Source organism: Pseudopodoces humilis, chromosome 3, assembly GCF_049639895.1.
Source record: "Pseudopodoces humilis isolate 2021_Gansu_Grassland_sample_001 chromosome 3, ASM4963989v1, whole genome shotgun sequence".
Classification (NCBI taxonomy): Eukaryota; Metazoa; Chordata; class Aves; order Passeriformes; family Paridae; genus Pseudopodoces; species Pseudopodoces humilis.
Window position 1 is genome coordinate 109,438,895 of NC_142202.1, and position 69,254 is coordinate 109,508,148.

Sequence of the window (69,254 nt, forward strand, 5' to 3'; positions counted from 1 at the left end):
GGTTTGTGTACTGGATTGTCATATTGTCAGTTTTACAGATTGTCATACTGTCAGAATGTGGCCATTTTCTACTTTCTGCCACAGGATTTGTGTCGGTGGCTACTCTAGCAGACATTTCTCCCTGTCCTTGTTCTGCCCAGGTGCCATAGAACCCCCTCCAGGTCCTGGCCATGCCCCTCCTGGCTACTGCAAAATTAACCCTGTCCTGGCGAGAACCAGGACACTCCCCCAAAATGCTATCAAACAGTAACCTCTCTTTCTCACACAGGCTACACTGAATTGACCAAGCTGTTTGAAACTCTCAGCAGTGGGCATGGTTTTGAGACATCACCTCTTCCCTGTTTTATTCCATCCTGGTAAAATAACTTCCTAACACTATATATATACTACCTTCCTATGCTGAGTCTTGCCTATACACCCCTGGCTGGAGAGCATCTCAACAACCACCCACATTCATTCAGCTGAATCTCCTCTGCTGAGGAAGGTTCAGTGAAGGACACCTGCACTGAACAGCTCATGAGCAGCTGCTGGATGTCAGGAGTTGGGTGGTGTCTTTATCTCAGAACTGTGTGAGACTTTGAACAAAAAGGAACAACTATTGTGGAATCTCCATGCTTGGAGATATACAAAACCCTGCTGAAACTAAAGGCTTTTAAAGTCTCCCAGATTTCTAAATTTAGGCTGTTACTGCTATGCTTGAGCACCTAAATTCCACCTAAATCACACTTGAGATGCCTCCATGCTCTTGTGAATTTTAAAATTCCTTATCTCAGAATCACAGAACGGTTTGGGCTGTAAGGGACCTTAAAGACCATCTAGTTCCAGCCCCCTGCCATGGGCAGGGATGCCACCCACTAAACCAGGTTGCTCATTATGGTGATTTTAGGCTCATATATTTTAAGGAGAAGGAAATCACAGAGGCAAGGTGTTCCTGTGGCTGCTTGTCACGTCAGAACTCTGGAGAGTCACAGAGTGACCTTGGAGGTTGGTTCTCTCACTACACTGGACTGGAGCATCCTCTAGCTCTGCACTGGAGCAGCTCAGACTGTCCTGTCTTCAGTGGTGTGACTTTGACCCTGCTGAGCCCCTGCAGCAGACACCTTTCCTCTAACACTTCAACTCAGAGACCGCTGCCCCAACCTCATGGCTCCAAAACTCAGCTGGAAAACAGAACTCCCAACCTTCCTTCCCTTGCCTGCCCCCTCAGCCTGGCTTTATTTCCCAGGGCTGCTGATGGTTGAAGAACAATTGGTTTTGCTCATCTGAGGAGATTTGTGTTGTGAATCTTCCTGACAAGCCAAGAAGCAGAAGGGTGGGAGAGGAGGGGTGGGAGGAGAGATGCTCTGCCAGCCAGGCAGGCAGGATCGCTCTGGCAGCAGCTCTGCCTGGCTTTCACTCTGCCTCCCAGGGGGAAAGCCTTCCTCTCACTCCAGGCTTCTCCCCTGCCACACCAGAGGCAGGACAAGGAGGCAGCAGAAGGGTCCCTGCACTGCCAGCACCCAACACCAGCTCTCACCTACAGCAGGCAAACCATGAGGACGAGCTCCTTGCTCCTGCAGCATCTTCACCTTTGATTGAAAACCTTCACCCACCTCCACAAGGCACCATGGAGGAGCAGTACATTTCCAAACTCCACCCAGTAGTGGATTATGGAGCTGGGGTCTTTCTTCTAATCATAGGTGAGTTCACAGCCTGCTTGTTTGCTTGGAGCCAGGGAACAGGGTACAGGGATTCCCTGTTTGTGCCGTGGTCAGGCAGAAGAACCTGGAGGGAAATGTCAGCGTTTCCCCATAGGTTCCTCTGCTTAGTGCCTTGGAGCTGGTTTGCAGCCAGGATTAATCTCCATGCTTGGATTTGAAATCTTGTTTTGATGCTGATGAATGGCCAGCACAAATTTACCTCTGTGGCATCACACGTATTCAAAATAAGTTGTCTGTCACTTTCCATGGCATCTCAGCCCTGAGAACTGAACCAGGGCAGCTCAATCCATGGGACTGGTCAGGGAAAGCAGCTGTGGGCTGACCCTTGGTGGGGGAAGTGTCACTCTGCCGTGTCTTGGTAGGATGGACTGCTACAGAACATCAGAGTGTTTCCAAATAGCAGTTCTGGGTTTTGCAGCAGCCTGTTTGCCCTGCTGCAGGCAGATTGAAAATTGAATACAAGTGGGGATGGCTACCAGCCCATGGCTTCGGTTAGGTGTTTTATTTCTTGTCTGCTTCTTGGATTTGTTTTTGTGGATTTGGAGAGGAGTGTTTAGGCATGCTTACCACCTGAATTTTTCCTAAGATTCCTTCCTTCAGCTCCCTTGAAAATTCTGGTTTACATAAGAAAGTCAAGCCTATATTTTCATGTGCTTTAATACTAAGGCTCTGGGTAGAAGTGCTGGACTTTAGCACTTCTTATTTCCTCTTGTTCCGCACAGCAGAGCACAATTCAGGGTGAGAAAATCCCCATTTAGAAAACAATGAAGGACTTTTTCCAGTCAGGATGCCGGTTCCCTTCTCTCAGAAATGTAAATACATAGATGCAGTTAAAGCAATGGGAAGGGACAGCAAAAAAGGTCTGGAAGCTGGAGCTCCTCCTGTTCTTGTTCCACCATACTGCAGTCTCACATCTCTTCTAAAGGACTTTGAGGCACTGAAAACTCCAGGCACAGCTTCCAGCACCGGATCCAGAGCCCTGTGTGGCAGCCAGGTTCGCTGCATCCTGTGGGGACTCAGAAATAAAGCAGTGAGCTGAATGGGAAACAGGTGGTGTATTTATCCATAGCTTTGCCACCTCACTGCACGTTTGTGCCCTGAAATGATGTTTTTATTTAGGAACAAGGCCAGGGCATGGGCAGCAGCAGTCACCACCAGCTGTTTGTTACAATCCCACAGTTGCAGTTCTGTCCTGTGCCAGCCAGCAGCCCACAGGCTGTGGGATGGAGGGGAAGAGCTTCTGCCAAGGTAAAAGAGAGGCTGGGTCCAGATCTCACCTCTGATGAAGTCTGAGCTGCTTCCTGCATCTTGAGTAAGGGTTGGGCTTTTACAGAAGAAAGTGAATTGGGCTCATTTTCCCTCCTGAAGCCTGAGGATGTTCCATTTTGGGACTGTCACTGCGAGAAACAGAATGAGGGGCTGGAGTGACTCCAGAGAAGGGAACGGAGCTGGGGAAGGGGCTGGAGCACCAGGAACAGCTGAGGGAGCTGGGGAAGGGGCTCAGCCTGGAGAAAAGGAGGCTCAGGGGAACCTTCTGGCTCTGCACAACTCCCTGACAGGGCAGCCAGGGGGTTCAGGCTCTGCTCCCAGATAACAAGTAATAGGATTAGAAGAAATGGCCTCAAGTTGCACCATTCTCAATTGCACGAGTCTGTGTCCCTGTGGAGAGTGCTCTGCACACTGAGCTGCAGCTTTCTCTGTCAGCAAGTGTCCAAGTCCCCGTGGGCATCCTCCAGTGTGTGCAGCCACAGAGATCCTGAGAGCCCAGGGAACCCTTCAAGGGCAGCCAGAGGTGAATGTCTGTGGTCAGGAAGTGAATGAAGAGGGACATGGGGTCCCAGATTTGTGTCCCCATTCCAGTTAAGCCTTCCTCTTGACACCTCTGAGGTTTTTTGTACCAACACCAATACATTTATTCCATTTTATTGCATGTGCCTCTATTAAGTCCTCTGTGGGCACTTTAAGTGGCACTTGTGAGCAAACACAACCTTTCCTGCATTCACAGCCACAAGGGAACATGACAGAATCTTTTTCTGTCTACCTCTTTCACGTCTGACTTTAGAGGACACCTTTTCAGGAAAACCTTTCATCAAGATGTTGCTACAGCACCATGTTCACTTGAAAGAAGAGAGAAAATGAGTTGTTTGGTGCATGTACTTCTGACACTGCTGTCACCAGTGCTTTGAAGCCCTGTGGCACACCTGAATAATGTATATCTGACAGCTCCTTTTGCACAGCAAGCTCTGGGTGTGTTGCATGCCCCTGGCTAAACAACTCCACTCCTCTCAGAGACCACCAGAACAGTCATGCTAATTCTCAGGGATCAGCAAGGACTCTGAGCTGCCCAGCCAGCACATGCCCACCACCCAGGCAGCTCACAGCCCAGTGCTGGGGCCCCAGCTGATGATAAGGGATGTCAGGGGGAAGGCTTTGGGAAGTGCTGGGGACAGGTGGGCAGAATGGCTGGAGTACTTCAGCAGGAAGGAGAAATTAGGATATTCTTTCTCAGTGCAAGAAATACGTGGACCTGCTAGAGTGGGTTCAGAGGAGGCCACAAAGATGCTCTGAGGGCTGGAGTGCCTTCACTCTGGAGACAGGCTGGGAGAGCTGGGGGGTTCTCTCTGAAAAGGCTACAGGGAGACCTCATTGTGGCCTTACAGTACTTAAAGAGGGCTTATAAAAAAGACAGAAAGTGACTTTTCACACTGGCAGACAGTGATAGGATATTCCAAACCCTGCCATGGGCAGGGACATCTTCCACTCTCCCAGGTTGCTCCGAGCCCCATCCAACCTGGCCTTGGACACTTCCAGGGATGGGGCAATCAGAGCTTCTCTGGGCACCCTGTGCCAGGGCCCCACCACCCTCACAGGGAAGAACACCTAATATCAAATCTAATTCTCTCTTTCAGTTTAAATCCATTCCCCCTTATCACCACATAATCTTGTAAGAAGTCCCTCCTCAGCTCTATTGTAGCCCCTCTCAGGCACTTCACACACTCCCAGTGGATTTCACAGTTGTGTTAACTGTGTGATATTCTTGTCTGTGCTGATCCTTCCCCTTCAGCCATCCTGACAATCCTTGGGAATTCAGCCGTCCTTGCCACAGCTGTGAAACGCTTCTCCCTGCTGAAATCTCCAGAGCTGCTGACAGTGAACCTGGCAGTGGCAGACATTGGGATGGCCCTCAGCATGTACCCACTGGCCATTGCATCCGCCTGGAACCACGCCTGGCTGGGGGGAGATGCCTCCTGTGTTTACTATGCCCTGATGGGTTTCCTGTTTGGGGTCTGCAGCATGATGACCCTGTGTGCCATGGCCGTGATTCGATTCCTCGTCACCAACTCATCCAAATCCAACAGTGAGTAAATTGCCTGTCTGGTCACCTGGTGGTGCTGTGTTTGGGCTGGGCTGCTCTGGGAGGTGCTTTGTGGAATGTGGAGTGGAATATCAGGTCAGTAACAGCAGAATAAGCCTCAACTTTTCAAAGTGCAATATCAAATCCTGGTGTTCCCAGAAGGCTCTGATCAAATTCTGTATGAAGCAGTGGGGTTTTTCACTTCTCAGTTTTACCAAGTGAAACTACCGGAGAACGGAGAGCACAAATGTTTTCCCAGACCAGACTGTCTTCCTTTCCTATTTGTATCCAAGCTGATACACTGGAATTTAAAAGAAAGGAATATTCTGGCATTCCTGGGCTGGGACCACAGCACATTCAAGATGAAATTGATCTTGTAAACCTCCCTGCTTAACTAAGCTCTAGATGAGCATTGGGGGTTGTGTTCAGGTCTCATCCAGTCCTCTGACACTCTGTTTCTCTAGAAACCCAAAGGTTAGGGACCTGCAGCAGCAGCCCAGGTGAATCTGTAGCCACCATCCTTCTGTCTAAGGAGAAGTTATGGCAAACCCCATGTGGCTGGGATGGGATCCATACACTCTTCCTCTTTCTTGCAGGTAACAAAATCACCAGGAACACTGTCTGCATCCTGATTGCTTTTATCTGGCTCTACTCCTTGCTCTGGGCCATCCTGCCCTTGGTGGGCTGGGGCTACTACGGCCCTGAGCCCTTTGGCATCTCTTGTACAATAGCCTGGAGCAAGTTCCACAACTCCTCCAATGGTTTCTCCTTCATCCTGAGCATGTTCCTTCTGTGCACCGTCCTGCCTGCGCTGACCATTGTGGCCTGTTACTTGGGGATTGCCTGGAAGGTTCATAAAGCATACCAAGAGATCCAGAATATTGACAGAATCCCTAATGCAGCCAAACTGGAGAAGAAGCTGACCCTGGTGAGTTATCCCTGTGATGGGAAGAGTGTGCAGTAATCAGGAGCTGGCAGAGAGCTGGCTCTGCTCATGCACAGCTCACAGAATCATGGAATTACAGAAACCTACACAGAAATTCTGTATGGAAACAGGATTTTAATATTTTAAGTATTAATATATTTTTTCCCAAATTTGCACTTTAGTTGTGCATTTCTTGTGGAAAAGCAGAATTGATCCAAGCTTTCTAGAGGCAAATCATAGAATCACTGAATCATTAAGGTTGGAAAAGGTCTCCAAGATCATCAGGTCCAACCATTAATTCAGCGCTGACCGGTCAACCACTTAACCATGCCCCTAAGTACCACAACAACACATGTTTTTTAATATTGCTAATGACAGTGACTCCATCACTGCCCTGGGCAGTCTGTCCCAATGACTGACAACCCCACCTGTGAAGGAGGGGTAATATCCAATCTAAATCCCTTGGTGCTACCTGAGGGCATTTCCTCCTGTCCTTTCATTTTCCACCTGGGAGCAGAGCTCCCTCTACCCTCCAGGGAATTGTAGAGAGTGATAAGGTCTTCCTTTTCTCCAGGCTGAGACCCCCAGCTCCCCCAGCTGCTCCTCATCAGAGCTGTGCTCCAGACCCTTTCCCAGCTCAGTTCCCTTCTCTGGACAGGCTCCAGCCCCTCAATGTCTCTCTTGTCATGAGGGCCCAGCAAGCACAGCTTTGGGTGTTGCAGTTCAGGTGTGGTCCCACACACACACCTCGTGTGCCAGGCTGTCCAGCCCTGTCTGTGCCACTGCAAGCAGCTCTGTTCCCTTGCAGATGGCCGTGCTCATCTCAGTGGCGTTCCTGAGCTCCTGGACTCCCTATGCAGCCGCCAGCTTCTGGTCCATCTTCAACTCCAGCGACTCCCTGCAGCCCGTGGTGACGCTGCTGCCCTGCCTGTTTGCCAAGTCCTCCACGGCCTACAACCCTTTCATTTACTACGTCTTCAGCAAGACTTTCCGCTGCGAGGTTAAGAAGCTGCAGTGCTGCTGTGGCTGGAGGGTTCACTACTTCAGCTCCGACAACTCCGCGGAGAACCCCATGTCCACCGTGTGGAGTGGGAGGGACAACGTCCGTCTGTCTGCGGCGGCCAAGGTGGAGAACCCGGGAGCTGCAGCTCCCTGAAATGCAGCCATGGGGTCACTGCACAGCTCAAACCTGGCCTCACTGCCAGCTCCAAAGGAGCAGGAATGCAGCAAGTGAGGCTGTCACTGCCTATCTTATGTCAATACAGAGGTTTAAGTATATATTTCTAAGCAACTCTCAAATATTGTCTTTAAGCCTCACAGGAATAATAAAAAAAACCAACTATTTTTTTTTCCCAAGGAATTCCAGTTTAGGGGAAATAGATTTATGTATGAAACAAAATCATGTAAATTAAACTTATTTTCAGGTAAACAGAGATTTATTAATTTCGTTGATTTTTTTCCTATAATTTTGATTTTTTTAATGCCATCTGTTTGCCAGCTTTTGGCTCTACCAGTAAAACAGCCATCAGAGAAAAGGTTGCACACAGTTACCAAATAAACACAGCTGAGTGTGTAGTTTTCCAGCAATACAGACTGAAAACCATATGAGGAGCAAGAAATTCCAGGAAATAGTGAAAATGCCAGGAAAAGGTGAAAATGTGGCTGCTCCCAAAATGATATGGAGATCTCTGGATCCTTGCTCTTTCAGAGGTGCAGCTCCAGCTCCTCCAAGCACAAGTCCAAAGAGGTGAGCAGCCTTGGTCGGATGAGGTTTGGCAGGAATGTGGCAGTCAGTGAAGGATGCCTTCTGTGTATCCCAAATGGCACAGTGGGAAGGGAAGGAAGCTCCCAGCAGGAGGAACTGTGTCCTTCAACTCTTGCTGGCTGAGGTACAACAGCTCTTCTGCAACAGAAGCTGTTGGAGCACTTTAGGATCAGAATTGCTAAAGTTGGAAAAGACCTTTAAAATCGTGTCCAGCCATCAACCCATCGCCACGCTCACCACTAAACCATGCCAAATGCTGCATCCACTTATTTTCGGAACACTTTGAGGGCTGGTGACTCCATCACTTCCCTGGGCAGCCTGGTGCAGTGCTTTACCCTTTCTCTGCAGCTGTTCTCTGCACCGGATGACAAAGGCATTCCCAGGTAACCTTCCTAGTAGTGTCACCCTGCAGATGCAGTCCTGGCTCTAATGGCTTCCATGGGAGTTCCTGAGATCCCAAATTTCCCCCTGGTTAGGGCACAGACATGACTGCAACTGAGAACAGCTTGCTGATTCAGTACAACCGTAACACCAGGTTTGTTTGGTTGTTTTCTTAAGTTTTGAGAAGGTAATTTATGGTCAAATTATTATTCCATGGTTATTTCCTACCCAGCCCTGGACTGTGCTGTCTTTTCAGAGATGGAAGCAGGATGCAAGCACTGAGTTCAGGAGTGAGTCTGGGCACCTCATGTTTGCAATCACCAGTGCAACCACCTCAATACAAAAAAAAAAATTAATTAAAAATTCCAACTGATCTGACCTCTCACATATTAGGAGTTTTCTCACCACTCTGAGGAGGTTTACAATGCAACACTCAACCTGAGCGAGCCCCCTTTGGCTTCTTTCTTTCCACTGAAGATAAATGGAGCTCCCTATTCAGATGATGACATATAAAATTAGATAATAAAACTAAAACTCTGATTTGTATTAAAATAAGTTGGAATTCAATGCCTTGCTTTGAAAAATCTTCTAGGCAGTCTCTGGCTATTGAGGCACAGGAATAACTTACAGAACTTCTATAGAAAATTTCTGTTAATGTTCAATTTTCCATCTGTAAAATTAATTGTGATTCACTTCAGAACAAAGATCAATAATTTGAGAGAGGTCATTATCCAGAAGTTATAGCATGAGGATAACACTGCAAAGACATTCCACCCCATTACTTTGCCAGCAATACTGTGCAACTTAAACTTTGTCTTGGGTTCTTGTCTCATCCACATAGCTGAGACAGTTTTGCTGCTCATGAATGTAAAACACAAGCTGTTTGACGAACAGCTTCACAAAATCACGGAAACACAGAATCACAGAGTGGTTTGGGTTGGAAGGGACCTGAAAGATCATCTTGTTCCAACCCCTGTCCACTATCCCAGGCTGCTCCAAGCGCCATCTAACCTGGCCTTGAACACTTCCAGGGATGGGGCAGCCACAATGTAACTCTTTATAAAATCTATAGATAGATAAACCGTAAGTTTTGAATTTCATGGCTTAATAAGATACAAATGCTGTACATGGCAGTAGCCTGTATAAGAGCAGCTGTGCACTGTGCTCTGTCCCCATCACTGCCCTTCCCTGGGAAGCCATCATTGCTCAAATCAAAGTGCTGTTGGATTCAATCCCATCTCTGCTGAATGAGTGATCCTGCATGAAGACTTCTAGGTCTACTATAACTGCCAAAAAAGTTCAAAACAAGTTCTCTGCATGCGAAAGAGATGAGGCAAAAAAGACCAACCAAAGAGCTGCAGCAGCTATTTTATTTATCAGTATATCTGGAAAAAAAAAACCCAAACACACATATTTGAATTCTCTTCACTTCCTGAAGTCATAGCTCTAGAGATAAAATTATCTTGTGGGTATCTATATGAATAATCTTCAAATAGAACAAGCAGAGAGTTTAGAACTTTCTTAGAAAGCACAAAACACGAGGCCAGGGGGCAGTGGGAGCAGAGGTTTGTGGCTGGCCATCCCTTGCTGACAATCAAGTGGTCAGTGTAAGGCTGATTGTGACATTTCAGAGTTACATGGATTGCTGTCTCTTCTCCAGGCACTTCTCAATATCATCCAATACTTGCACAGCTGCTTTTGGAATACGAGTGCCTGGACCGAACACATTGGCAACGCCAGCTTCATACAGGAAGTCATAATCCTGTTGGAAAAGAGATTTAAGATCTACAGTTAATAGTGAAAAAGAAAATTGATAATTGATTTATAACTGGTACATGCTCTGTCCTCTATGCTGGGCCTGAGAAAACAGTTAAGTCCCAGAGTGGCAGCACAGCTTCCAGGAAATGGGAAAAGGGTGGAAGTTACAAGGCAGAAAAAAATACTAAAAGGTATCCATAGGAAATAGTTTATTTCTTTAGAATCAGACTAATGGCAATCCTTGGAAAGTATTCAAAAGTCAACTTTATATGAGTCTGAATAACCTAACCTAAATTTGATCTAACTTCTTATTTTGAAAATACTACTTTAAACAAGGGCTTGGAGCAGATGACTGCCAGTGATCTCTTGCAATCTAGAGTTAATCTAATTTTATGACTGTCCTGAAATTTCAAGAAGACATGGGAAGCAGTTCTGTATTCTTTCTTCTATATAGGATATATTACACCTTTACCAGCCTTAGGGTAGTAACATCCCATTGAGAGATACTGGACAGAACACAAATTATCTCCTAGAAAAATACTATGAGTTTTGTTTGTTCAGTTTAGAATTCTGCCCTTCCCAAATAACTACTTAACTGCCTAGAAAAGGGAGAGGTGTGGGAAAAGGGAATAACGGCATTTATGTGCAAAATCTGTTTGGATCACTATAGACAGAGGATGGTTGTAAGGTGATGGGGATGGGCAGATTGTGCCTGAGCTAAGGAAAATTTAAAGATGAAAGCACAGATCTGATTGCAAGTGAATTCAACAAACTGCTTAACAGTTTAGGAGAAAGCAGAGGGAATGAGAGGTAACACATGCCTGATGATGGGGAAGGTGAAGAGAGGCTGAAAAGTGAGTGAGATGTGCAGCCTATGGGTGATGGGACCTGCCAGGGGCCTTAGTCACTGGCTGTGGCTCTTCCCAACCATTGCTGGAAGTCAAAAAGTCTCTTAAGACAGAAGCCAGCCTGTACCAATGATATGCAAAGACTGGTGATGTGAAACAACAGAGCATAAAGAACACCTTGCTGGAGCTCATCTTTTCACAACACAGCTGTATCTTTCATCCCACACACACTAAGTTAAACCAGGGCATGGTGTACAGAAAATCAGACTGGGGGGCCCCACCTTGCAGATCTGTGCTGGCCCTGGTGACTGTACAGAGGAGCCTTCAGTGCTCCGACGCTACAGAACAGAGGAAACAGCTCAAACAGAGATAAATCAGTCTCTTAGCTCGATGGAAATGATGCTGCCTGTACCTGAGGGGGGATGACTCCTCCACACATGACCAGGATGTCAGGCCTGTCCAGGGCATTGAGCTCCTTGATGAGTTCAGGCACCAGGGTTTTGTGCCCCGCGGCGAGCGTGCTCACCCCGACACAGTGCACGTCTGCATCCACCGCCTGCTGCGCCACCTCCTGCGGGGTCTGTGTGCAAACAGGGCGTGGGACAGGGCACAGCCACAGCCCGGGGGCTGAGCACGCATTCCAGGGAGAAGGGATGCACTGGGAATGCTCTGGGTGCTGCTCAGTCGTACCTGGAAGAGGGGACCTATGTCCACGTCAAAGCCGATGTCTGCGAATCCGGTTGCGATGACTTTGGCTCCTCTGTCGTGGCCATCCTGACCCATCTTGGCAACAAGGATACGAGGCCTGCGGCCCTCACGGTCCATGAACTTGTTAACTCTTGTTGAAAACACACATTCTGTCAGAGTAAGTCACTGAGAATCGCTGGAAGTATTTCCACACATGAATAAAGCACTTGCTGCAAGTGTAGCGTAATTGCTTCAAATAAAAAGATCTTCCAAGTCATGGTTTGGCTGTGCAGTCTGCACCCTATGTTAATATTCATGCTATGTTATTTCTAGCTCACTTCTTGTATTTACCAGCCTCAAAAATAAAATATTCTTTATTTTAAAAAATCTTCCACTACTCTTTCCCTTTCTAACAGGTAAAGTACTGAATTCTCTGAGGGTTTAATGAGCTGAATTACAACTCACTAAAATACATTTTTTTTAGTTTCCAAGAATAATTATGACCTATTATTTCAAAAGTACTCCACACAGATGGGTCCTGGACATCACATTGTGCATTCTCATTCACTGAATGAAAAAATCTGTCCATGGAAGGATTATTTTTATCTCCTATTCTGTGCAGTCATTCCACTGCCCCTCTTATTTTGGATAGTGGCAGTTTGTATTTCTGTTGTATTGATGCTACTGTGTAATCACAGCCTCAGATATTAACCTGTCATTTTACTGCTCATGATTCAAGTACCACCAGGATCTGTCCGTGGTTACAGGCTGGACTTGCTGATCTTATAAGTCCTTTCCAACCTAAATAATTCTGTGGTTCTAGGTAAGAAAGGGAACTACATTTTGATTTTTAAGGGGTTAGTTCAGTTCTCTTTCACATAAAAGCATAATTTAAAATAGTTAAATTTAAATAGCTAGAATAAAATAACAATGGTGACATTTCCTAGCACAACTACTTTCAAGTCAATCTAGTCATCACCACTGCAAAGCCATCAGTAATTCCCTTTCAGGAGAGCCTGAACTCTTTACGGGTAAACCCCAACACAGCAGGGACTGATGAGCATCGATTTGTGCTGCATCATCTCCCACAGCAGCAGTTCAGGCTCTGTACCCTTGAGGGCAGCAGTAAAGGCAGAAGCTGAGAAAAGGCCCAAAGAGGCAACTGTTTTCACACATAACAACATTTCCGGATGCCTTCTCCATCGGGGTATGAGTAACACCCAAAGACTGGAGGTTGTATCTCTGTATATCCAGAGATTTTAACAACAGTTTAAGCAGCAGTAAGAGTGAAATTGCAGGAACAATTTATGGGCAGATCAAAATGAGGTTTTGTAGCATGAACGGCTGGAAATATTTTAGAGATGACTATTACATAGCCTTTAAAAAAAGCAACCCAATGTACAAGGATTTCAGGCAATGTTTCTCAACTTCTTAATCTTGTGGCTGCATAGGCTATTTGAACAAAACCTTCAAATCATAACTTCACCTTAGTTAATTTTGTTTGCAAGCAAATACAACTTCAATTAAGTTTTGACTTTGTCTTATTGTACTTAATGCTTATCATTCTACTCCCCTGCTTATGAGAGTGCTTTTGCAGGTCGTTGTTTTCCCCAGGGATGTCACTCAGGCTTGGGAAATGGTTTTTTAGGGCACATGTACATCCTGGATTAAATGTGAGGCTATTACACATTTGGCTACCTGGAAAGAGTTCTCACCTCTTGATGGCATGAAGGATTTCATCACTCTCCCCAAACTCCTGGCGATAGGCCCCGCTCACCATGCGGTCGCTGGCTTTGTGCTCCCCAAACACCTTCTTCATGGCATCTGTTATCTCCCCCACGGTGCACCTGAGGCACAGACAGAAAACATTCATATTATCAGCAGGCTGAAATGAAAACAGAACACAGAATAACTGGCACTGGCCCAACCACTTGCCTCGCTGCTGGACAAATTTACTTGCATTGATTTCCCTTTCAGTGCTGCAACTCTGAACATCTGACTCACCCCACTGCCACCCACAGATGGAACATGTAAAGGCATTTTTAAGAAAATACTTTATTGCTCATTTGAGAATTAATTTACAACTGGCAAGGCAATGGGGAATGGCAAAATGCTTCAGAAAATTAAATCTGATTTTCTCAATGGGGATTTTTTTTGGAGGGGGCTCAGACTGAAAGATCCTGCATTTGGATACATGCTAAAATACAAAATATAAATCAAGAGGGGACAAAAAAAGGAAGAACACACAGAAGAGACTGAAACCTAACATTTTAACAGGAATTTATTTGCCTTTCCCTTTATTTCAGTGTTTATTTTAGTGTTTATTTATTTTAGTGTTTTTATTTTTATTTTAGTGTTTATTCTTCTCCTCTACTCCTGACACAGCTCCTTTACCCACTAAGTTGCAGAAGGATCTGGGAAATTTATTTACATGCAAGTTACAAGTTTTGTTTGCTACTGGACACACTGTACATGTTTGAAAAAATACTTCTGCTGTATTACAAGAGAGAGGAGCAAACTAGGCTGTGCTGTCTTCCTGTACAAACATCTCTGTTCTAAAGCAATAAAAAAATTGTGCTGAATACAGCTTGCTGCAAACTTTGTCAAAGGTGTAATTTTTCTCTAAACAATCCTTTTTCTCTTTCTCTGGTTCTGCTGCATTTCTTCTATATTTTTCTTTCTCTTCCTGGCTTTCTCAGTCTCCTTTGGACCGAATTCTTTTGGGATCCTCCCTTGTGGGGAGCCCTGCTTATATCAGTTCTTTAGGTTTGAAGAAAACTCCGAGCTCGTTAGAATCTTATTGCTCGTGTTTATTGGAAGGTCATCACAAAACTTGGCAGGTCTCTCCAGACTAACTGCACAAACTTAAATCTTTGCAATCTGGTACATTTCTTTCTTCTGATGGTACAACAAGGCCTTGTGGCTTACTTTGTGTCTGACGTACAAAATGGCCCCGAATTATGCAGTGCTTTTATCTTTATACTTATTTTTACCCAATTAACAATAGACACATATATTATTTTTCTTAATGACCCAATGACCCTTCACGTGTGTGCTGCACTGCGGAATTTTCTAATCAATCACCTACTATTACCCAAAAACCTCTAGAAGAAGAACATGAAGAAGAAAGAAGGACAAGAGACAACACCCTAAATCCTCCATCTTTTCTCCTGTTCTCTAAACTAACTTTTTCACCCAGTGACTTAAGAAAACTTTCTAATCTACACACACTTTTAGCTTTTATATCTAACTTTAACAGTTGTTTTCATGTATCACCATGAAAACATGCTCATGAATTTCATATTATATGAAATTCAGTGTTTTTCTGGATCTTAGAACTAAGTATCAGAAACAAGGGCACACACTCTGTATCCCAGACTCCAACATTAGGAATGAAAAAAAAATACTACTCTTCTAAACCGCTTTAAAAGTGTGCTTACAAATACAGACACCAAAGTAGTATTAAGTATATAACTAATTAAGCTAGCACATTTCAAACCTCTGGGATTCATATTTTCTCGTGCCATTTATTCTCTAGAACTCCCTGAAAGGAGGGTGGAGCCAGATGGGGGTCAGTCTCTTCCCTCAGGTAACAAGGACAGGACAAAAGGAAATGGCCTTAGGTTGCACCAGGGGAGGTTTAGGTTGGATATTGGGAAAAATTTCTTCAATAAAACAGGTGAACAGGCTGCCCAGGGCAGTGGTGGAGCTCCCGTCACTGGAGGGATTTAAAAGCTGTGTAGATGTGGCACTTGAGGACCTGGGTTAGCAGTGGATTAACAGCGCTGGGGGAATGGTTGGACTTAAAGATCTTAAAAGAATTTTCTAACCTAAATGATTCTGTGATTTAACTACAAGCTACTCTGAGGCAAAATTAACTTAAACATTCTCTACAGCTGTTATATAAAATGCTCAGGAAAGACTGGATAAGATGCACCTTGCTGCCCACACACCTCTACAAGGAGATGGCCAAATGACTTGTACTCACTTTTCCTTCTGCTTTTAGCAGTTTCAGCAACTACTGATTCCTACCACGTGCAATCTGCCACATATGCCCCCAAAGTAACAAGACATGGATTTCTGCTGCCTTTGCTGAATCATTTAGTAAATTTTAGAGAGAAGTTTTACTTCCTGTGACCCCACAACTAATTTGCTCTTTTGCTGGCTCATACTCAGCAAATGTAGCTGTAAACTATGCAAAGGTAAAATGTCAGAAATCCATTCATGATCACACAGGCAAGATCTGTACAGCTCAGATGTCTGAAATGGCCTCTTATTTCTGGTATCACTTTTTACACTTGGCCAGCTTTGGCTAAAGACAGCATCACTCTAGAACACACATTTTTACCTCATGTTATTGATGCTGTTTGGGCCATTTTTGTCATTTCCCCTTCCCTGGATTTCTGGAATTCTGTTTGACTCACTGTTAATCGCTTGTGTCATCAGGTTTTGATTTTAGATTTTAGATCAGGACATCTAAATAATCTTATTAATATTATTGCTTTCTGTCATTACTAACAAAGAATGAAAAGTAAACTGCAAAAGTGCATTAGGTAAGGTCACTTCCCCAAGTTTAAAAAGCAAGTCTGCAGCAGACTTGAAAACACTGTCTATAAATACTGACTCATTTTCAGAGTGCCAGACATCACAGATTGCAGCCCAAAATAAATATACCCCATGCACAAACACTGAGTGTTTACTCCTGGCAGTGTGGTGTGGCAAGAAACACATCTTTTCTCCTAGAGAAAACTAAGCTTAGGTAAATCTTTCTCCTCCTCTTTTGCAGCAGTAGTATCTGAGTATACTTCAATGTTAAATAAAGGCTACCATGGCTGTGGTGTGCTTTTCTGTTCTTATTATATAGAAGTGTGAACAAAATTTTCATGTTACAAATGAAAAATAAATGAGGTATAAGCTGGTGGGTGGGATAAAGTTGTTTTTGCGTACTGTACAAAAATGAAACACACTTCATTCTTCTCCAAGACACTGCTTCTGAAATCCCTGTGTTTTGAAAATTGTATCCTAAATCTCTGCAACCCTTTAAATCTAAATTTAAGTAAAAACAGGAGTTTTGCTTTTAAACTACTCATAAATACTTTCTTGCTGTTTACCAAGAAATTTATTTTTTTTTTTAATCTCTGCCACATATGCATCCACAATGGAATAGCTGTATCTGGAGCCAGGAATATAGCCTCTTTTCTTTACAGAGTCATTTTTTATCAGTCTGTATTTGTGTGTGACTCTCTCCCAGTGGCTCACAGCCAGCCACAGAGCCTAAATACCAATTTGGAGAAAGTCAATGACCATAATGTGCCTGTTAGAGCTGGGACCCCGTGTCTGCTGAGCCTGAGCTGCTGCTGCTCCTCTCTGTGTTTCCCCAGTAAGCAGAGGCAGCAGTGTAAAATCAGCAGAGGAAGTACCACAAGGACACAGACCGGGCAGAAAAAGAAGCAGCACAAGCAGCTACACTGCATTTCTGCCTTCCCTTTCCACCACTGAACTGCAAGTCTAGAGAGGGATACAAAAAGAGCATAGCAGGTGAGGGATGAGAGAAAGAATTTGGCATCACCCATCCCACTTTCCTGTAAGGGGGTTTCTCAGGAGACACGAGGCACAGAAGGGAGGTATCATTCTCATTCCCTGTAACTTCACATCTGCCTTATTTCTTGGGCTAGAATAACAACATTAACTTTTCTACTCATGTTTGTCAGCACTGAAATCTCTGTACTAGTCCATAGAATCTCTTCCACAGTTCAGCACTAACAATTCTGTGCTACTCATTTTATTCCAAGTGACTTAAATTACATCATGCTCAAAATCCATAATTTTCCATTTAGCAGAAAGAGGCATCCGTCCCTCTCATGCTGGTGAAACTGGCCCACTTGTTTACTGCCTGTGAAGGGTGAATGTGTTAATTTTCAAACCTTTTCCCATCTTACCCCCAAAAGGAAGGCTCTCTGTATGTGCTCCCAGAGCTCACAGTCCTCCCTCAAACACTCAGTACCAGATGCCACGACAGCTTCTTTCTGTGCTCACATCCCATATATAGTTTTGGGGCAGAATTAAGTCTTGTGTTTGGAACTTACAAAAGTGCATCTTCAGTCTATTAATGCTTTTACAGTTAACAGAAACAAGGTCACCAAGGAGAGAAACTAGGACTTAACTGGTCAATTGTGGTACAGAAGAATCCCTTGTAAATCCAACACTTCCCTCCTGTGACCTTCCCAGTTCAAATACAAATGTAGACATACTACTGGAGATTCCTGACAGGCTATGGTTCAATGTATTTAAAATACACTTATTAAGTATTCTAGGAGTGGGAATGAAGGAATTTGAGACATGACAGTTAAAACAGAGCAGCACCCCAATAAGGAGTGAATTTGCTCATATTTGGGCCATTTAGTTAATTAAGAAACCGACAGACAGGATCTATCCTACAGACTGATGCTGACCTTGAAACAGGAAAGAAAACAGCCTCAAAAGTACCTTGGGTGAAAAAAGAAGCTCTTCCACTGGACTCTAAGGATTCCTCACACTGCTTAGTAACATTTCTTACAACTTTGCCTGACTAAGCAAAAAGATTTCTCCTTCAGCCAAAAAATGTTTTCACACCAATTTGTGGTGCAAAGATGAAGCAACAGAGCATGATGAAACTGTGTATATCCATTTTCACATCTCAGACACTTCTTAAACTCCTTCACCCATGAAACAACTGAGTGACAAAGAAACCCAGTTATGTCCTAGAACTGGTAAGAATATGAGTTGTAAACAGCAGAATGTGTATGAGCAGCCTCATCATATCAGACTCTTTATATCTGTAATGTTCCATGTGAGAAATCAAAGCATTGCCTTAAGAAGCTGTAAAATGTAATAAGAGTGTATCCTACAATGTGAAACTGCAGCCATTATTTATTCCCACCTCTTTAGAGAAGCCCCAAAACTCCAATCTTGCTGACATCACACCCAAGAAAAGTTAAAGGGTGAAAATGAACCATCAATTTTTAAACAAGAATTGGCTGTTCAACTCGACCCCTGGTACCTGGCACGTGCTGCTTCCACTGCCAGAGCAAGTAAGTTGCCTTCCCCAGTGGCAGCACATTGTGTGAGAGCAGCCAGGGACTGCTGGGCTGCTGCTTGGTCTCTGCTGGCCTTCACCTAAAGTGCAGGAGAGAGACATTCAGTTCAAAGAAACCACAAAGTGAAACATGAAGTCGAGTGTGGAAGACTGTCTAATTTCAAATATTAATTCTGGATATGGAACTGTCAATATCCACTTCCTATTTCAATGAGATTGGAAGTCAAAAGGCATCTCAGACCTTAAAATGTGTACAAGTCCATAACATAACCCTAAACCAATTTTATCTACATTTTCATTGATTATGAAAGTGGAAGTTGACTTCTGGTTCTGTAACCTGCAAAAAGCACTCAACAGTGAGTGATTAAGCAATATTACAGGCTTTTAGAGCAAAACATTGCATAGATGGTTTCTATCTTAGTTTCAGAACATGTAAAGCTCTCAGTTTTTAAAGTTTTTATATTCCTGTTTATCCACTAATGACCAGAGTGGACTCTAACAAATGGGAAAGTCAAACTTCTGGCAAGCTGCCTTTACTCAATCTGTGTCTGCAATTACAGTAAGATTCATATTTAAGAAGGTTGTTCCCACCTTGTTGATTTTCTCAATCTGCTTGGCACGGACTACAGAGTTATCGATGGCCAGAACTTCCACGGTCTCCTCTTTCTCTAGCTGGTGCTTGTTCACTCCAACAATTACTTCAGACCCTATTTTTAGTGGAAATACCAGAAAATCAGAACACATTTGCAAACTACTCTGAAAAGACACAATGTTAACAGGATAAGAAGATTTTGAGCATTATTATGCATTTCTTTACTTATATAACCATACACATTTCAAATACGTAAAATCTGCTCTTATAGAATGGATTCAAGTTAGTATTTTCCAGATTTTATGATGAGAGATTAAATGCATGAACATTCAACTCAGTGAATACTGCAGCAGAAAAAAGACAAGAAATACAACAATATTTATCTTGCAAACTGATTTAGTAATGAGTCTCTAAAATACATTGGCTATTTTTCTCTTTTTAAGCTTACATAAGTGTATCAGACAGAACTAAGCAGAAGTGCTGGTCTCCTGCTCTGCACTTACTTTTCTGATTTAACAGATAAATAAGAAAGTGAAGTTCTTACCCAAAACTACTCTTTGTGCATTAAAATTAATTTTTCATGCTGTAAAATTGTATTTTAGGTTTCAATCAGTATGGACTTATCAGCTATTTTTATTTGCAGTTCCTGATAACAATACGCTCCTTGAAGCAACATGAAGTAATTTACCTTACGAGAGAAAACACAGAACTTCACTGATTATTTTTTATTGGTCTTAATTAAAATCTGCTTCAAATTTATCCTCCATACAAAGAAGTCCTTATAACGTCTTTCACGTTATCCCTAATTTCTGTTCCTAGATTACTAATGGAATGCAGATTACAAAAAGTGAAATAGAGTTTTAAGCACTCATGTATAAATATCTCCACAAATACTTACTCTGTGAGTACATATACACATGTATAGCAAACAAGGAGTTGTATCATCCTCTGCTACGATCTGACCATTCAGGGAAAAAGGGCAGTTCTCCAGAAAACCCAGGAATTTGGCCAGCCATGGTGAGTATTGCCATCTGGTGGCATTTCTGCTTTTAAACTCAGCAATCACAGCTTAAAGCTCTTACCAGAAATCAAGCGATTCACTACTGAAGGCTCCAAGCACTCCTTTAAAATGGTGTTTCTACTGCTTTGTCTAATCTAATCTTGAACATATCAAGCAAGACTTTTCACACTGGTGCTATATTTTGTACGCACTGTCTCTTTCCAGAGCTTTCACTAATATAAAACCATCACCATTTTTTCTATCACTCACAATCTGCTACCCCCAAACTGAGAAATAAAAAACCACAATGAACATGTGTGTAAAAAACCTTTCTACCAAAGTATTCTATTGGAAATTTTTTCTTCTTTCATCCCCCTGCTCCTACCGGAGTCAATCCTGGCTTGTCTCCGGGCTGCACACTCTTCAATACGAAGTTTGGGGATCCCCTCAGCAACAGCTTTGGCCATTCCACCCATTTCTTCTATTTCCTCAATAAGCTGAGAAATGAAAAGGTTTGAGATAGTGAGTAGTAGCAAGGTTTAAAAATTGAGCTTTGTATCTGTGCTATCACTCACATTTTCATTAAAACTTTTTTATACAGCTTTGCGCTCTAAACTATTTTGTAAAGTTTATTTACAAAGACATCACTGAAGCAGAAGTGTAAACTAATTCCTAGATTAAAAGTTACCAATTTATCAAACAGCTCCATAGAAGACATTTTTCAAAACTCTTATCCCTAAAATTTTCCCAAAGAAGGTTCTGCAAACTGACCTTTAAAGCAGCTTCATAGACATCATTGGTGAGGCACTCCATGAGGTAAGATCCCCCCCAGGGATCTGCCACTTTGGGAATCCCCGATTCCTCCTGGATTATGATCTGTGTGTTCCGGGCAATGCGAGCACTCTTCACTGTGGGCAGCCCCAAGGCTTCATCAAAGGAATTGGTGTGCAAAGACTGTGTCCCTCCAAACACTGCAGCCATGGCTTCGATGGTGGTGCGGATGACGTTGTTGAAGGGATCCTGGAAGGAAAAGGGGAGCTCTGAAGCTCAGTGGTTCTGCCACGGGGCTGAGGCAAGTTAGTCATTATTGCAAAGAAACACATGCAAAATTCCCTACTGAAAGACTGTAATCAGAACAAAAAGCTGAAAGAAACCTAAATCAAATGGATTTATCACCTGTCAATATCTTAAGAAAAGAGATTAATCCATAAAGAAAGCCAAAATGATCACTGTGCAAGTAAACTGCTCACAGTAACAAATCAAAGCCTAATTTATATTTGGTGGTATTTCAAAGAACTTAGTGAATCCAAATCATAGAGGATGGAGCAGTAGACCTGATGTCTTCCATCCTCCAAATCCAGAATTCTTGGGGCAGTGAACAGTACATGTGGCAGACAAATTACTAGTCAAGATGTGTTTTGGAACTAAATGTGCTTAAATATTTTCATTAATAACAGCATCACATAAGGTAATTATCGAAAACTGTGATTTGGATAAGTAAGAATGTAAAACATAATTTATGAGTAGCTACCTATCTAAAGGCATCTTAAGTATGTTTTCTCTCTGAAACTTAAAAGAAGAAAATATTTCACACTGAGAAGCTATATTAAGATAAACCACAATGTTTAGAAAAAAATAAAGAGTTTGATCTAGCCAGAAATATAGTTACACTGCACACTGGAAGACAATTGAATATAGTTTTGGTAATAATAACATTTTTTCACTCCCACAATACTTTTAGTTGGAGAACCCACAGAGGCCGCTGTTAGAAAATTCCAGTGTTTTAGTTTTACTGTATTGTTGTAATGTAAGTAAACATTACATTTATTAAAAACAAAACAAAACAAAAAAAAAACAAGGCAGAGAAGTCAACAATGCTTACAATCACAACCTAAAAATAACTCCCATTGCATGACTTTGAGCAACAGGCCTTGGGATCAGAGCTGGAACCCAGCTCTAACCTCACTTGGGAAACTGTACGCACTCCAATGATTTATCTCCTTGCTGTAATGTAAATCAGCAGAAAGAGCAGAGTGCACCCAGTTTCAAAGGAGCACTCCTTTGAAATGAGCTGTAACCATTACTTCTCTCTTCAGCACTGAGCATCAGGCTGTGAATGACTCCCTTGATTGCTCAAAAGAATTCTCAAGACAGTGATCCTGAGAAAACAGTGCCTCTACTACTTGCTGACTGCACTGAATTTTGGAAGGATAACTCACAGGACAAATCCAGGAGAGAGCTTCATCCTCTGAGTCCTGAACAGACATAAAGGTATAACCAATGCCAGAGTGTACCATTTGTCAAACTGAGAGCACAGCTGCTGCACCTTTGTGAGTAACACCAGCAGCCCCTTTTAAGACACGTACCACGAGAACACCTTTAAGTAAGGAGGTTGATGAGAGTCCAATTTCTAACCTGCTCAGTGAGTGACCAGCCCGAAGTCTGACAGTGAGCTCTCAGCAGAAGAGATTTGGAATCCTTGGGCTTAAACATTTTCTCAATCAAGTGAGCCCACAGCCTCCTCCCAGCTCTCAGCTTTGCTATTTCCATATAGAAGTTCATGCCAATTCCCCAGAAGAAAGAGAGCCTGTAATAGGAGAACATGAACAGAACATAACATTGAATCATTTTAATAACTCTGGATCAGTAATGGAGAGACCCTACAGCAATGTCTCTGGTTAATATATTTTCACAGTTGATGGGAATGTTCCTATTTGCTTGTATGTGTAAAAATATTGAATTTGGTATTAAACTCTATAGAAGTTTTACCAAAAGTGAGTTTTATATTTGCAAATTTCTTGAGCTCACCTAGGTGCAAATTCATCAATAGTGAGGCCAGCTTTAAGCCCAGTTCTGCAGTACTCCAAGCCATCTGCTATGGTATAAGCTAATTCCAGGATGGTGTCAGCTCCTGCCTCTTGCATGTGGTACCCACTGATGGAAATGGAATTAAATTTTGGCATATGCTGAAAAAAAGGCCAAAAACAACAAGATACAAAAGGGTATAACAGCAGAGGGAAGAATCAAATACTTTTTCTATCAACATCCACACAGAATAACAGAATGGTTTGAGTTGAAAGGGAGTTAAAGGTCATCTGGTTTCAACAACTCCTGCCATGGGCAGGGGCACCTTCCACTATCTCAGGTTGCTCCAAGCCCCATCCAACCTAGCCTTGGACACTTCCAGGGATCCAGGGGCAACCACAGCTTCTATGGGAACCTCTGCCAGGGCCTCAACACCTGCACAAGGAAGAATTTATTCTAATATCCAATCTAAATGCTTTTAGTTTAAAAATGTTCCTCCTTGTCCTGTCACTATCTGTGTAAAAAGTTGTCACTACTGGTGTAAAAGGCTGCTCTCAATCTATTTTATAAACCCCTCTTAGGAACTAAAAGGCTACAGTGAGGTTCCCCTGGAGCCTTCTCCAGGCTGAATACCCACAGCCTCTCTCAGCCTGTCTCCAGGGCAGAGGTGCTCCAGCCCATTCTCTGAATTCCTTGTTGACTGCAAATACAACCCCTCTCTACAAAGATGTGTTTGCAGATCTGGTCTGACTCAAACTTCAAATTTATATTATAAGTGATATTGGATCTTAACTTCTCCTACTGGCCCTTTCCACAACCACAATACTCTTCTCTATGACGCCTTCCCATCTTTTCTTTGTTCTCCAAAGTGCCTCATAAACAGTTAACCTAATAATATAAGTTATAAGCAATGAATACCTTTGAGGTGTACTGGAAGATGTCAGCAATGATCCGCATGGATGGTTCTGGGGGGAAAATGTAGGTATTTCTGACCATGAACTCCTTCAGGATGTCATTTTGGATTGTCCCTGTCAGCTTGGCCTGAGGCACTCCCTGCTCTTCTCCAGTCACAATGAATGTAGCCAGCACAGGAATGACTGCCCCGTTCATTGTCATGGAAACTGACATTTTCTCCAAAGGAATTCCATCAAAAAGGATTTTTGTGTCTTCTACTGTGTCGATGGCAACTCCAGCCATTCCAACATCTCCTCGAACTCGTGGATTGTCTGAATCATAACCGCGGTGAGTGGCTAAATCAAAAGCAACTGATAATCCCTGTTGGCCAGCTACATGAAAAAGAAAGGAAAAAAACCCCAAAAAAACCCAAAGAAAGATAGTTAGAAGTGTTGAACAGACTTGCATTAGGATGGGATCTAAATTTATTAACTTTATTTTACATGATTCAGGTTTGGATGGCAAACTAAATTTTGATTTAAACACTGTTCCCTCCCCAAACCTGTCCAAGGTCTAGTAGTCTTAATCTTTAAATGAAAAAGTTTTTAACTGGGAAAAAAAAGCCAAAAATGTAGTCCTTACTTTAAAAATTACTGAATAACAGCTCACCCACAAATTATAAATATGCCTAGACAGGCAGTGTAAGAGCTTACACACATAACTCAGCTTGGCTTAGCTGGGAACAGAAGTGTCATAAACTCTGTCATGTTACCTTCTCTTTATCACAAACTAAACACACACTGTTCCCTGGCTCTGCTGACACACGCTGTTACTTGTAAATCTGCAGGGAGAGAAAATTATTCGTATGAAGCAGGGAACAGGATGGCCAGAGTTCTTGTTGCTGCAACCTAAAAGCAGAACCCAAAAATCTGCTCTGCCCAGGCATTCCCTCCTCTGACCAGTGACTGGGCTGTGCTACCAGCTAACCCAGGTTACCACTTCTGCTTCAGCTCCATGATCTCAGCTGCTTGAATCCTGTGATGGATCCAAATTATGTCTATGTGTTAAGGTGCAACAACTAAAACCAGTATTTAACACATTCATTCTTCACAGCAAAACAAAATAAAGGCACTTCCAGAAATTAACTTCCAATTACCCAGTAATAAAGACAGTGCCACTGGGAAGGCCTTATCAGAAATCCAAACTCACAGCGTAGAATAATCCCATTTGCCATGTAACTGACTGAAGTCATGTCCCCCTTTGCTTCACAAGGCAGTGTGGTTTCCCAGACCAGCTGCCCCACCTTTGATGTTGTCTTTGTAGAACTTGTTGCTCTCCTCCACTGTACTGAAGCCAGCATACTGGCGGATGGTCCACGGCCTGTACGTGTACATGGTGGGGTAAGGCCCTCGAGTGAAAGGCTTCACCCCTGGCAGCTCCTCAGGGAAGTCCTCTGTGTCCCTTTTGGAGTATAAAGGCTTGATGTCAATCCCCTCTGGGGTGTGCCAAATTAAATCCTTTGGGTTCTTGCCTTTCAGCTGCTTCTGAGCCAGGGCAGCCCACTTGGGGTGCAGCGGCTGCCTGTGCAGGGAGCGCCAGGCCAGGAGTGCGCAGCGGCGCGGCTGCAGCCGCAGGATGGCATCCCCGGCCCTCAGCATGGCTCTCCTCACAGTGTGGGGCAAGCTGGACAAAATAAAAAGACATATTTTGCATTATCATATGCACCTAGCATAGGAGATGTGAGGATGTAGAGGTCAAGCAGTTTGCTAAAGCCAAAACAATCCCTCAGAAGAAAAATGAAACATCTTAATCACACACTGATTTGACAGACAGCCCTTCCTCTTGCCTTTCAACCAGGAACAGAGTTCAGGAAAAATCCTACGTTTTCCTCTAACTAAAGAAAAAGTTCCCTCAACTTATCTACATCCACATCTGAGATGTGTAAATTATTTCAGTCCCTCAGCATCACAGTCATTAATCAGTCACTGAAAAGCCAGTGTGAGGCATGAAGATGGCATGGACAGCTACCCTCTCACCTTCACATCTCTCTCATCTAGGAATTCCTTAATGTCAAACAGCGATGCTTTTCCAGGGATGAGGCAGCTACAGCTTCTGTGGGCAACCTGTACCAGGGCCTCATCACCCTCACAGGAAGAATTTCTTCCCAATATCCAACATCAAGGAGGTGCTCTGCAGCAAGTGAGCTGTCAGAAAATTGCTGATATAATCATACACTTTGGAAAAGATGGCTTGGGCTGGATGGAAACTAGAGATAGGCTGAAAAAGAAAGGAGAAGGAAAAATATGGTATGTGAGAACACCAGGACAATACAAAGCTGCAATACAAGCTTGTCTCACCATGCATGAGACTGCTAGGGGCAAGAATGTGAATAATTCCCTTTGAGGGTGGTGAGGCCCTGGCACAGGTTGCCCAGAGAAGCTGTGGCTGCCAAATCCCTGGAAGGCCAAGGCCAGGTTAGATGAAGCTTGGAGCAACCTGGGATAGTGGAAAATGTCCCTGTCTATGGCAGGGGTTGGAATGAGATGATCTTCCAGGTCCTTTCCAACACAAACTAGTCTGTGAGTTCAGTAACTCCTAAAAGCTGTAAGCTCCTTTGCTTCTGCTCTGCATACCCTATCCTTGCACTTCTTTACAAAAACAAAACTTTTACAGCTTGGCTCCAAGGGTCAGTCACCTCCTCACTGCCTCATCTCTTTCACAACTCCCAAGAAATACACACTTTCTTGACACCTTTATAAGAAATTCTGCATAAAACTGAAAAGCACCTGTATCACTGCAGCAATACCTCCAAACATGTGCTTTAATAATATATATAGTAAGTGTGGTATGCCTATAACCTGAGGAGCACAGAGGAGCTCCTGAGGAGAACTCATGCCCTGTGGGGATGTGATGCTGCAGCCAGGATTGAAGGCAACCTGTGCCCACACACCTGTATGGGCCACAGGACGGATCAGGCTGGAAGGGACCACAGTGGCTCATCTGATCCAACCTCCCTGCTCAATCAGGCCCATCCCAGAGCACAGGGCATGGGCAAGTGTCCAGGCAGTTCTGGAATATCTCCAGTGAGGAGACTCCACACCCTCTCTGGATAATCTGCTCAGGGCTCGGTCACTGCACGGGGAAGAAGTTCTGCCTCCTGTTCAGGTGGAACTTGCTGGGATCAATCCCTGCCCATTCCTCTGCTGCCATTGCTGGATCCCCATGGAGCAGAGCCTGGGCCCTGCTCTGAGCCCTCCCTGCTCACAGGGACACCCAGGGATGAGGGCCCCTCTCAGCTGGGGCTCCCCTCGAGGCTGAACAGCCCCAGCCCCCTCAGCCTTTCCTGGGCAGGGAGATGCTCCAGTCCCTCCATCATCTTTGTCACTGGGATCTGGACCCATTCCAGGAGCTCCAGGTCTCTCTTGTCCTGAGGAGCCCAGAACTGGACCCAGCACTCCAGATGTGCCTCCCAGGGCTGAGCAGAGGGGCAGGATCACCTTCCTGCTGGCACTGCTCTTCCTAACTCGCCAGGATTATTCCTTCCCCGGTGCTGGACGCTGCACCTTGTTCAGTTTCAGACAATTCTTCTCTGCCCATCTCCCAGCACACCCTGAGGGAACCCCAGAGCCGCCCTGCCAGCCCCTCTCCGCACCTCTCCCTCCTCAGCACCCACAGCTGACAGGAACGCTCCGCTCTCCGACAGCGCCCGCCGCCACAGCCCGCCCCCAACACGCCCCTCGGGCGGCCAATGGGGACGAGGGCCCGGCCCAGGGGCTGGAATAGGGGATAAGGACAAGGAGAGCAGCAGGGCTCGGGGCTCCGAACATGGACAGGGACATGGAAAGGGATCGGGATCAGGACAGGGATGGGATCTCCCCCCCCCTACCTGCCACCGGCCCCTCCGTCAGCGCGCGGCCCCTGCGCACGCGCGGTGGGCGGGAGAGGCGCTGCGCGTGCGCTGCGGGGAGCGCGGGTTTATTTAGTAACGTCCCGGCGGGGTGAGGCGGGACCGGCGGCAGCGCTGAGGAGGTGGAGACAGCGCCGGGAAGGTGAGGCTTGAGGCTAGATGAACCAGGAGGAGAGGAAGGGGTTTGTGGAGATGTTATCCGCGATGCTATCCGACAGCACCGGGGGAGTGGGCATTTGGGGATGTGAGGGAGTCTGGGTGGGAAAGACTACAACTCCCAGCATGCGCTGCGATTGGGTTAAGTACCTAGGCTGCGAGAGGAGCGATGCATGCCGGGAGTTGTAGTGTTGTAGTCCATGCCGTATTTGCGGTTCGCTGTGAAAGCTGTCCCACAACATCGGTAGTTATGGGGTCGGGATTGGCAGGGTTTATTTACTTGGTTTAGGGCTTATTTAGCTGGTGTGGAGCTTATTTGCCTGGCATATGGTTTATTTACCTGTTTTAGGCCTCACTAACTCGGCCGGGGTTTATTTGGTGTCAATTTCGACGGTTGCCTGGTGAACAGTGACAGGACCTGGGTGAGGGAAAATGTGGCCTGAGGGAGTGAGGGAAAAGCTGAATAAATCTGGGTCGCGGTGCTTTTGAGAAGGGTGGTGGGGTTTGTGGTTACTCCCTTCTGTGTGACTGCTTTTCCCTCGGTCTCTGTAGTAATTTAGGAAAGAAACTAAGTTTAAACTGCATCAGGGACTACCGTGCTTAGATGCTAAGGTAAAATATTCTGGTAATTGGATGATTGCACTGAAAATTAAAAAGATAAATCATAGAATCACAGAATGGTTTGGGTTGGAAGAGACATTAAGGATCATCTATTTCAAGCCCCCTGCCATGGGCAGAGACATCTTCCAAGTGGGGATACTTTTTTAGTGGTCCTAAATTTAGGTAAATTTACAGGCTTTGGGTTCTAGGTTAGCAAATATTCAGACATTTCATCTCCTTTAGCCTCATTTGGGGCTTATTGGGTTGAGACCAATTTCTATAATTTTGTTTTTTAATGGTTTGCACTGTATGGGTTATAATTGCTCGATTTTAATTTTGTCTTTGTTTGCTCCTTTTCCCATTGGCTTACAGATAATGAAACCCTGCCACACATCTTCCAATAAAATGGGGAAACCAACTAGTGGGAGATCAGCAAAAAATCCTTTTAAATCTCAAAATCAGCAAGGGCCTTCCAGCAAAAAAAAGGGAGCAGATGAACAAGGAAGAAAACAAGGTCAAAAAAGACAGGTATTCGTTTATTTGGATCAAACAAAGTAGAAAAGTAACTGGGTGAGGGGGGAGGGGAAAGAGGTATTTTTTCCCATTTTTTTAAATTGCAGTTTATAGAGAATAATTCATTAATTAAGAACAGCCCTCTTGAGGAAATGCCCAGTGTGAAGAGCTCTTTTGAGAAGTCTTCAATAAAGCTGCTTTTTCTTGTGGTCATGTCAAAGACTTTTGTCAGATACTGGCATAGTGAGTTCATGGGAGCAGATGAATGATTGCAGTGCAGAGGATGTCTCAAAATTGCCACATATGCTGTAAATTTTTCCCTTCAGCAGGTCCCTCAGAAAGTCAAAAGGGAAGTTAAGGAATTCAAGGACTATTCCCCTGCAGGTAGGGTCCTATTCTTTGCTGTTAAATCTGAACTGTTTTACACCTTTGACTCCAGTCTGACTGAATTGAGTCAGAAAGCTGTCTGTCTGGATTTGACAAGTCATACATTTCCCTTTTTTCCTCTGTGATAACAGGAGAAAATGGTTCTTCAAAAAAGGTGAAGCTGTCCAGTGCTACAATAGGATCTTGGCAGCCTCTCTCAGAGAACAGTAGGCTGTTCCTGGAAAATATAGTGGATTCAGTAGTACTGTAAGTGCCAAATATTCTGGTGGTTCTTCTTTGTTTTCACAAGGAATAAAGTAAAGATTGTATTACTTGAACTGCAAGTCAGTGGGGATTTTGATGTGTTCTCTGTGCTTGCAGGCTTTGTGATGGAAATTCTGCCTTTATTTTCTTTCCAGATCTGTTTTGTCCCAGCAGAGGAAGAAAAAAGATGATGTTCAGAAGCACCTCAATGTACTGAAAAAAAGGTATGAAATTATAAATTTTAAAAAAAAGAGGGAGAGAAGAGAATTCTTCTACCCAGTTGTTTTGTACGATACTTTGAGGGTGAGCTAAAACTTTCTCTTTCTGACTTAAAGCTATGTATTATGTTTCATAAAGGCAGGTTTTACTAAAATGATCATCATTTGGAAGCAGTTAAAAATTCTCCTCTTGGAACTTAATTTAAAAAGCAGAAGGGTCAGAACTGGGAAAATATTAATTAATGTCAGTTTAGAGTCAGGGAATGTAGACGCCAATGGAATATAAACCAAAGGAGGTCAGTGCAATAGAAAACATGAGACTATTGGGATTCCTTGTTCCTGGTTCCTTCCTACTCCACATGATTTTGGAAAACAATTCAAGGCAGTTTTTCTTTCTCTCTGCAACCTTTTACTTCACTGGCAGCAATTAAATTTAAAACTAAAGTGAGATTAGGTTTTCCCCAGAATTTTCTTTTTGCTTTGCAAAGAACTCCAAACAAACCATGCTTTCCATTTTCTGTAATTAAAGGGTACTGAGAAGTTTCAAGTCTTTAAAGGTGCCTCCAGGGGAGCTGGGCAACCTGAAGAGTATCCTGAGCCTTCAAATGGCAGAGAAGCAAATGCTTGAGACAAATGAGGAGTCTCTGGTTCAACTGCAGGTATGAAAAGCAGGGAAGGGTGGGAATTACATTTACCACACTGCTGGCCGTTCCTGTGCTGTTATGGAGGAGTGTCCAGTGTTCATCATTGCCACCCACCTTTGCTACAAAGCTCTGTCTCTTCTTGGATGTTTTTTCAGTGATTCAGTGTGGTCTGTGGGAAAGACTCACCATCTCTAAAGTAAATTTTCTTCTGGTTTTGTCTGTTTCGTTTTAGGAAGAAATAACTGAAGCAGAACAATCAGCAGAGCGCACTGAGGAAAATATACAGCAGCTGAAGTACAAAATCCAGGTGCTCAAGAACCAGCTGGAGGAAGATGAAAAAGATGCCAGGAAGGTATTTTTCATAAATACTTGTGTATTCCTATAACCTAGACTTCCAGAGCTTTCTCAACCAAACTGTTTCTCAGACAGTGTTGCTTAAAGAAGGCCTCATTTGCCTTTGAACATGGATCTTCTTCATCTTTCCAACTTCAGCTGCAGAATTAAGAAGTTTGGTTTCAGAAGTTGGATAATGACAGGTTATTTTCCAACTTGTGTGCCTGATATTTGGGGGTTTGGATTGTTTTTTCATTCTCTTCTTCTTTTTCTAGATATTCCAGGAAAATGACAATGGAGCACTCCACCTCCCAGAACTCCCCAAGCACAGTTTGCAGGCACCCATTTTGCAGGTGAATGTGGAATACATATTTGTCTTTTCAGAGACATTTTGGTTATGAGGAGGAAGGCAAAAGATATTGCTTTTATCCCTTAACCTCTGCCACAGGGAGCAATTCTGAAAATTCAGAACATTTGAATAGGTTTTCATTTTCCTTTTTTAATGTTTTTTTTCTTTTCATTGAGAACTACATGCTTATGTTTTAAAACCAGGACAAAATCCTAAAAAACTCCTCATCCCTGGAAGTGTTCAAGGCCAGGTTGGATGGGGCTCTGAGCAACCTGGGATAGTGTAATCTTGTGGGAGGTGTCACTGCCCATAGAGGGTTGTAACAAGCTGGTCTTTAAAGTCTCTTCCAACCCAAACCATTCTGTGATCTTATTTAAAACATCACATGTCTTTTCCTAGAAGCCCTGTGGCCCTAGGGAACTTGTAATTTCTGAAATATATCTGTAATTGCTGGAGGAGGGACTCATTCTGTGATGTTGAATCTTTTGTTTTAGCTGTAGCTGGGCTGCATGAAAGTGAAATTCCTGTTGCAGTCAAGGAAAGCTGTTTTTTATTTGTTGTCAATCATTATTTCCTTCTTTAGGAGGAAATTTTGAAGGTAAAGAATCAGAAGGGCCTTTTAAATGATATGAATGCTATTCAGCAGTCAGCTGACTTGAAGAACTTGTTAAACCTCATTGAGAAGACCTATGAGAAGGTGGATTTGCTTCGAGAAGCCAAATGTGTGGAGTCTCCATGCTGATTTTCTGAGAATCAGCTTTCTTCCTAATGGCCTTCCTGTTGTGACTGCTGAATTTCTGTTAAAACATTTTCTATTAACATTGGTATATAAATCTGTAGACACATTTTGGGACTCAAGTGATTTCAGTCATCTGTCAAGGTTTTATTGGGTTTTTTTTTGACCTGTGCTGACTTCTAATGGTGACCGGTCTATCCTGTCTTAGGACAAGGGAAACAAATGGATCCTGGGTTATTTGGGTGTTTTTACAGAATAAGGGAGCTATTCCATTCTATTTGCACTTCTATATCTGTAAATCACTTAAGGCATTGTTTTTAACCAAAGTAGTTTTTATCTGGGAGTTTAAACCCAAAACAGGTAGTAAAAATAAGCTTGTCTAATACTCAGTTGTAAAGCCCCTGCTCAACTTTCTTACTATTTTTCAAATAAACTCTCAGTTGAAGAAAATTGAATAATTTTTATCAAATGTACAAAATTGTTTTTACATTTTCATTACTTAATACAAAAACCAACATCAAACAACATAAAGTACTTTCTCAGGTTAAATTACCTGCTGGAAGATAGCAGTGCTCTTTACGCTGACTTGCTTCATAAACTCTTGTTCTTCTTGTTTACAAGCTGCTGCTATTCTTTATGAGACAAAAGCTAATTATCTTCTATGAGGGCTTGAAAGCTTCTCTGGAGTTAGAATCATGGAATATCTCAAGTTGGAACAAACCTGTAAGGATCTCAGAGTCCAGCTCTCTACTCCTCACAGGATTACCTAAACCATGTAGGATCAGGAAAACCAGACTAAGTACTTGCTTTATACTGAATCACAGGAAGAGGAATATAGTTATTTAGAAATACTTCTCATATTTATGATTACTTGGCAAGGGGAGCATTTACTAATATAACCATTTCCCCCAAATCATTTAATCCAGAGTATAGGTTAAAGGTTTTCCTACATGCCAGGAAAAGGTTAAGTAAAGGTACACTCCTTTGCTTTCATTAAGGGTGGTTTACTGTGTGGGTTTTGAACTTTCTGAACCACATAGACACCTTTTCCTTTTTAATTTTTTTTTTATTATGGAAAGAAAGTGTGGAGAAAGGCAATGAGTAGGAGTCAGATTCAGCTTCCACACAAGGAAGTTGAAATAGTAACTGAATGAGCTTCTGCATTACAGCTCTGCATAGTTGCAGAGGCAAGCCGTAATTGCTTTAATTTATTTTTTTTTTCCCTGACCACTGGGTGATTTATAATAGGCTGGCTGTGGATGTTGTTACTTTGGGGTTTTCATGCACATATAAACAGGGCAATGTGAACCAGGGAACATAAATCCAGACATTTAGGAGGTTGTCTTAGCTCGACTTGACGGTGGATACTCTTGGTCAAATTTGCAGAATGATCAGATTGTTGGTTTTGATAAGACTTGAGGCCTCTTCCAGAAGGTTCACTCTTGATCTGTGTGTGTGGAACTGTGACCAAGCTGTGTGATTTGACCTGGGAGCACCTGAAACTTCAGTATCACAAACCTTGGCTTTAAGTAGGTAAGACATTTTCCCATGTGTGTATGCTTTTATTTACTGAGGTTATCCATTTAATGAATACTTGGGGAAAATTGTAATGAACTCTGGATTCAAGTCAACTTGGCTTAAGGTTTTTCCAGTAAGTACAGAACTGTGATTTCTTTGCATATGGAAATGAAAGGAGTAGGGAGAAGAGCCAAGGGAAGAAGCTGCACTGAGGCACTGGGACCATCAGGGTATCCAGCCCAGCTGACTGCCAAGGTCAAACAGCCCTTCTGTTCTGACAGCCTGAAACTCTGAACATCCCACATTTATCTCTGTGTACATCTTAAGCACAGCTTCGTGGTCCTTGTGTCTTTTGGGAAAAACCTGGACTTGGTAGCATTTTTTGGGATATGTTTTCAAGAAACACTTCATGAAAATGGCAGCAAGAATAAAAAAGCTGAAGGTCTGTATTATTTAGCCAAGATTAGATGACCTAAGAGATTAATCCATGAGCTATCAATTACTTCACACTTCTGGTCCATTTCTGCCCTCTCTCAATAACTAAAAAATAAAAGAACACTACTTTGATTTAGAAGTACTAGAAACCTTAATTGAAATATGGATTGTTTTGGTCAAAGAATTAAGACAGATGTCATGGAAAAATGATTTAAACATTTTAGAAACACAATGGCTTTAGAGCTCTAGGAACGTGCTACAGCACACATTTTGTAGGGTTTGGGGATGACATTAAATGAAATGGCAGGGCTGAGGTCCAGGTCTGAGTTGGAAACTCCAGGTGGAGGGTGGAAGTTGAACCTCTGCAGGAGACTGGTGAAGAAGAGGAAGAGCTCCATTTTGGCAAGAGTCTCCCCAGCACAGATCCTCCGCCCTGGAACAAAATGGAAAAGGACCACAAGAAAATCAGTGAGGGCTGCCTCGGTACTGGAAGAAAAAAAAGCTCCTTTTATCAGCTCTTACTCCGAAAAAGTTCAGTGGGAATCCAGAACCTTTGTATGTTATATCCTAGGTATGAATAAAGAACACAGTAGATTTTAAGTCTGTTGGGTACAACTTATCAGAGAGAGAGGAATTTTGATCTTAAGAGGTATCATTCTAAAGCCAGCTGGTGGTGGTTTTTATTTTCCTTTACCTAAATGCTCACATTTGGAGAGAAATGTATGGAAACGTAGTCTGAATTCCTTAACTCCAGTTTTCAATAAAATCTGAATTTTTACTTCATTTTCACATTTTTCCTCTACTTGGCTCAATGTTTTGCTACCAAACCAACTGGTTTATTCTACACTTTAGGTCTATTAGTTAACTCATAGGCAATTTTTTATACTAACATATGTCAGCAAATTCCTTGAAGATGCTGGCCAGAGTGGGACTGAGAAGCAAGATGGAGGAGATATTCTATGGATATTCAAAAGTGCTGTAAATATAAGTTCTATCCAGTAGCTAGTAAACTGGTTTCCTCATAGCATGATGATTTAAGGCCAGAAATAATAAAAAGCTCGACTACAGAAGTACCATAAGTTCTCAAAACCCCAAAAAGCAAAATGATGTACTGCATGTGCTTATGTATGTATGTATGTACATGTGAGTATGTATGTACTGGTGAGTATGACAAGAAAAAATCTTATTCAAATATCATACAGAGTTGAAAATATACCAATAGAGTTGATTAAAAACTGGAGAGTGTTGTGGTTATGATAGATAAATTAGAGACTGGTGTATGAAAACATAAAGGGCAATTACAGAGCCTGCAAAGCAGGAGAAATGCCAGAGAAGGAGCAGAGTTGGAATCTCCCATGAATTTGGCAAATGGTGCAGATGTGTAAATTCAGGTGAATATCACACTCTGGGGAAGCCTCAAAAGGCAAGCCTCTTCTGTTCTTTGCTTTTACATGGAATGTGGGGGTTTCTATGGCAACTCCTTCTCGTTGTCACGCTAGATGAAATCTTGACCCTGGTGACATTTTTTGTGACTTTTTAAAAGGGACGTGGAAAAATGAAGCAGGAAATGCACAGAAACATCTTTGCTCTGTGTTCTGTGTAAATGAAAGAGAAAGAACCTGCTGAAAAAGGCATGAAAGCGTCTTTCTTCACAAATTTCCCATTGGCATCAAGGAAGTGCTCAGGGTAGAACATGTCTGGTTTCTCCCACTGCGACTGGTCTTTCAGGACTGAGGTCAGTAAAGGGATGATGTAGGTTCCCTGCAAAATAGGATGGAGGAATGAACTCTTGAACCAATTCAGAAAGGAGAAATGCTAAAAGAGTCAATCCTGTAGGCATCTCACCTTGGGAATGAAATAGCCTTTGAGGGTGACATCTGCTGCAGTCTCATGAGGCAAATCCAGTGGCAGGATATTGGCAAACCTCTGAATTTCATGGATGACAGCATCTGTGTATGGCATCTGAGCTCGGTGCTCGATCCGTGGCGGGTTGGACCCTATCACTTGCTCTATCTCTTCTTGGACCTTTTCTGAAGAAAAAATCAACTCTAAGATATAAGGACTTATTCACCCCTGAGAAACAGTGTGCTTTACTAATGTAAAGTATAATACATCTGGAGTAAAAACCATAAATTCTCAAAAAAAAAATCTATTTTTCCTTTCAGAAATAATGGGAGGTGAGTGGGACTACAGTGTTTGATTGATTCTTTACCAACTAAAGACTTCTTTTCTGCCATCTCTTCTGTTTAAAGATCCATGTTCTGCCCAAGGGTTGTCTCAAAACCCCCACTTGTCTCTGAACAACCCTGTACCAGCAGCTGGAATGGAGATGCTGGACAAAGGGAAATTCCATGAATCTTCTCAGGTGCCTAAAGCCTCAGTACAGTTCATTTATCATCTGCACAGGCATTTGGTTTATTGACAGTTTCTGAGGGAAACCTGGAACAAAGCCATTGACCAACACAGGACAGTTCATTTCGTATTAATTAATGAGATTTCCCTAAGCAAAGGGCCTGGCCTGTATGAACTCTGTGTTCAGCTGCTGGCCAGCCACTGTGACCCTCACTGGGACTGAACCACAGGGCACAGAGACAATAATTGGCTGGAAACTTCAGCTTCTTGTAACTTGGCCTATTAACAGATAGGTTAATCCTCCAGGTTCCTGTTTGGTCCCTAATGCCCTGAGTTCCACAGTATCTATCATTAAACCACTTACTCTGGATTTCAGGGTACTTTAGCATCAGCAGAAAGCCCCAGTTTAGTGTGGTGGAAATTGTCTCAACACCAGCAGTAAACAAGTTGCTGACCAAGCTTAGCAAGTTGCCATTATGGAAATACCCATTGGTAGCGGATTTCTCCTGAAAAAAGTGGTTGAGATAAAAGGATGAAAACTCAAAGCTTTCCATGTGAAAATGAAATCTATGTAGATAAACATTTGCTAAGAAATAAATCCTACACTTTCAAAAAGTGTGAAAGACAAGGAAGAGCTTTGGGCTTGTGCCTGGAGGAGAGTGCTGACATATCTTTGTATTTACTGGGACCATCTGCAACGGGAGCTGCCTTCCCCATGGGAAAGGAAACCCAGACATATCAGAGACCCCACATAAGTCCCAGTAAAGCCCTAAAGCTGCCTAAAGGTAGTGATTCCATTCTGTAGTGCATTATGCTTTCAAAAGAGCCAGAGGAGATGGGACAACAGAGATAAAAAGATAAAGCAGGTAAAAAGACTCAACCTTGGTGAATATATTTTTACAGTCTGAACAAAATAAATAAGGATAAATGTTCACTAACTAAAAGAGGTTGTAACTTCAACAGCGTGAAGTATCTGTTCAACTCTAATACTTTGTCTACCACTTTGTCATATGTATTTTCTCAAAGACATCTTCCCTAAAGAAATTCAGCTGTAATTGTAATGACTGAAAGAAAATTGCAAATGTCTTCATAGAACCATAAAAGATGTAATCAGCAAGAAAATGCTCAGTTACCTCCTGCTGTTTAACCAGGAAAGCATCAATAAAACTTCTTTGGTCATTTTTGTCCAGGTTTTTGAGGTGCTCTACAAAAGTAACTCGTACAAAAGCATGGAATTCATCTCTGTTTCGAAGGAGAGCCTTGTTAGCCCTTAGGAGGAATCCAAGGTATGGGAAGATATTGTATATCTACAAGAGTGGAAGTTGTTTGAGAGAGTTTATCAGCCAGAGCTTTGAAAACACTACAGAAAAAAAAAATTAGCAACATTTGGCCTTCTTTGCAGATACAAAATAAAAAACTTAAGATTAATGTTTTCCTTTTTAGAACATGAGAAATGACTGGATGTATTTGTGGTAGAAAATTCATCAAGGACCACTGAATAGATGTAAACATTTTGCCCCAAATTACTATTTTTCAGGAGTAGTGTAGATTTCAGGCTCAAACAGCTTCAAGCTGCCACCAGGCACATGGAATGTTGGCCAGCAACTTTTTTTATTGTTTTATCCAGTTCTTCCACTAACATTTTTTTTTTTTTCTTTTGCAAAACCTAGATAAACATAAATCAGTCCAGGGTGTGGCAGCATTGCATTCAAGTATCCAAAGGTATTTTTCACTCACTAGCACTCTTCAAGCTATATCTTAAATATGTTTGTGAGAGACTGGGGGGCTTGATTGTTGACTTCATGATTCCCTCTGTCTCTCAAGGTTTTTTTGTCTGAGAAAGTGCTTTGTAAACCTATGATCTCTCCAAGACTCTAATTTTCCTCTTTAAAAGAAGAAACTGATCACCAGTATTGCTATTTTCCCATGGCATCCAGTGGAACAGCAACATAAACCTGAATCATTACCGTAACCAAAGGTTTCCCAGCAAGTCTCATGCTTTCATTGGTCAGATTTTGAAGTCTCACAAATCTGGAGTCTTTGTAGTCAAATCGTTTTCCAAGCAATATTGACACAATTATATTAGCAACTGCTGCATTAATTATTTTGCTGGCATCGATGGGATTTCCTAGACAAGGAACAAGAGAATTGATTACATTGTAATAAAGAGATGTAATTTGTAATATATATATATTTATTATTAAATATTGCTATTTATTTATTATGAGTGATTGCAATCACTGTTTATTATCCAATAATCCATTGATTATTATCCAGTATCCATTGATTATTATCAGAATTCCATACCAAGACACAAAAATGCCAGAGGAGTCGAATTCATCAAACTGACATACATTTCATAAAAAGGTCTGAACTTGAGAAAGCTCAAAAAGCTTTTGCATGCTTGGACAAAACCTTAGAGGTGGTGAGGCCTTGACACAGGCTGCCCAGAGAAGCTGTGGCTGCCCCAGCCCTGGAAGTGTTCCAGGGCAGGTTGGACAGGGCTTGGAGCAACCTGGGATAGTGGAAGATGTCCCATGGCAGGAGGTGGAACTGGATGAGCTTTAAGATCCCTTTGAACCCAAACCCTTCTGTGATTCTGTGATACTATGCGTTCAAAGAATGAACCATCCACCCACCTTTCTGTGAGGCGATGGTGTCTGCCAGGTGCCCGTACTCCTCCACAATTCGATCCTCGATGGCCTTTTTGCCCATCCCAAAGTCTCGTAAGGCTGTGAGGGTAAACCTTCGCATCACCTTCCAGTTTTCACCATGAGCAAAAACAACCCCTGGGACCAAGAGAACATTTCAAGGTGGCAGAAGGTTTTAAATAATTTTGTAGGCATAGAATGGAGCAGTTTAGTAGCAGTCACTTTTAAAACAAGTTAAATTGCATCCAGATGAGGAAAAATGTAACTGTGCCTTAAGTATTTTCAATCCTCAGCAACAGGTTTACTGCAAAAGCAAAGGATAAATATTTAAGCTTATTTAATCAAATCTTAAGAAGTATATATATCCTCAAAGACACTTGTCACTGAAAGAAAGTAGACATTGGAAATTCAAATTCAAACTGCTGGTCATCATAGTTTGGAAGTGGAATTGAACTGAGATCTCTGATGACTGCAGGAAAAAATAAGCAGGAAAAAATGTCTTAAAAAATTAGGTAATGTCTTAAAACCTCCACCATGTTTTTTTTTTTTTTTTTCACTGAAATTGTTACATCATTTAACTGATAACCTCAACTTTTTTTTTTACATCCAAATAAATAAAGTGAGAAGTAAGCTTCTATGCAATGATATCATCAAAAGATGCAGCTTTTAAAATGTTCACAGAATTATTTCTAAATTTGTCCAAGGATCTTTGGAGATAAAAATATGAAATTCTTATGCTAAATTAGAATGATGTTTGGGTGTGCAATTCTTATTTTGAAACCCAGCTCAGTAGACAGTATTCACCTTTTAAAATAAATTCACTGTTCTCTATATGCTACCTGCCATGTATTGTCATATTCTGAATTTAAAAATGCTATTTACCACTGAAATGACGAACAACAGCAGAATACTAATTTCAGAAAAGGTGTTTCTATGATAAGCCCAAAAACCCACAAGTCCAGAGCCATATCATGAGAGCTAGAAATGCTTCTCTGGCAAGGATGCCCTGTTCTAAATCCTGAAAGTGTGTCACAATCTACTATCTGTTGCTGTGGCTATTTTTAGAGTTATGGTTGTTTTGTTGCCACTGTCAGTAGTTTCAAAGTTGAATAAATGTGTTGAAGTCAATGAAATTTCTCCCTACTTCAAATTCCTTTTTTGATCTCTGATCCAAAGTATTGACCCAGCTCCTGCTTTGTCTATAGAAAAAAAAAATAAAAAAATGAGTAGGTCAAGCTGATAAAGAAGAATAAGACCAACTTACCATTTCCTTTGGTCAAATCTTCAAAGACTGGGATTTTGGGTCTCTCTGCAAATGCATCTGCCTGGTTTACGAGAGCTTCCTTCACTGTCTCATAGCCAGAAATCACTACAACTTTCCTGTGTCCCATCTGAACGCTGAAGACTGGACCATATTTTTTGGACAGCTTTCAAGAGAACAGTGATTTAAAACTTTTACAACCTACAAAGAAATTCATCACCCTTTCCAGTGCTGCTTATTTTCCAGTCCTGCCTCTGGGTTACTAACATGACAGATACTTCCCTGACTACAGGGGAAGACATTGATTTGAATGATGGGAATGTGCCAGACATTGTGGTGGATGATGACTAAATGGCACAGCTGGGAGAAGAGTTCTGTAGTGTTAAACACAGCAGAAGTGTCAACAGCTGAAACCCCAAGTGAGCAAAGGATTGCACTGAGAGTTCTGTCTTCCCTCAGAAACCCTTGTAAATTCAATTTTTGACTCATATTTTCACACTTATCTGTATGCTATTTTGTTTCTTTTTGTGTACAGGCTACACCAAACCAACCTGCTCAAATGTTTGGTGCCATTATTTTATAAAAAATAAATCAGTTTGTTTCTGGGACAGGATTTAGTATTAGATACATTCAAACTTTTTACACACGATTACATGCACCATGAATCTGTCTCAGAGACAATGTGGTACCTTTTTAGCTGGTACAGGTAGATTTATTTTTATGTAACTCGCTGTTCCTGATTCTTCTGAATCTGGAGGGGGGTTTTGTGACTGCACTCATTTTCTAGTGGGTTTGCAGAGACAAACAGAAGGCATCTATTTAGCATCAAGATGCAAAATGTTCAGCAGGTGGAAAGCAAGTACATTCAGCTGAAATAACACGAGCAGTGCCCCATATCTGAGCTATACTCAAGTCACAGAACCAATATCCAGCATCAGCAAGGAATCACTGAATTACAGCAGACACACGTTGGTTCTGTTGGCCTGAAAACAGATGGAACTTGCTTTTGTCAACACGATTGGGCTGTGTCTGAGAGCTACAGTGACATTTGAGATATTGCATCTAAGCAGTCTTTTGATTTGAGAGTACAACATCCCTACAGGTTTGTTGGTGCAAATATGTATATGTTGGACCAAATAAAAATCATCAGCAGGGAAGCTGTGTACTTTTAATGTCTAAGCAGAAAATCCTCTAAGAAAGGAGCAGGTTCATAGAATTCTTCTGACTTAAAGTCAGCAAAGCCCTGCAATAGACTAGGTAAAGAATGCACTAGAAGAAAACTGAAAGATTTATTATTTTGGCAAAGGCTGGCCCTGAATATTAAGAGTATATAGTTATATCTTCAGCTTTTGGGGAAGAAGAGAAGAAAGGGAGATGAGAATGTTGATAAATCACTGGAGGCAAGATGCTGTAGTCACAGCTTCAGGTACAGGGTTACACCACATATCAAAATCATTCCTTATTCAGTTGCCTTTTTCTCAAAATCACCACAAAAATAAGATGGGCACTTGCTATTAATTTGAAAATTATTGAAGGCTGAAACCTGGAGGCATGGAGAAAATGTTACAGTAAAAAAGACATGCTGCATTCAACATTTTCTGCTCAAATAACCACATCCAGATCCCTTGCTAAAGGCTCATGCATGGATGCAATACACTGGGTGCCATAGGAGAAACTCTCTGACATCTTGGACTATGGGGCTTGGTTGGTAGGACCAATAGAAAAGAAAAGGAGTACCTGTTGATAAGTCCTGTAGGGTCTCTTCAAGTCAAACAAAAGAAGGTTTCCAATTACAGGTAATGGTCTTGGACCTGGAGGAAAATTCTGTCTTTGGTTGTTCCAGAAACCTGCTGTTTTCAAAATGGAGAGAAAAGCCAGGATCAACACTAAAACAATGGAAGTGCTGCTGTTCCAGAAACCTCCTGTTTTCAAAATGGATAGAAAAGCCAGGATGAACACAAAACCAATGGAAGTACTGCTGTTCCAGCCCATCTCTATTCAGCCAACTTTGCTTGAGAGGCTCTTGTGTTAGTCCATACACCTCTTTCCCAGTGAAGGGTATGTTTTAATTGCAGTTGGTGTCTTGTTCTCTTCCCACGTGCTTCCTAATGAATCCTCAGAGGGGTACAGGGGCAGATAAATGTTTGCTAAGCAGTGTGACTGGGTGAGAGTGTGGGTCACTGGGCAAGTGTGAAAGTCCAAGAACATGGATAACTGCAGGTCATCAACCTGACATTTGCTATAACAGCCATAAATTCTGCACGCTGTCCAGGTTACTGATTAATCATGCTTTTGCCTTTAGCACAGATATCCTTGATACCATTGAGAAATCAAAATTCCACTGCCCAGGGTATAGTGCAGAAAGATTTATTTTTTTAAAAAGTGTGATGTACGAATGCGAGACTCACAAGATGAGAGCAAATGAATCTGTTTGCTGCAAAGTTAAGACAGTACTTACACAGTGTCAGAGTCTCAGTTCAGTTCTTCACACACAACCCAGTTGCAGGCCTCTAATAAATCCATCAGCCTGGCACTCTGTTATTTTTCCCAATGTTTGCAGGCTTCAAGGAAACAGGATTCCTTTCCTATTTTCAGATTGTGTTTTATCTGCTTTCTCCCATGCTTCCCAGGGCTCTTCAGACCTGCTGTTTCCTCACAAAACTGTTTATGGGTGGCATAACTTTGATTCCATTGAATTCATTGGGAAATTTAAAGCCCAGAATCACAGAATTATTGAGGTTGGAGGGGATGCTAGAATTTGTCTGGTCCAATCCCCCTTTCAAGCTGGGCAACCAAGAGCCACTTGTCCAGACAGGTTTTGAATATCTCCAAGGACTTACAAACTTATGTGCTCCTACGTAGGGAGATTCCACATCAACCTGTGCCAGTGCTTAGTCACTTTCACAATATAAAAGTGTTTCCTAATGTTCAGAAAGAACCTCTTGTGCTTCAGTGTGTGCCCAGGGACCTTGGTCCTGGCACTGGGCACACAGTGAGAAGAGTTTGGCTCTGACTTATTTGATCCTTCCCCCAGGTGTTTTTACTGATAAGATCCCCCTGAGCCTTCTCCTCTCTAGGCTAAACTCTCACCTCTCTGTGATTCCTCATATAAGAGATGATCCAAACACTCTGGCATCTTTGTGGTCCTTTGCTGGACTCTCTCCAGTCTGTCCATATCTCTTTGGTACTGGGGATTCCAGAACTGGACGCAGCACTGGGGAAAGATGTCCTTTTTTGGCTAAGGGGGCTGAGGTACAGCCTGACTCAGGGGTCTCAGAGTCCAAGAGAGCGAAGCCAAGGGGAAGACTGGACAGAAAAGTTGTGTCACAGCCCACAGAACAGTGTTTGGAAGAGTTTTCTAGAAGAAATCTAGAACACTAAATTGCATGTGGACAAAACTGAAGGTTGTGTGAGGTGAACTGCCTCAAGACTGAGCCCCTTGTCCTTCTCTCCCAAAAGTGTCACTGTTGCTGCAGAGACATGACCAGAGGCAGAGGAGGGAATGGAGGAACTCCCCAGGGAATGTGGCTGCAGTGACCTAGAGGAAAAGAGCCCTGGCACATGGCTGGGAGATTGGGAGAGAGTCTTGAGCAAGCCTGGCTCACCCTGAGCCTGCTGCTGTCCCCAGGGGCTCTGAAGGAGAGACCAGGATGTTTCACCTAGCTGGAACATGTCCTGGGAAAAGTCCAGGGCCAGTGTCCAGCTGTGCTCCTTCTACTTCACCTTTCCCAAGTGGGTAAAAAGGCACTGAAAAATGTTGAGTTTTCCACATATATCTGGAATTTAACTAAGCAGCAAGGAACTGAGAGGAAGTTGAAAGGTGAACATTTTGCAGGAGGTTTGAGAAGAACAGAAAGAGCTCTCCTTTGGCAAGAGGAGACATATTTTGTTAATATATTTTGAGAAAAGGTTGATCCCAGCAAGAGAGAAAGAAGATATCCCCAAGAAATGTCAAACAAATACAGTTGGTCGTCTGATCATTCAGTTAATGCATTTATTCAGCAACAGATTTGAGCACAAATATTAAAAGAAATTTTGTAAGCAAATATTCAGCCATTGGCTTTCAAATAAATTTTCCTTTCAGTAATGAAACACAAAGATACTGCTCTGACAGAGGTAGGAATAGAGAACTGTAAGACAGCCTTCAAAACTGTGGTCACCCACTGGTATTCTGAAAAGGGGTGACAGTAAACTTGACCTTTAGTTAGTTTAAAGAAGATATCATGAACTTTTTTACTCATTAAAAAAAAAACAAACAAATAAAAAGACCAAACAAAAAACCAAAAATCCCACACCCTCTTATTTAAGCTCTTTTAATTTAAAAACAAGTTAAAGTGAGAACAAAGGTAAGACAGAAAGTGTTGAGCAGTTGTTGGAAGGGATAAAACATTGCCAGTCTTTTATGAGAAAGAAAAGAAATGTTGATGATTGTGAGCCCCCAATTTAAAATAGTTGTACTTTAACTTTTGTTTACTTTTCAGTCCCATCCTTTAATCTCATCCTCCACTCTGTGTCTTGTTTAACTCCTTACTTTCCTTTTCTGCCATTGTAAGGTTTCCTCAAAAGGGTTCTTAGTAAAATATTTTAAACTTCTGTCTTTTAAGTGTCCAGTCATATATTACATAGAAGTTGGAACTAATTATTAATGAAGCTCTGCTGATTCAAAGCTTTGATTAATTGGGAAATAACCAACCAAAGAAAATACCCTAAGCCAGAGAATCAAATGCCACTGGCATCTGCAATATGGAGATGAGCAATTAGGGTACTTTGGAGAAACAAACTGTATACTTCAAGGGCACAGTCACATGAAAAAAATAACATTTAAAGCTCTGATTAGATGAAGGGATTAATCTTCCTACTCAGTTTTTTGAGAGAACCTAAGGGACTGATTTCTCTGAGGGAAGAATATTCTGAAAAAGAAATTCAGGGACAATAACGAGTACTTAGAGGATGAAGGGATGGAATACTTTGGAAAGATGATAAAGAGAACTAGAGAACAAAACAGTATAGTTCATTTTTTCCTTTTTGGATTTAAAAAAAAAAAAAGAACCCTAAATGTTATTATTGAGGGCATCATTCACCAGGGAAAGTTTAGGTTAGATATTAGTAAAAAATTCTTCACTGGAAGAGTGGTTGAACATTGGAACAGGCTGCCCAGGGAAGCAGGGGATTCACCATCCCTGGAAGTGTTCAAGAAGTGAGCAGACATGGCATTGTTAATGTGGCTTACTGGCCATTATGAAAATCCATCCAAGGCTGGACTTGTTGATCTTGGAAGTATTTTCCAACCTTAAGGATTCTATAATTCAAAGATTTACTGCCAGTGGGTGACCATCAGGTACTCCTGTGTGGTCAGCACTCAAAACTAGTGAAATTACCTCACCCCCTTTAAGGTGAGTGTAAGACCTTCTGAACTCCCAAGTAGGAATTTGAGGGGTGAAATTCATGTATTGAAGGTAAGATTTTTACAGGCTGTCCACAGATGGAATCTTTTTCATTTACTTCAACACTTCATAAATTATGCACAAAATACTTTAAAAATCTTTACAAATGCGACATTTACATTGTTAAATAGTTCCCCAGTTTTTACAAAAATGAATGTGTGACAGCTTTGGGAGGATAAAGGACGTCTTACAGCCAACAAGGTAGAAGAGAATCAGTCATTGCACATGTGCAAAAGAGCTTATCTGGACTAAAGTGAGATGCAACAAATGTATTTTTATTCATGGATAGAAATCTGACATATGTAGCAGTATACAGCAGGTATAACATATGGGACAGCCCTGCCTAAAGATTTCAAGGAAAAATACATCAGCAGAAATGAAAATATATGTGCTATTTTATATGATAGGAGTTTTCCCCTTAAGTCTGATAAGTAAGACTTGAGATAAGATCCTAATATAAAAAAAAAAGGATTGAAAGTTCACCCACTTTGGCCTTTTATTCAGAGACATCAGCAGTATCTTTCTGTGAATGATGGATTGAGGCACTGTGTTCCTTCTGTTTTATTTCCACTTCCCATCCATTGTCTCTCAATGGATTATCCCATGCACGAAGGCACCTCATGGAGTTCCTCCAGCTACCTCAATTTTTTGTCTCTGAACTGAGCAGCCACTGTCATCACTTCTCCAATTAAGTTAATTTTTCTTAATTTAGCTTCAGTTTTCTTCTTTTTGCTTTCACTTTCAGGAGAAAAAGTGACATCAGAGTCAGTGACTCCCCCCATGGAAGTTCTCTGCCAAGCCTTCTGTAGGTTGAGCGCAGTTTCTTTCCAATCAGTTCCAAAGGATTCATATTTTTTCTGGAGCTGGCATAAGTTCAGGTTATATTTCTTGACATTAACACTGCTACAAACCACTTATTACTGTTGAATAAATAGAGTAAGACCTCTTATGCAATCACTTGTTTTTCATAGCTCCTACTGAGCTCCTTTATTATGTCCTTAAGACTAACTAAATCTATGACAATAAATAAATCTATGACAATAATGAATTTTTTTACAATTTCACTTTCTTTTCCCTTTCAATAAACATATTAACAATGACTCTTGATATTCATATTGCCTTATCAATCACTGTATTTTGTGTTTTGTCATAAGAATTATTTCAACATTTTGCTTCCTGTCATAATCAAACTTCAAAATACAGCACATTTTCTCCTCCATCAGAAAAGAGGACAACACACTTCCTTAAAAAGTTAAGCTGGGATACTCTGGTGAAAAGTTTGTTCGAATCCATACAAAAAAATATCAATTAATTTCTTCTTGATTACCCCTATGCAGTTGAAGGATGTAACTCAGAAATCTCACAATTAAATATATCCTGTAATAATCTTGAAACCCAAAGTTTATTACAGCAGCTATATTGCTGTCAGTGACAAAAAAAGATAAAATATAGATAATTTTAAAGAGCAGTTTGTGGTGCCTTTTTCTGATGAACAGATATATTACAAGGACCTAATTTATTCACCTGAGCTTGGCATATTGACTAAGTAATCTAAAATCAAGCTTGCTTTCTTTTAAAAAAATATATCTATCTTCAGCCTTTTCTTAAAAACCTGGTGTGGTTGGGACAATACTTGGATGTTGTTTCATTGTTTCTTAGCATTAGAAACAAAAAAGGGCATCATTAGGACAAACATTGCAGATTAATTATTTTTCTACATGGCAGCTTCAAATCTGCTGTGCTCATCACGGTGGCTGGAGTGAATTTCGGGAACAGTCTCCTCCTCTGGAACCTGCCATGAAGAACAAAAAAAAGCTCATTTAAGGATATATAGATTTGATTTTGCCATAAAAGAAGACTAAAATGTACAGAGAATGTATATATTATATGTCTGTTCATTAACATTGACATAGCCGGACATGAACCCTCAATTCTGGATGCTGAGGGACAAACTCAGGGTTTTCTTCATAGAAGGAGTTTAATTCATAAAAAATAAAACCAAAAAAACCTATTAAAATTTTCTTTAACTTCACATATTATTTGCAAGGAATGTATATTGCATATTACTTCTTGCCTTGCTTTTTGGGTTTGCCCTGGCATAAACGATAAAGTTCAGATTGCTTAAATTAAGAATACATCATCAGTCTCTGATAAGGAAGAGGGTACCTAACACAGTGAGCATGTCAGAGAGAGATAAAGACCTCCACTGTGATATCAATTTGTCTCTATTTCTGCTTTTTGTTCAAGGTTTGTCCAATGAAAAAGGCATGATTACCTAAGAAGTCCAAAAATATTTGTGAAGGTGCCCTTGATAAATTCACAACCTGAAGCAGAGCAGCATTTTTTAATTTTGAAGAGGCAGCCTTTTTGACTCACGTGTGCAAACCACAAAGCCCAGGAGAGCAGGGCTGTGGTGTCTGTGCATCCTCCAACATAATGGAAATTATAGCAGGTTGTGTCTTACCTCCCAATAAGCAGAGTCATCAAAGCAGTTCTGGTCAGATACTTGTCCCAGGAAGGGCAGCTTTAGAATAGCACCTGCAGAAAAACCAGCACTAAAGGCTTAAAAAATGAAGAAAATGACCAAATAAATGTCCCTCAGATGTGCCCTAGGCAGCCAGCAAAGTTTTCTGACTGATTTCCTCATCTACAGAAATGGCCAACCATCCTGGGACATCGGGTTAATGATTCTGAGATGTGATGTAGATGTCTTCATGCAAACATAAATAAGAGCTTTTTTTTAGTTGACCAGATTTCAGACCAAAGTTTTCTATTTCAGCCTGATTTTTTTTTTTTTTTTTTTTTTTTTTTTTTGTTTAGAAGTATTCACAAACACATGGCAATGTGTGACACCTCATTGAGTATGTCTTGATCTCAAACTAGTTTCTGTTCAGAATTTGAAGTGTCGGAATGTAGAGAATAATTCCTTCCAGAACAACACCTTATTATTCCTGTAGAAATAAAACTCAGTATCTTTGGAGCACTTATTCAGTAAGATACATAGAATCACAGAATCATAGAAATGTTTAGGTTGGAAAAAAACCTCTAAGATCATCATGTGCAATCCTAGACTAAACACCATCTTGTCAATCAGACCAGATCCCTGGTGTCACATCCAGTCTCTCCTTGGACACCTCCAGCAACGGGGACTCCACCAGCTCCCAGGGAAGCCCCTTCCAATGCCTGACCACCCTTTCAGTGAAAAAATTCTTCCTGAGAAACCTGAACTTCATTTGAAGACAAAAACAATGGAAAACTGCTTTTCCATATTTGAGTTTCTGGCATCAGGACCCATTATTTCAATTTTGTATTATTTATGCAAAACTGTTGATACAATTAAGTTCTCCATGGAGGAACCTCTAAATTCACATGCGTTGTTAGTCACTACAAGCATCACACTGACCTGTGAGTGCTCCTCCCACCATTGCAATTGCAAGTGTACTTCCCAGGGCAGCAGTCTGGATGGAAGGAGTAAGCAGGTGACCCTCCCTGAAAAAGGTAGAAAACCAAACCATTGCCTATCAAAAAATAGTTACACTTTGAGACTGATGATCAGGCTTACAACATTGTGCTTGCTGCATGCTGGACAAGGTGACTCATAGGAATATATCCTAGGATCTTTATGGTTGGAAAAGATCTTCAAGAGCATTGAGTCCAACAAATCCTGCCATTGTTGGGCAAGAAGGAACTCATGACTTTAATTTAGCTTTGTTTTAGGCTACAGATGAAAACATGCTCTTTGAGAGGCTACTAATGTCCTGTAAGCCATTAGAGAATACTCTCTTTTGTCAAAAAGACCAGCATTTCATCTTTTTGGAGTCTTATGAGATAGTGAAAAAACCCCATTTTTCCTTTTTTTCTTTTTAAATCTTACAAATACCAGCAGTGTAATTGTAGAGTGATAATAAAAATTGTTCTGTTTGAATGGTTCAGGGTGCTGTTTATTTATGGTGTTTTAATTAATTTCTTTTTATTTGAGCTTTTAATCTGTAACAAGCTTGGCATTTTAACAGTTTGTTAAAGGCAGGAGATCAAGAAGACCCAAATTAAATGAGAATTACAATGCCTGACATCAATGATGCATTTCTGAAAAAAATTCATAATTAGATCCAAAAAAGGTAGCAAATTAGAATAGACCTCCAAAAATCAAAAATCTTCTTTCTCTCTTCTCCCTTTAACTCACCTCGTTTCCCTTTTTATTGCCGTTACAATGATGCCAGCAACACCCCCCAGAATTCCAGGTAAACCATGTAAGTTATGAACTCCACAAGTGTCTTGAATTTTCAGCTTGGATGCCATCACAGGCTGAAATGAGCGGAAATAGGAAGTTTATAGTGAGTTTATAGCTTTCCATGATCTCTAGATGGATATGCAAAAGAAAAAGCCGAAGTACAAGAATCAAATAATTATTAAAAGTCACCATTACCTGGAATTTACTGTATCTATCCTCCCTTTGTAGCAAACCAAGGGAGCTCCAGGAAAGCCAAAGAGAAATAAAAAATGGGAGCAGAGCTGAGTCCCCAATACTTACAGTCAGGAACTGGAATCCAAGGACAGAGACAATTCCAGCAATGACCCCGATGAACATGGCAGAAAAAGGGTGGATTGCCAGGTCAGCACAGGTACCCACTGCTACTCCTCCTGCCAGGGTGGCATTTTGAATGAGAACCTGCAGAGGGGACACAGAGTGAGGCAGGGGTGACACATGAGGAGCAGAGGCTTGTTTTAGGGATGAGTGTCTCTGAAGGCTCTCTTGCACATGCTGGGCTCAAACAAATAACTGCAGCTGCTGGAAAGGAGTGGGTGAAAACAGAGCTGGATTTTAGGGCAAGGGGAGAGAAGCTGGTTTGGTTTTGTCTGTTGTGCAGTTGCATTGAGATTTCCAAGGAATGGGTCATTTCCTTATAGACCTATTTTGGCTGTTGTAATAAGGTAACTCAAGTAGGAACATCTTTGGAATAAGATCCAAAAGTCCACCTGAACACTGGACTAATGTCTCAAAGATCCAGCAGGATCTGTGGACAAGAGAGAATCATCACAGAATCATTAAGGCTGGAAGATTAATAAATCCAACCATTAAAGCAGTACAACCACCATGTCCCCAGTCTACTACACTGCTTTCCAACCCTTTCTGTGAAGAAATTTCTCCTAATATCCAGTCTAAACCTGCCCTGATGCAACATGAGGCTGTTTTCTCTCATCCTGTCACTTGGTATTTGAAGAAGAGACTAAGCCCCACCTGGTTTCACCTTTCTTTTTCAGGGAGTTGGAGAAAGTGAGAAAATGAGTGAGCCTCATTTTCTCCAGACTGAGTCTCCCCCATCTCCCTCAGCTGCTTCTCATCAGACTTCATAGGTTTTACAAGTACTATAGCTCTAATTCTGGCTGCAGTATGGGGAAAGGCTCCAGATTGCCTGGACAGATAGATGGACACTAGGAATCTGCCTACTCATCCTTATCAGAGAGGGTTGACTCGATTTAACAAGGATTATGATGTGATTCTTACCATACTGAATTTGCCTCTTTTATCCACCAAGCTGGAGAGGGCGAATGTCACGATGGTGCAGGCAGCCAAGGAGTAGTAAGTGTTGATAATGGCTGTTGCCTGAGCTCCTGGGCCCTCTGCAATGGCAGAGTTAAAACTGGGCCAAAAAAGCCAAAGGAACAGGGTACCTGGATGAATAGAAGTCAAAACAAAGAAAAGCTATTTAGTCACAAGGGCCAATACAACAGAGTGAGCTATAAGAAATGAGGACAGTGATTAATGAGAAGCATGGAATAGCTGAAATTCTGGAAGAAACAATAGAATATGCAGGAATTTTTTACACTGGCAGCTGGGATTTTGATGCATGGTCTCTTGTCAAGTCTTACTGGAAGGCTTTAATGGCCCCTTGCCCTGTCCCACTCACTGTCAGAGCTCACCACCATTGTGAAACCCCAGCCAGAACAGGAGGCATAGGCAACACAATTCACTTGCAAATCCTTTATCATCTGTCAGTACAACTGAAAGTTTTAGCTGGTGAATTGAAACAGTTCTCATGGACAGACAGATACATGGTTTCTGACATTCAATAGCATATGACAGGCACAACTCAATCCTTTCAATTATGAACATTAGTTTTGGAAATACTGCTGAAAAGCACAAGACTTAACAGAAAGGAGGTCACCACTAATGTACTGTGAAAACACATATCTAATTTCATCTTTCCATCCTTGGAAGCAAGGAAAAACTCTAAAAGTATGTGTGCCACTGAAAATATGGTGCATGGATGAGACTAAAAGGAATTTGCCTCCAGAAGTGTACTTAGGAAAATGAATGTAGTATAATAATAGGTAATCAGGAAAAAATAGAGATGGAAGAGGGATGAACAGCTGGTCAGCTCTTGATATTACGTCACTTACCAATCATGGCAAACAGGTCTGAGTGATAGGTGGATTCATCATTTTCATGTTTGTTTGTCAGACCAGGACGGTACAAGACGAAAGCTGCAGCCAAACCAAAATAAGCTCCAAAAGCATGGATAGTCATCGAAGCTCCAACATCTGTGGCCTGTAATAGGCACCCAAAATAATGCCACAGATTTTATTCAGCATAAAGACAAGGGTCTGATGAACAAGAAGTCTGGAGGACTGAATGGTTTAATTCTGTGGTAGAACCAGAGCCTAGCAGAAGCAAACTGGAAGTATCACCAAGTGAAAGCACTTGTTATAAAGAGAAAACAATGACAGCTAAATAGTTGTACCTTGAATACTTCGGTAACTAGGTGCTCATTGCATGCAAAGATGGTGATCTCCAGAAGAGTCAGGATCAGCATCTGAATGGGACTTGTTTTCCCCAGGAGTGCTCCAAATGAAATCAAAGCAGTTGCTGTACTGAAGTCTGCATTTATCATGCTGAAGAAAAAGAAAAAAAAACAACAAAAAACCCCCAAACACATAAAAAAATTAGTTTAAAAGCTCTAATATCAAACATGCCATTAAAATGATATCATAAAAATTATAGAGCTTTAAGTCTTCAGATACAAAATTTTCAAGCTCATCTTCATGGATAAAAATTAAATCAAACCTTTCTAGATGGATCTTGTAAGAATCTTACCAGCTAGTGAAGAAGGTTTCCTCCTGCTTATACCATACATGTCTTTAGCTGGTTGAAATGATGATGAAAAGGCAGATGACAAGTGTATTGGGATATGCTGGGATGTCATGGAATCACAGAATAATTTAGATTTGGAAAGGTTCTTAGACCATTGAGTCCAACCTTTCACCCAGCACTGCCAAGTCCACCACTAAACCATGTCCCTCAGTACCACATCTGCAGGTTTTTTGAAACACTTCCAGGGATGGTGACTCTACAGCTTCCCTGGGCAGCCTGTTCCAATGCCTGAACACCCTTTCTGTGGAGAGATTTTTCCTGATATCCAACTAAATCTTCCTTGGTGTGATTGCCTCTTGTCCCTTCAAGCCATTTCTTCTTGTCCTGTCCCTGTTCCCTGGGAGCAGAACCCAACTCTTCTCCCCTCCTGTCAGGGAGTTGTGCAGAGCCAGAAGGTCCCCTCTGAGCCTCCTTTTCTCCAGGCTGAGCTTCCCCAGCTCCTTCAGCTGCTCCTCATCAGAGCTGTGCTCCAGACCCTTCCCCAGCTCCTTTGTCCTTCTCTGGTTGTGCTCCAGCCCTTCAATTTCCATTCCCAACTACCAGCTAGGTTTCAAAGATGACAGTGAGGTCTTTGGTCAGGTGGTTTATATAACCCTGGGAGCCTTCCACACCTGTCTGTCTCTGTGCATCATCTTTGCATGAACTGTCAGGCAGGACCAGTGTTAAAATATTTTGGGGATTGGAAAAGGTAAATAAAACCAGAAATTGATCAAAAACTTAGAGTAGAGAGGCACTAACCCGTGGGCCCCTCTAAAAATGCCTGCCTGTAAGCATTAAGGATCTACTTGCATCATTCCTGCTTTCCCCTCAGTAATGTTTGGATGCTGTTCATTTCAAAATTGTTTACAAGTTGTCTCAGAAAACAGGACTGCAGATGTGGAAAACACTTTGAGACCTTGGAACTGCAGGGCAGGTGAATAGGAGGGGCATTAAATGTGCTTTGAGATGTTGCCCATGAGGTCTCCTATTCTGTGATCGGTGTTCAGACCCTGCTGGAGTACGATGCTCATGAAAATCGTTCCTTGAGTAGTAAGAGAAAACCTCATGTGCATAGACATGCTGCTCCAGCCTTTCTTCTGTGACCCCTTGTGTCATGGAAAGACAAATCCTTCCATGCCTGCTGGATCCAGGATGTGTGCTGTGCTACTGCTGGAAATCTTCCAGCTTCCACAGCTTCAGAGATTCAGAGCAACCTCTCAACAGGACCCACACCTCCCACACATAATGTAGCACCTCAAATTTCTTCACAATCTTTGGTTACCTTGGCTCAGTGTACCAGGAGTGGCCCCCTCAGAGGTGAAGGGAAGAAGGATGTGGAGAGGTGGACAGTAAATCTTAATGAAATTTAGGACCCCTTAGATGTGGTTTATGGCTTCTCCTGATATCTTTAGGGATAGAAATACCAATTTTTGTAAATTCACATATACCTTTTGATGTTAATAGGAATTTTCCCTTCTTTCATGTGCCAAAATCCTTGCATAAGAATTCCCCACTGGAGACCGAAGGCGGCAATGAGCATGTTGAAACCAACACTGCTGAATCCATATTTCTTCAGAAAGGTCATCAGGAAACCAAATCCAACAAATATCATCACATGGACATCTTGAAAGTCTGAAAGGGAAACATGTCTATGTAGAGACTGTGAAGAGTGACTGTGAAGGGTGACAAGCCAGGGACAAAGGCAGCCTGAGTAGAGTTCCAAACTCCAGTCATGCATGTGATCCATTCTTCCCACTTCATGGCCAGACTGCCTGCTGAAAACTGAATGTCTGAAAATGCCACACCTGATTATTGATTATATTGATATCATTATGGGAAGCCACTGGATCTCTATAGTTGCAAATTTACTTGTGTCTGGCACTGTCCTCTCTTTCTCTCTCTGGAGAGATGAGAGAGAGAAAAAGAGTTCTGTTCTCTCTGGAACATCATCACAGCTTCATGTCCTTAAAGAACATTTATGTTCCCCTTCCAATAAAGGTGGTCAGAGGCAGTGTGTTCTGACTAACTCCAAAATTGTATATGGGATTTGTTTGGGTGAGTGTGAGGTGTCCCAAGTTCAAAGGAATGCTTGGGATCTCTAAAAATTACTGTCCAAGACATTGATCTTTTTGCATGGATAAAAGAAAAATCCATTTTAAGGCAAAGTTTAAATTTAAATTAAATTAAAAGTTGATATATTATTGATATATAATTAAATTAAATTAAATTAAAATTAAAAATTTATATAGTTAATCTACAATATAATTAATCTTCATTCAAATATTTGGTTGGTTTTCAAATATGAAATTTCTTAAAATATGTATGGTTAGTTATTTTTCTACTTTTTAAAGTTATTACTTTAATTTTCTTTTTTTGTGCTTTTGGTACAGAGTCATCACCACAACAGGGATACTTTTTATTTTAAAATGTTTTCTTTTTACTTTTAAGCTTTATGTGATTTAATTAACTCTAAACCGGACTGGTTTGAGTCCTGTAATTACAACTTTTTGTCTGATTTTACTGTTAATAAGAACCTCCAATACAGAGAGATAATTTTTAAAACTTTTTTTTTCTTTGCTCTTGCATGCCAAGAAGCGTGAAAATCTTGATCTTGTTAGTGTAACATTTGGCTTGAAGTTGCAATTCCCATTACCTGAAGCATTCCTCAGTTTTGCATTACCAGGCTTAGCCAAAAGAGGGCCCAGAAGTATAAGAAGTTACTGGGGATTCCTAAAAAACTCTTATATTTGCAGTGTCATATTCCAGCCCTGCCCTAGCACACAGTAATACAGTAATGCAGAAATATGCAGCAAGAGCCTTGACTTTGCATTTGAGAAACAGCATCGTTGGCTGGCTTGGGATTAGATGATAAACTTTAATGTCCCTTCCAACCCTGACTATTCTATGATTCTATAGAAATGCAGGTGGTTCACAAACATCTCCAACCCTTTTTCTTGCTTCTCAGGCTGGACATTTTAAAGCTGTCTGGACTTATTCACATAAATGGTTTAAAGTCCTGGTTAAAATTAGGTTAATTCATGGGTGTTGAGGACAAATTCCTTCTAGTTTAGCATGTACCTTGAACTTTAACTATCTCTTATGCATGATTTTAAAGAAGAGTAGGTCTGGAGTGATTAAATGATGAAGAAAACAGCATGGTTTGAACAGAACTGTTTTAGTAACTAGTTGTGTTTGATAAAGTGTAGCACTTCTGTGAGAGACGAAAGTAAAGATTGGGACAAACACTCCAGCAGATCCTGAACAAAGCCACTACACAGATTTCTGCAAGGCTGGCCAAGACCAGCATATTAACTCCACTGCAAGGTGGTCAGTCTCAACACAAAGATGTTTGTGAATACTGTAAAGCTGATCTTGCTCAGCCTAAAGTTGTAAACCATAGAACCCTGAACAAGAGGGATGCATAAGTTTCTCTAGGCCATGAGTCATGGATACTCACAGGACAATGAAGGATGCCAAAAAATACAGGATTACGAGTAAAATCCTCTTGTAGTGCTCTAAGAGCCATCACACCCCCTTGTTCTCCCATTCCAGTGGCACAACACACCTGAAGTTGTCCATCCAATTTGCCATGCCTGTACTTGTGTCCACCAGAAACAGATATAATACAAAGCTACGCTTTGAGAATGATCTCAGCTGAGCCCTCCTTACCTGAGTGCAAATCTATGCTGATCCTCCACTATTATTTTCATTTTTCTTCTGTCCAAAACCACTGAAACAGCTTTCATTCATGGTGCTAAGGTGTCTAAGGCATTCAAAATCAGGCCTTGCACTGCAGTCCTGAGAGTATAAATTACCTCCTGGATGAAAGAACTAAATCTCAGCTACAGATGGGTTAACATCCTGAGGCATAGCATGGGAAGCAGTTTGAGGCCATCATTTTGGGGACTCAAGGGAAGTCCTGGCTCAAGATTTTTCCTATACAACCTATACAACCATAGTATTAAATTTCTGCCAAGTCTGCAGGCAAACTGCACTTTTGTTTGCACTTTGTACTGGTATAAATTTCAGAGTAAGGGGTCCTAAAAGTGAAAATATAGGTATTGCAAAAATCTGCTTTTATTCCCATTCTTTATTGGGAATGACCTCTGTGAGGTCAGCATCTGAAAATTGAACATGACATTGGTGGTGTTTGTTTGGTTTATGTTTCTACTGGTAATCTGAACAGCCTGGTCAAAAGAAATACATGTTCTTCTCTCCTAAAACACTGCTACCACCTTAAAAATAGTCCTTTATCCAAGTTATGCCTAAAGCCATGCCTGACAGGAGGTCAAGGGCCCAGTTTGCATGAGCCTAAGCCATTTCAGAGGGCTGCTCACAGGTGAATAGTGAGGACACCGAGGGACAAGTGTGCAGGAATAACACAGTCATACACTGCCTGTGCAGGGAGGCATGGGAGACTGCAGGAAATTTCTCCTACACATTTTAGACACTGATATTAATGAAGAAATAAGCATAGGTGATCTCTGACTGGGTAGGTTACATTTAAAGACCTATATTGTAGTGTTAGTACAATTACCTGTGCTGTCAAATTATTCATGTGAGTTTTGGCACAACTTTTGCTTAGGCCAACAATCACCTCCTGGGTGGCAGTGGATCAAGAGTAATTCCCAATACACTGTCTTGATACGGCTACCTAATTTAGGAACTTGGATGGTTCAATGCATTTGGGATAGTTTAATATGACACCAGCTAAGAGAGCTGCATTTGCTCAGCTTGGAGAAGAGAAGGCTCTGGGGAAACCTTAAAGCACCTTCTAGTACTTAAAGGGGCTTATTAAAAATTGGGAGAGTGACTTCTTAAGTTGGAAGATAGCGACAGGACAAAAAGCATCAATTTAAATTAAAAGAGGAGAGATTTATATTGGGTATTATGAAGAAATTCTTCCCTGTGGGGGTGCTGAGGCCCTGGCACAGGGTGCCCAGAGAAGCTGTGGCTGCCCCTGGATCCCTGGAAGTGTCCAAGGCCAGGCTGGACAGGGCTTGGAGCAACCTGGGATAGTGGGAGCTCTCTGCCCATGGCAGGGGGTTGGGGTGAGATGATCTTTAAGGTCCCTTCCAACCCAAACTTTCCTTTGGCTCTATGAACGTCATTGACATGGCCAAACTGTGTCACAGAGAGTGGGTTCTGGCACAGCACAGGTTACCATATCTCAGGGATTCTGCCACATCTCAGTGGAGCTAACCTAAATGGGAGTAATTAGCCCCTGATGTCCATCAGCTGACTTTCATCTGAAGCTGAATAATACCCTCACTCGCTGTTCTCTGACCCAGACAATGCTCTCTGTGAGAATACACAACACAAAGCTACTCCAGCCTGAGATCACATGCCCCTGTAACATCCATTGAGAGGAGAGAATGAGAGAAAAGAGGGATGCATTCAAAATGATACAGGTGCTACCTGCAGGCAGGGAATTCTGTACTCTATGATCCTTATCAAGCACATTGCAATCAGGGATTCATTGAGGCCTCAGAGCCAGAAAACAGAACAACAAACCTTCAATTCTGCCAGGAAAACACAGTTGGTAGCTCTGCAAACTTTGTTTTCTATTTATTCACAATAGTCTTATCTTTGCATAAGATAAGGAAGGGGTGAGAGAAGTAACTACTTCTGAGGCCAAGAGCTTTTTCTGGTCTTCACCAAGTATTTGCAGAGAAACAAATCAACAAAAACATTTTCAGGCTAAACCATTGCTGCCTGATGGAGCCACTACTTTGGAAGATAGCAGGGGTTTATCTACCTTGTCACCAAAACTATGGCCCTTTTTGGAGTCCAGCTTTCACAAACATTTTATAACAATGATGCATATGCAGCTCAATTTCCATATTCTCATAAGACACCTTTTCCAAACCTGCACGGTAGTAATGAAATGTTCTATTCATTTAAATTATTTAATACAGTAATCAGGATAGAAGGTCTGGCAAGAAACACCCCCATCTCTCTCTGGAAAATGCTGGACTCTTTCAAAGCAATACACAGTTCTCCAAGTCTTAACCCGATGTGCAAACCCTGGAACTATTTCCTAGGCTCTTCTCTCCCAGAACAGTAAACTTAGCAGTGAGGTACTTGCAGAATTTTATATGTGCTCAGTTTGGATTTGTCTTTGAACCTGCTGCTTTCACACCTCAGAAAAATATGTTTGCCCCAAAACACAACTTTCTTTTCCAGCTTAATCAGTAGGTCTCGTAAGTTATTCAGAAATCTTGCTTATGATCAGTTTAAAGAAATTTCAGCTTGTATAAATCTTAGGCAGAAATACTTACGTGGGTATAACTCTATAGCAGAAGGATTTTTGTCATATTCCACAAATATCCCATACAAAACAATGACAATCACTTCAAGAAGAAGCGCCAGGATGGAGAACTTGAACTTCATGTTGGTGTCAAAGTCTGGAGGCATTGCTGGAGAGCAGCTGGCTGTGAGAGCTTGATAATGGGTGTTTGCCTTCACAGGAGCCGACTAATTCCGTGGATCTGGGTGATATAGCAAAAAAAAAAAGAAACAGAGACGTGAACACACCGTCACACCCACTATGGGAGGGAAAAAGTACAGGTCAATATAGTGATTTCCATTTCCCAGGGTACTTCTGTGTGTGAAATGCTGGCTTGCATGTGGGTTTGTTTTTTTTTCTTCCAGTTTGTAATACAAACCAGCTCGTTCAGCCACAGTTGTACTTCTCACTGACTATATGTATTTTAAAAAGGAAATAGTCTTCAGGAAAATCTCACAGAGCCTGGCTTACTGCATGAAGAAAGGAACAGTAACTCTCAATTGTGTTTCCTGTAGTCTATAATATTTACAAGTTGTTGCTCTTCTTCCAAAAATTAAATAATTTTGCATTACAAATAAAACATGGAAAATCACCTCTCTTCCTATAAGCTGTGATAAAGAGAGTCTCTTTCAACAACTTGAAGTTTTTGTTTCTTTTTTTAATTTCACAGTGAAGTACTCTTTCTCAGAGCACAAATTCTCATTGTAAAGTTTTATTTAAAAAGGAAATTATTGTAGTTCTTTATATGTAAAAATGATATTCATAGTTGTTAAAAAGGAAAGCTGTATTTACTAAAAAGAAGAATTTTAAGAGAATATCTCCATTTTTAATTTTGAATGATTGTTTTTTTTTTAATATTCCTCTTAGCTCAGACAATGGAAATAGGTCAGTGACAAAATTTGTTATATGATTTTAAAAGCTTAGTTTGCAAACCTTCTCACAAATGGAGGAGTAACTTAAATTTCACTTAGTTTACTGTTCAATGATCTCTTGCTCTTGAAAGTCACATTGCTTGTCAAAATTTGTCTTGAGTCCTCAAAGTTTTGTTGATAAAGTATTGCATCTATATGAAAAAATTCATCTTTGTTAATCCAGTAGTCAGAAAACAGGGCAAAATTTACATCAGGAGCTTTCATTTAATGAAAAATTGTATCTATTGAAAAGAAGGATGATATTGTAGTAGTTGACTAATTAGTCATGAAGAAGTAGTGCCAGGGTATGGCAATAAAATGCTGTATCAGTCCTTGGGTACAAAAACCAGCTTAATAAAGAGATGCTGGGAGATGATGCTAAATTGGGCTGCTGTCCTGGTGAGATACTGCTGGAAAACTGCTCACATGCTGTGACATATAAAAAAATCATTTTTCATTCTGGTGTACAGGGCAGTGCCATGACTTTTTCTCTGTTCCCAAGTCCAGTTACCAATTCTCTAATATAAAGGTAGAGTTAGACCATTATTCAAACTGAGTTTGAAATTATCACAGCTTTTTCTCCCTAAAAATGAGTCTGTGTACTTGGAAGGGAAACCAGAGTATTTAGCAAGAAAATGCTTGTCTCTCACATAATCAAGCCTGCAAATGGCAAAGCTAAAATAAGCACATATGTGTTTTTTTTTTTTTTTCCTTCATAGCATCTCTATTTCATTTGAGCAGCTGAAAGAGAGGAAACAGAGCTTTGACAAAAAGCTATCACTCATCCTTACTGCACCACAGGATAGGACACACAGCCAGGTTTGATTGTGAGGACCTGTGAGCTCCTACATTTGCTCAGGAGGTGATTAAAAAAGGACAAACTCATGAACAAAGCTCATTGTTGGTTTTTTTTTTACTCATAGCTCAGCCATGAATGTCTTGTGTATTCATTGCATAAAGTTTTTCCTAGTGAAGGTCTCACATGACATATGTGCAATCCTTATGATCTTTCAGGGGTGCAGAAAAGTTTCCTTGCTGAAATCTTATCATGAAAAAAGCCTTTTAATAGTGTTTAGAATTTAAAATGGGTCAAATCCATTCAATCAGGACTTTTTATGAGGTTCTTGTTTTATGTCTTAAATCTCATACAGGTACATGCACACACAGAGACACACAATCTGTTTTGGAAGAGTATTCATCCATGTCTTTTTCCTTTTCCCTTGGCCAAGAAGAATAACTTAGCTCTTTTCCAATGAGGTGAACTAGTGCCCAGCAGCCAGAGAAAGGCTCCTAGACATGTACAGGTTATTTACACACAAATAGGGATACTTAATAAGAAATTATTTTCCTATATTTATGCACTCTAATATTTGTTCTTCTAAATAAATGGAACATTTCTCTCTCACCACTAACAAGGTTGAATCTGTCACAAATTATCTTCAGATATTGCCATCTTTAAGCTAAAAGGACTGACAACACAAACTGCCAGGAAGAAGGTGCTTTATCCAAGGGGTGAAGCTGGACTATTTTGCTCTCTGGACCTTTTGGTAAAACCCAGTTTGCCCTGACTTACTGCCTCGGTTTTTCCTTGCCCCTTGAGATGGGCTTTGGTGTGTGTCATATGTGGGAATGGGCATTGCTTCAGGAAATGACTGGTGCTTTGGATATTCTCAAGCCTCTCCAAGGGAAGAATTGATAATATTGAGCCATACCCTGGGTACATAAATACCCTGTCACAACATCTGTGGAGAGTACGGGACGTCTGTCCTGTTAAATCATGAAAACGTGATTTCAGCCCAACATCACAGTGGAAACTTTGAACATAGGAGGTCCTACATTTTGGTCTGATGTATTTCCCAGCAGAAGCAACTGCCATGTCAATGGCTGTCTGTCATTCCCATTTTTTTCCTGATTGCTTTGTTTCTGACACAGGCTTTCCAGGTGATGGGGAACAGCCACCTCCAACATCTCCTTTCAAATGCCTTTATGTGTCCATCCAGCTGCTGCACAGGGCAATCAAAATGAACACATCTTGAACTGTTCCTCTTTAGGAAATTTTTGTGTCTCCTTATTTGCTTTATCCTAATCCTGGTGGCTATTAAAGCAAAGGAAGGAGTGAGGGTGTTCTTTGACAAATATTGTTGCACACCTGGATCTACCAAGTAACTTTACATATTTGTCATTTAAATAGCTGTTGGATTTTTTTTTTATCCAGCTTTCGATCTAAATAGGATGTTGGTGGACAAATCACAAACTTGATGTAAATAAATGTGAACAGCTATGGCAGAGTTTCAAGCTTCTGGAAGGATAAAAATAAGAAATAAAGGGTTTCTTTGGGCAGTATTTTGCCTAAAGAATGAGAAAGAAAGTGAATTTAATAATCTTCTTACAGAATTCCTTCAAGCATCATTAGGAGTGGCATTCAACTGACCAGACACTCTCTGGTCAGTCTGCATTTCTCTACCTGATCTAACCTGCAATGTTTTCCTTTTAAATCACAGACTCATGGAATCATTAAGGTTGGAAAAGACCTCTAAGATCATGAAGTCCAGCCTTAACCCAGCACTGCCAGGTTTACCACTAGACCAGCACCACCATCTACACTCCCTCAGCACCATATCTACATGCTTTTTCTATTTATTTTCTAGAAGAAATAGAAACTTTCAAGAGCAATTGTTTTCAGGTTAAAGGAAGTTACCTAAATACCTGGCTAAATAGGCCAGGTGAATGGAAGTGCCCTTTTTGGTCATGTTTGTTGGCTGACACAAGTTCAAATCAGGTTCAGGATGTCTCCTAGAAGAGGCTGATGTTATTTAAGACTCAGAGCTCAGTTCACTGAAGTCTGAGCTACAAGGATTCCTCAGTCAATGTGGATTTACAGAGCATGTCTTGGGTGCACGCTAATCTTCAGTTTTCTTCTTGGTGTGTGTCTTGCAGACACAGCTATGGAGAGCAGGGAGGTGGAATAAGGTGCATCTTGCCTCCACACTGAGACAGAAATATTTCTTTGACCTCCTGAACTTGGAGCTGAGTTTTTTTGAGAACATTGACATTTATCCCATTTCTGTGGTGCTGCGGTAGAAATATTTTTTTCATTAAACATTAACTTCAATTCTTCAAGTCAGCAGACCCTATCTCTCCTCAAGTTGAAAGCTCAGCCAAGAAAATGCAGTTTTTTGATGCAGTCCTAAAATAGCCTCCTTCACCTTAAAGAGGGAAACAACATTCTGTGGATTTTCTGACTTTACAGAGCAGCAATAAGATCACAGCACAGGTCAGGCTGGAAGGAGCCACAGTGGCTCATCTGGTCCCTCCTCCCTGCTCCAGCAGGGTCATCCCAGAGCACAGGACACAATATCTGGAATATCTCCAGTGAGGAGACTCCACACCCTCTCTGGTCTCTGTTCAGTGCTTGGTCACTGCACAGGGAAGAAGTTCTGCCTCCTGTTCAGGTGGAGCTTCCTGTGCATCGGTTTCTGCCCATTCCTTTTTTGTCTTGATGGGATCCCAATCACCCCCACCAGCCTCTTAGCTGATTTCTTGTGCATGTGGGTTGATAATGCAGTGTTTCTTTCTAAAATAAATATGTTTTATTTTTCCATTTGAAATCTTGCAGACTTTGTTCTCTAAGACCTTGCGTGATTACTAGACAGTATTTTTAATTTTTCCAGTACACAAAGAACATCAATGAAAGGTAACACAAGAAGGAATTAGCCTTTTTCTTTCCTCTGAATAGAATAGGCTAAATAATTACATCCAGTTAAGCTATGTTCAGCTAAAGCATGACTTGTTGAAGAGGAGCATGTTTCACTTAAAACCTTCACTCTTTCATGTCTGCTTTTATTGCATGAGTGTTACAAAAGCAGGGCTTAAATGCTGAAACAGAAACTTTTGGTGGAGGTGTATCCCAGAGTTGCAGGAAAGCTGTTTTCTAGAGATAACAGGGTTCTGCTCCCTTCTACAAGGGCCAGTGGGCCTGTCTGAACTGCTCTTGTGATAAAAAGGAACCTCAGCTAAGATGGATGTTTTACATAACATCTAGAAGCTCTACCTATTATTTTGAGAAAGCAATAAGAAATACTAGCAATTAGATGTCTGTGTTTTAGTCTCAGATGGTATGAGTGATGAATCATATATTTTTATTGGCTTTTCTTATGTTAAAGTGTTTCTCTTGCTCCCCATCAGTCCCCTGTGCTTGTAACAGGGCACTTGGTGTGGCTGTTCCTGCCTATGTGAAATCCCCTACAGAGTCTGTTTCAAAAGGCAAGCAGGCCTTAAGTTTCTGAAAAAGCACAAGGAGATGATTTCAGACATGGCAGTGAATCATCTCAGTTGTCTTTCCTTACAGAGGACTGGCTGCTTCTAGGTTTCAAAATCCACTCTGCAGCTGTGAGTACAGCTGGATTTGTGTTCACTCTATGTGTCATGCCAGAAGAGCACTAGGAAAAGACACTTGTAAAGGAAGTTGAAGAGAATTGCATTGAGTCTTGGATATTAGGAAGAAATTCTTCCCTGTGAGGGTGGTGACACCCTGGCACAGGTTGCCCAGAGAAGCTGTGGCTGCCCCATCCCTGTAAGTGTCCAAGGCCAGGTTGGACAGGGCTTGGAGCAAGACCTGGGATAGTGGAAGATGTGCCTGTCCATGGCAGAGAGGTTGGAAATGGATGCTATTTTTGGTCCCTCACAGTCTACACCATTCTGTGATTCCATGATTCCATAAATCTATTGTTCCTCACTGACTTTTCATGATGCTTTCCTTTCTTAAATCAGCAGACAGAAGCATAGGTCAATCTGAGCAATCCCAGAAAACCTCCTGCTAAGTGTGACCCTTCCATCATTTATACAACCACCAGCCTCTGGAGGCTGAGCTGTGATGTTCTCAGTGGTACAGCAGCATCAGGATGTGGTTTAGTGGTAGCATGAAATAGTTGGTCTGATCCACATAAGGATTTGTCAAGCCGAAGAGAGACAGTAACTATAAAATTTCTATGAGTCAGTGGGTGCTTGTAAACTCTGAGCCACACCACAAGTTAAACCCCAACACAAACTGTGTGTGTTTCATCCGAGTGTCCACACTGACACACAAGCTCTAATCCTTCTGACCTTGGCAGAAGTTGCAAATGTGGGCAGAACAATTAGCACATAACAAATTCCTATGAGAAACTCCCACATTGTTTGTTTTTCCTGTGCACAGCTGGCTGAATGTTAGGCAAGTAGGGACTTCTTTGTTGGCAGCTTGAAAGCTGACCTGGTGGACAACATGATTTGTGACCTTCATAATTAATTTACATGCCTGTTTTTTAATTGTCAGGAAGTAGGTTCTTAATCACTGAATATCCCCAAGTAGTCCTTTGCTATTGAACTGACAAGATGAATTTATTATTTCCTCACAATGGGCCAAGGACAAATTCAATGAACAACTACAACTCAACTTACTATCTGAAATACAACACCCCTTCCGGGACAAGCCAACGCAGGAGGTACTACAATGAACTGGGAGCAAATAAAAATGAGTATGGAAGGAAAAATTACCACAGTGGAAAAATCCAATCTCTGAAATGCTCTTACTAGGCTGTGAAAGTACAAGTTTTTGTGCTATAGCCCATTAGATGCCGCATTCTCCTTAGATACCTCTCATTTACCTCTAAAATATGTGTAGAGTGTTAAGTAACTCACATAAATGTGGATAAAAATCTTTATACTAGTTTGTTCAGCTGGTCTGTCTAGATCTGCAATGACTCTTAGTGCAAGGCCACTGGAATAAGCTAAGATTCAAAGGTTTAAGCTTGGTTTATGACATGCTATGGTTAATATTATGTCAAAATGGCCTGGATTGGTTTTCTGTTTCCAATGCACCCATCCTTATGCTTATTGATTACAGAAAGGATGGTCCAGGGCTCATCCAGGAGGCAGGGCAAAAACCAAGACCAGAGAGAAACTGTCTCAAAATGGTGCTCCTGGGCCATGTGCAGGTGGTGGGAGAGGCTTCAAGGAGGCTAAATCCTCCACAATGCTCATTATTAAATACTAGGCTCTGATGATTGTTGATATTTCTGGCTGTTTTACCTGCCCAGCAAATTTCCACATCTTTGGGTGGCTTCTCCCTTATCACAAGGTTTATCTTCCTGCCTTCACACTCTACAACTTGTTTTTGTTTCACCTTTACCCTACAGGTTCTTTACACATTTCTTTTCCATTGCCATTTTTCTCCTTTTCCATTTATAAACTGATTTCCTCATGCACACTGAGCCACTGCTATCTGTGGAAGAAGCATGATCACTGCTTCCAGCATTTAATTTACTGTGACTGACATTTATTCCCTGTGCAATCACCCAGCATTTGTCTCCAGAAGCATGGGATTTTTAGGTCATTGAGGACTTTTCCTGCTATTGTAGGTAGGTTACTGCATAATACCTTCAATAAATATTTTGCATTCTGTTTGTAAAGTTTTTATGTCTTCATTCAGTTGGAAAGGTGCTGCTGACCTTTCCAGTGATAATGTTTAGAAATGGACTTTTTTCAGTTAATTTATTAATGAAGTCTATCTATCTATCTGTCTGTCTGTCTATCTATCTATCTATCTATCTATCTATCTTGGTTTTGTGCTGAAAATAAAGCATGAAATACAAGATGTTGAGAAATATCTCCTGCCATAAGAAATAGTGGCACCTGCACAGGAGCCACTTCCAGAAAGAAAACATCAATTTAAGAGTCTCTTTTCTGAGAAATTTTCTGGTACGTTGTTGGGTGAACATGGGAAATCACCCCCATCATCTGACTAGAGTTGCACAGCCACATTTACATAAGAGGTGAATCTATTCTTGCTTTGAATTTACAGAAATTCTGTAATTTCTGTGCTTCAGAAGCAGTAGTGCTCAGAAACTGTCCCTGAATCCTCAGTGCGTCAGTCCTGTGCAAAAATCACAAGGGCTACAAGGGCTGCAAGTTTCATTTTTGCCAAAATAAGCCTCTTTTGACCCTTCAGCAATCACTTTGTGGGAAACTTATCATATATGCCTGTTGTATATCAGAAGATAATTAAAAAAGAATGCTGTATATTTCTGAATAAAAATAGCATGTTTAATATGAGATAACACTTCCTTTGTTATCTTTAATGTAGTTTTCTGCAATTTGTTTACATTGGGAAAAGACTTTTTAAAGAAGATAGATGAATGGTTTTGAATACCCTAAAAACCCTGGTGGATTAAAATCAGTGAATGAAACAAAAAATCTTGTGATTCATTCAACAAAATAAAAAAAAAAAAAACATAATTTGATTTTAGTGTGGCATCCAGGAAAATCTTTTCCTCTTTTACTTTCAGCTCTTCATGGGGCAATGGGAGAAAAGAAAGCAGAGGAGTGTTAATGATGAAAAACACCAAGTGAGAAATATAATTTGATTTCAAATGGTCATTTCTGTGGGGAAAAAAAAACTAGGAATCAGATGATAATGTTTTTAAAGAGTAATTTCCAGTTACATGTGTTGAGCCTTGGGCTCTTCATCGGTGCCTGAATGAATATTTAACATGGCCCTTTTCCATGCCAGTTTGCTACCTCAACTTCTCCTAAAATTTGCCTTTCTTCCAGCATTGTCATTGATGCTGGTGTCAATATCTGTTAGTCGTGGGGAGCAGCCTGAGCTGGCCTCTCACAGACCCCAGAGCCCAGTGTCCAGCCCACGAACCTCAGACGTCACCGGTGGGCCGGGAGGGAGTGTCACGTCCTGGCTTCTATCTCCCAGTGCCCCCTGTCCCCTCTGACTTGTGGTTAAACTGAGATATAATTATGCTGGAGGTGTGGCTATCAAATGTGGTATTATAATTTACAGGACCTAGTGCTTTGTGGGCTCTTTCTCAGTGTTCACTAATTAATCTTCCTTGCCCTGACTGTGTGGGTTTATCTCTACCTTGCAGTCGGTGAGGCTGAAGCTCGCAGGTCAAATGTCTTGCTCAGGGGTTAAAAGTCTTGCTCACAGCCTAGAGTGGAGACAGGAGCTGTCAAGAAAGTTCTTAATCAGAGAGTCCATCTCCTGTTTTTCACAGTTTGACCATGGCCTTTACATTTAGAGGAATCCCATTTTTGGCAGCTTGGCCTAGAGAGGTGGGAGCAGCCCAGGGGTGGGGAACATCCTCTCCTGTCCTTGCTCCGATGGACCTTTTCTGCTTGGGCTTGCTCAAACATCTTGCCAGGATTTTATTTTATGGGAATAAATTTATGGGAATAAATTGGATATTCTGACAATACAAATTTTCTAATGCCATGTGAAGGTTTCCAACACTTGCTTTATATTTAGTATGAGGTCTTGAGGGAGTAGCTTCAAGTTGTTCCAGGGAAGATTTAGGTTGGATATTAGGGAAGATTTCTTCATGGAAGAGGCTGTCAAACATTGGAATGGGCTGCCCTGGGAAGTGGTGAAATCACAAGCTCAGAAGGTGTTTAAAAGGCACATGGAAGTAGCACTTGAGGTCATGGTTTAATGGTGAAGGTCTTTTCTGACCTTAATGATTCTGTAATTTCATGTTAACCTGTTGGTGAGATTTATCAAGAACAAGAGTGCGGCGAGTTTTGTGGAAGATTTGTTCTAACATAGCAACAGATGGAGAAAAACAGGAGATTCAGGCCCATGGGACTCAGCAAGACACTGGGATACTGAAAGTGATGACCTTCCCTTAGGTTTAGCCCAATTTGCTAATGAAACTGCTGCAGTTGGTGCATTTTAAATATCAAAAATATTCTTTCTTCAGAAACTGTCAGACTGTTAATTCATAACCTTTGTTCAAAACTGTGTTTTAGGCCCTTGTCATGTGAGCTAACAGCTCTTACACCCCTCTCCACAGATAAGGCTTAGGCTTGTTCTGTATTAGTTGCTCTTATCATCTCTCAGCATATGTGCTTCTTTTGAACCAGAATAGAAATTGTAAGAAATTCCTGGTGTTATTTGCATATTGCCTGGACTAACACCTAAAAGGTAACACAGTTCAGCACAAACCAAAAAGCACAACCTAGTATCAAAAGTGAAACCACTGTCAAGACATCAGTATGAAAAATAGGTTTGTGAAAATATAGGCAAGTAAAGGAAAGAAATGTCATTTGATGTGCTGGATCTCAGCAAATGTCATATTGCTTTTACCCCATCTGTATGTGATAAACCCATACTCAGTAGCATTTCAGCTTTCACTGGGACATGAACAACAAAGTGGAGTATCCCAAGCACTCCTTGATGTCAGCCCTGAGAAACAGGAACGCCTGGGCAGCATTTCATCTCACCTCCTATTTGCTCTACCCCACATCAGTAGAGAAGCAGAATCTTTTGAAATCTCCACCAAAAGCACAGAGGTTGTGCCTGGATACCCTGCAGTCACCCAGCAGGTGCCTGGTGCTCCAGGGTGG

The 69,254-nt window shown here is 41.6% G+C and overlaps 5 protein-coding genes across 10 annotated transcripts; 2 read left to right on the plus strand and 3 right to left on the minus strand.

The window, feature by feature from the left end:
- The first annotated feature begins 1,606 nt into the window (after window positions 1-1,606).
- Window positions 1,607-7,136, plus strand: LOC102099898 (opsin-5-like). Its single transcript, XM_005528772.2, has 4 exons — window positions 1,607-1,679; window positions 4,765-5,058; window positions 5,652-5,983; window positions 6,789-7,136. Exons 1-4 carry the CDS (start codon window positions 1,607-1,609, stop codon window positions 7,134-7,136), a joined length of 1,047 nt encoding a protein of 348 aa, XP_005528829.1.
- Window positions 7,137-9,478: 2,342 nt separating this feature from the next.
- On the minus strand, window positions 9,479-27,736 carry MMUT (methylmalonyl-CoA mutase). Of its 3 annotated transcripts, XM_088053622.1 has the most exons (14): window positions 27,672-27,699; window positions 25,822-26,062; window positions 25,089-25,468; window positions 23,810-24,177; window positions 22,895-23,052; window positions 22,502-22,673; window positions 20,858-21,106; window positions 20,472-20,583; window positions 19,086-19,201; window positions 18,459-18,574; window positions 13,135-13,266; window positions 11,423-11,570; window positions 11,145-11,312; window positions 9,479-9,888 (listed from the first exon to the last, which is right to left on the minus strand). In XM_088053622.1, the coding sequence occupies exons 3-14, from the start codon at window positions 25,441-25,443 to the stop codon at window positions 9,760-9,762; spliced, it is 2,223 nt and encodes a 740-aa protein (XP_087909748.1). In that variant the 5' UTR covers window positions 25,444-25,468; window positions 25,822-26,062; window positions 27,672-27,699; the 3' UTR covers window positions 9,479-9,759. The 3 variants fall into 3 exon arrangements, with proteins under 3 accessions (XP_087909748.1, XP_005528830.2, XP_014113146.2); XM_005528773.3 differs by lacking the exon at window positions 25,822-26,062 and having other exon boundaries at window positions 27,672-27,736; XM_014257671.2 differs by lacking the exons at window positions 25,822-26,062; window positions 27,672-27,699 and adding an exon at window positions 27,438-27,588.
- On the plus strand, window positions 27,734-32,329 carry CENPQ (centromere protein Q). 4 transcript variants are annotated; one of them, XM_014257634.2, is made up of 9 exons: window positions 27,734-27,834; window positions 28,821-28,976; window positions 29,288-29,345; window positions 29,480-29,594; window positions 29,747-29,815; window positions 30,339-30,468; window positions 30,686-30,805; window positions 31,062-31,139; window positions 31,719-32,329. In XM_014257634.2, the coding sequence occupies exons 2-9, from the start codon at window positions 28,824-28,826 to the stop codon at window positions 31,875-31,877; spliced, it is 882 nt and encodes a 293-aa protein (XP_014113109.2). In that variant the 5' UTR covers window positions 27,734-27,834; window positions 28,821-28,823; the 3' UTR covers window positions 31,878-32,329. The 4 variants fall into 4 exon arrangements, with proteins under 4 accessions (XP_014113109.2, XP_087909749.1, XP_087909750.1 ...); XM_088053623.1 differs by lacking the exon at window positions 27,734-27,834 and adding an exon at window positions 28,009-28,092; XM_088053624.1 differs by lacking the exon at window positions 27,734-27,834 and adding an exon at window positions 28,009-28,092 and having other exon boundaries at window positions 29,291-29,345.
- Window positions 32,330-33,951: 1,622 nt separating this feature from the next.
- LOC102100437 (cytochrome P450 2K1-like) lies at window positions 33,952-42,235 on the minus strand. Its single transcript, XM_014257633.2, has 9 exons — window positions 41,826-42,235; window positions 40,092-40,254; window positions 38,816-38,965; window positions 38,144-38,304; window positions 37,310-37,483; window positions 36,541-36,682; window positions 35,670-35,854; window positions 35,444-35,585; window positions 33,952-34,257 (listed from the first exon to the last, which is right to left on the minus strand). The coding sequence occupies exons 1-9, from the start codon at window positions 42,078-42,080 to the stop codon at window positions 34,070-34,072; spliced, it is 1,560 nt and encodes a 519-aa protein (XP_014113108.2). The 5' UTR covers window positions 42,081-42,235; the 3' UTR covers window positions 33,952-34,069.
- A 1,895-nt stretch (window positions 42,236-44,130) lies between these two features.
- Window positions 44,131-59,154, minus strand: RHAG (Rh associated glycoprotein). Its single transcript, XM_005528774.3, has 10 exons — window positions 58,946-59,154; window positions 54,113-54,296; window positions 52,276-52,426; window positions 51,935-52,082; window positions 51,039-51,205; window positions 50,064-50,201; window positions 49,716-49,837; window positions 48,936-49,021; window positions 47,997-48,070; window positions 44,131-47,324 (listed from the first exon to the last, which is right to left on the minus strand). The coding sequence occupies exons 1-10, from the start codon at window positions 59,079-59,081 to the stop codon at window positions 47,247-47,249; spliced, it is 1,284 nt and encodes a 427-aa protein (XP_005528831.1). The 5' UTR covers window positions 59,082-59,154; the 3' UTR covers window positions 44,131-47,246.
- Between the last annotated feature and the right edge of the window lie 10,100 nt (window positions 59,155-69,254).

What these genes read in the sequence shown, in the direction of transcription:
- CENPQ (XM_088053623.1), top strand. Translation starts at nt 28,018, where the DNA reads ATGCATGCCGGGAGTTGTAGTGTTGTAGTCCATGCCGTATTTGCGGTT. An exon ending in ATAGTGGATTCAGTAGTACT is followed by an intron (nt 29,595 to 29,746) that starts GTAAGTGCCAAA and finishes TTTTCTTTCCAG; the next exon opens with ATCTGTTTTGTCCCAGCAGA. An exon ending in CTCAATGTACTGAAAAAAAG is followed by an intron (nt 29,816 to 30,338) that starts GTATGAAATTAT and finishes CTGTAATTAAAG; the next exon opens with GGTACTGAGAAGTTTCAAGT.
- MMUT (XM_005528773.3), bottom strand. Translation starts at nt 25,443, where the DNA reads ATGCTGAGGGCCGGGGATGCCATCCTGCGGCTGCAGCCGCGCCGCTGC. An exon ending in TCTTCCAGTACACCTCAAAG is followed by an intron (nt 23,053 to 23,809) that starts GTATTCATTGCT and finishes CCTTTTTTTCAG; the next exon opens with CATATGCCAAAATTTAATTC. An exon ending in GTGGAAGCAGCACGTGCCAG is followed by an intron (nt 13,267 to 18,458) that starts GTACCAGGGGTC and finishes TCTGTGCCTCAG; the next exon opens with GTGCACCGTGGGGGAGATAA.
- LOC102099898 (XM_005528772.2), top strand. Translation starts at nt 1,607, where the DNA reads ATGGAGGAGCAGTACATTTCCAAACTCCACCCAGTAGTGGATTATGGA. An exon ending in GGTCTTTCTTCTAATCATAG is followed by an intron (nt 1,680 to 4,764) that starts GTGAGTTCACAG and finishes CTTCCCCTTCAG; the next exon opens with CCATCCTGACAATCCTTGGG. An exon ending in TGGAGAAGAAGCTGACCCTG is followed by an intron (nt 5,984 to 6,788) that starts GTGAGTTATCCC and finishes GTTCCCTTGCAG; the next exon opens with ATGGCCGTGCTCATCTCAGT.
- RHAG (XM_005528774.3), bottom strand. Translation starts at nt 59,081, where the DNA reads ATGCCTCCAGACTTTGACACCAACATGAAGTTCAAGTTCTCCATCCTG. An exon ending in GCAATAAAAAGGGAAACGAG is followed by an intron (nt 49,022 to 49,715) that starts GTGAGTTAAAGG and finishes TACCTTTTTCAG; the next exon opens with GGAGGGTCACCTGCTTACTC. An exon ending in ATGACTCTGCTTATTGGGAG is followed by an intron (nt 47,325 to 47,996) that starts GTAAGACACAAC and finishes TCTTCATGGCAG; the next exon opens with GTTCCAGAGGAGGAGACTGT.
- LOC102100437 (XM_014257633.2), bottom strand. Translation starts at nt 42,080, where the DNA reads ATGGGCTGGAACAGCAGTACTTCCATTGGTTTTGTGTTCATCCTGGCT. An exon ending in CTGGGAAACCTTTGGTTACG is followed by an intron (nt 37,484 to 38,143) that starts GTAATGATTCAG and finishes CCACTCTTGTAG; the next exon opens with ATATACAATATCTTCCCATA. An exon ending in AAAGTACCCTGAAATCCAGA is followed by an intron (nt 35,855 to 36,540) that starts GTAAGTGGTTTA and finishes TTTTTTCTTCAG; the next exon opens with AAAAGGTCCAAGAAGAGATA.